At 41.2% G+C, this 57,106-nt stretch overlaps 11 protein-coding genes across 11 annotated transcripts; 7 read left to right on the forward strand and 4 right to left on the reverse strand.

Moving 5' to 3' along the window:
- Window positions 1–11,177: 11,177 nt before the first annotated feature.
- Window positions 11,178–12,569, reverse strand: LOC117825419 (claudin-3-like). The gene has a single exon (XM_034701251.1). It carries the CDS (start codon window positions 12,396–12,398, stop codon window positions 11,751–11,753), a length of 648 nt encoding a protein of 215 aa, XP_034557142.1. The 5' UTR covers window positions 12,399–12,569; the 3' UTR covers window positions 11,178–11,750.
- A 3,477-nt stretch (window positions 12,570–16,046) lies between these two features.
- LOC117825418 (claudin-3-like) lies at window positions 16,047–17,248 on the reverse strand. The gene has a single exon (XM_034701250.1). The coding sequence runs from the start codon at window positions 17,069–17,071 to the stop codon at window positions 16,415–16,417; it is 657 nt and encodes a 218-aa protein (XP_034557141.1). The 5' UTR covers window positions 17,072–17,248; the 3' UTR covers window positions 16,047–16,414.
- A 2,460-nt stretch (window positions 17,249–19,708) lies between these two features.
- LOC117825417 (claudin-4) lies at window positions 19,709–21,236 on the reverse strand. The gene is made up of 2 exons (XM_034701249.1): window positions 21,204–21,236; window positions 19,709–20,781 (listed from the first exon to the last, which is right to left on the reverse strand). The coding sequence occupies exon 2, from the start codon at window positions 20,635–20,637 to the stop codon at window positions 19,969–19,971; it is 669 nt and encodes a 222-aa protein (XP_034557140.1). The 5' UTR covers window positions 20,638–20,781; window positions 21,204–21,236; the 3' UTR covers window positions 19,709–19,968.
- An 8,525-nt stretch (window positions 21,237–29,761) lies between these two features.
- Window positions 29,762–30,967, forward strand: LOC117825351 (claudin-4-like). The gene has a single exon (XM_034701156.1). It carries the CDS (start codon window positions 29,930–29,932, stop codon window positions 30,551–30,553), a length of 624 nt encoding a protein of 207 aa, XP_034557047.1. The 5' UTR covers window positions 29,762–29,929; the 3' UTR covers window positions 30,554–30,967.
- Window positions 30,968–32,691: 1,724 nt separating this feature from the next.
- LOC117825382 (claudin-4-like) lies at window positions 32,692–33,435 on the forward strand. Its single transcript, XM_034701202.1, has one exon. The coding sequence runs from the start codon at window positions 32,765–32,767 to the stop codon at window positions 33,398–33,400; it is 636 nt and encodes a 211-aa protein (XP_034557093.1). The 5' UTR covers window positions 32,692–32,764; the 3' UTR covers window positions 33,401–33,435.
- Window positions 33,436–36,681: 3,246 nt separating this feature from the next.
- cldnf (claudin f) lies at window positions 36,682–38,022 on the forward strand. The gene has a single exon (XM_034701244.1). It carries the CDS (start codon window positions 36,905–36,907, stop codon window positions 37,646–37,648), a length of 744 nt encoding a protein of 247 aa, XP_034557135.1. The 5' UTR covers window positions 36,682–36,904; the 3' UTR covers window positions 37,649–38,022.
- A 1,414-nt stretch (window positions 38,023–39,436) lies between these two features.
- cldne (claudin e) lies at window positions 39,437–40,555 on the forward strand. The gene has a single exon (XM_034701174.1). The coding sequence runs from the start codon at window positions 39,533–39,535 to the stop codon at window positions 40,163–40,165; it is 633 nt and encodes a 210-aa protein (XP_034557065.1). The 5' UTR covers window positions 39,437–39,532; the 3' UTR covers window positions 40,166–40,555.
- Window positions 40,556–46,457: 5,902 nt separating this feature from the next.
- On the forward strand, window positions 46,458–47,117 carry LOC117825391 (claudin-like protein ZF-A89). The gene has a single exon (XM_034701216.1). It carries the CDS (start codon window positions 46,458–46,460, stop codon window positions 47,115–47,117), a length of 660 nt encoding a protein of 219 aa, XP_034557107.1.
- A 2,463-nt stretch (window positions 47,118–49,580) lies between these two features.
- On the forward strand, window positions 49,581–50,207 carry cldnj (claudin j). Its single transcript, XM_034701422.1, has one exon. It carries the CDS (start codon window positions 49,581–49,583, stop codon window positions 50,205–50,207), a length of 627 nt encoding a protein of 208 aa, XP_034557313.1.
- A 1,436-nt stretch (window positions 50,208–51,643) lies between these two features.
- LOC117825441 (claudin-4-like) lies at window positions 51,644–53,022 on the forward strand. Its single transcript, XM_034701290.1, has one exon. The coding sequence runs from the start codon at window positions 51,892–51,894 to the stop codon at window positions 52,558–52,560; it is 669 nt and encodes a 222-aa protein (XP_034557181.1). The 5' UTR covers window positions 51,644–51,891; the 3' UTR covers window positions 52,561–53,022.
- A 1,139-nt stretch (window positions 53,023–54,161) lies between these two features.
- sbds (SBDS ribosome maturation factor) lies at window positions 54,162–56,148 on the reverse strand. The gene is made up of 5 exons (XM_034701513.1): window positions 55,892–56,148; window positions 55,551–55,680; window positions 55,240–55,440; window positions 54,840–55,004; window positions 54,162–54,697 (listed from the first exon to the last, which is right to left on the reverse strand). The coding sequence occupies exons 1-5, from the start codon at window positions 56,017–56,019 to the stop codon at window positions 54,572–54,574; spliced, it is 750 nt and encodes a 249-aa protein (XP_034557404.1). The 5' UTR covers window positions 56,020–56,148; the 3' UTR covers window positions 54,162–54,571.
- Window positions 56,149–57,106: the final 958 nt, after the last annotated feature.

Consider the following 57,106-nt stretch of genomic DNA (forward strand, 5'->3'; position numbering starts at 1 on the left):
ATATAAATGAGTATTAATGTATGAACAATGCTTTACAGATGATGAGTTAAGCATTAATTAATGCTTAAAAGTGTGTAGTTAATATAAAGTGTTACCAAGGCCATAATGACTATAATGTTATATTAATATGTTGATGTTGAAATATTTGGGTTGCACCTGTTTCAGTCGCATTTATGCCCATTGAAAATGAACTCATTAAAGAAGCATATATGTGTACTACTGAGCATTAACATGTTTCATGGAGTGGAAGATATGATGATTAGTTGACTATAAGCAATGAAAGCAAGCTGAAATGAGATAGGAGTAACAAGGCTATTTTTAAAATATAAGGAGTAGAAAGTACAGATAATTGAGTGAAAATGTAAGGAGTAGAAGTAAAAAGTCGGCTGAAAAATAATTACTCCAGTAAAGTATAGGTACCTAAAAATTCTACTTAAGTAAGGTAACAAAGTATTTGTACTTTGTTACTTCCCACCTCTGTTTTTTAGACACTGTTGGAAAATAATGTGTTACTCATCATCCAGTAACAACACTTCAGTGGCCGTCTTTCTTTGTATATTTACAATGCTGGAAAAAAGTTTTCAGACACACTTGAAATTTTGCACAATCTCAAATATTGTCAAGAAATATTTGTGGAAAAATCTTTGTGTGTTTCAAGCAGTAGACAGACACAAACAAATACAATTTATTTTTGTTTTGTTCATTGTTTACAAGAGAAACTAACAAAACTAAATTCTAAACAGTTTCAATATGTCAGTTCTCAACATTGGCGGTATCAAAGTCAACAAATAACAGAGAATGTGTTTAAAATGAATAAACCTGGCTGTGACTGTACTGAAAGAATTTACACTTGAAGACCTAAGAGGGATTCTCAATGCAATATTTGGGGTGTCCGAAATCTTTTTTCCACCACTGTATAGACAAAAGAAGAGGTACTTGGATCTTCACAAAATGTTAGATTTCATGAGGTTTTTACACAAAGAAGTTACAAAAAAATGAATTATTAGTAGGCCTGCAGTAACCTTTGTCATTTCCCATTTACACTAAACGACATAACAGATGAATGGAAGATCTGTGACACTCTTTAGACAGAGATTATACATTCTTCACTTGCACTGTTAAAGCTTAGTTAGCAGCTTTGGTGTAAATAAATATCAATGCATCAAATAAATAATAAATTAATAAATAAATAATTGTCCAAGACCAAAAACCCCGATGGGAAAGAAACAGATGTAAGGCTCAACTATCTCTGCTGACTGTCTCCTGTACACTCCTATGATCCAAGACTCTTCTTGTATGTTTTCAGTTTGACCACTAGGGGGCAGCAGAATACTTCATCTGACTTTCTTGAGGCAGACTCTTGTAGTAGTGATGGGAAGTTCAGCACTTTTCAGAAAGCCGGCTCTTTTGACTCGACTCCTAAAGAAGAGCCGGCTCTTAATGTAAAATATACGGCTACAAAAGATCCTAAATTAACTTTGCTAAAGCGAATGGTTTGTGTTGAAAACACTTTAACGTACGGTGTTTTTATGAGAAGTCTTATAATAACCTAGTTTTGTGCATTTATTCTGTTAGAAAAAACATTCTTACTTTTGTTTAGTATTTAATCAAACTTTTTTATTGCACAAATTAACAAAAAACTGCAAACATATCCACAAAACAGAACCAGAACCACCTCAAGCAAACAGAACCAAACTCAAGCAAACAGAACCAGAACCAACTCAAGCAAACAGAACCAGGACCAAACTCAAGCAAACAGAACCAGGACCAAACTAAAGAAAATAGAACCAGAACCGAACCAGAACCAGAACCAAACTCAAGCAAACAGAACCAGAACCAAACTAAAGAAAACAGAACCAGAACAAACTCAAGAAAACAGAACCAGAACCAAACTCAAGCAAACAGAACCAGAACCAACCCAAGCAAATAGAACCAAACTCAAGCAAACAGAACCAGAACCAAACTCAAGCAAACAGAACCAGAACCAAACTCAAGCAAACAGAACCAGAACCACCTCAAGCAAACAGAACCAAACTCAAGCAAACAGAACCAGAACCAACTCAAGCAAACAGAACCAGGACCAAACTCAAGCAAACAGAACCAGGACCAAACTAAAGAAAACAGAACCAGAACCGAACCAGAACCAGAACCAAACTCAAGCAAACAGAACCAGAACCAAACTCAAGAAAACAGAAGCAGAACAAACTCAAGAAAACAGAACCAGAACCAAACTCAAGCAAACAGAACCAGAACCAACCCAAGCAAATAGAACCAAACTCAAGCAAACAGAACCAGAACCAAACTCAAGCAAACAGAACCAAACTCAAGCAAACAGAACCAGAACCAACTCAAGCAAACAGAACCAGGACCAAACTCAAGCAAACAGAACCAGAACCAAACTAAAGAAAACAGAACCAGAACCAAACTGGAGCAAACATTATTAATGTCCTCAGGTTGGCATTGAGAAAAATCCGATGCCTGAGTTTGGATGGACTGATCCGATTTCTCCTCTCAGTGAATATTTGCCCGGTCTTCGAGAAGACTCTCTCAGAAGGAGATACACAGCCTGGGTATGTAGTCATCACCGAGATCATTTGATTTATTTAATTTTTAATTTTTAATTTTTAATCTTTATAATTTTATAATTTTTAGTCCGGCAGTGTTCATCAGAAGGTTGGTGTCCCTCAACCTCGGCATGCAATAAAAAGTGCTGGAGATACCAAAGTATCTGTAAGTGCTCAAGAGACAATTCAATACAAAAGACACACAAAATATAATAACATGAGTACAGAGTATTTCAGTGCGGTTTTAGGGAACATGCAAACTCCCTTCATGTTAGAGCCCATATGAGCAATTAATCCTGCAGAATTCTCATCAAGGTTCATTGAAACCTCTACCGGCGGTCGAGTGTTTGTGACGTGAAGGACACCAGGGTTCTAACGATTAAGGTTATTATAATTGATCATGTCGGTATGCTTGATGAGGTTTAGACACATTTCATAAATTCATGTCTAGAGTATGTTAGGAAACCACATACAATTGATAAGAAAAAACTTCTATTGAGCCCATTTGCCTACAATAAAGATGAAATATCATGCACAAAATAAATATGAAAACACAAGTGATTAAAACACATGATTGATGTGGTCCCTAGTTGGAGAAAGACAAAGCAACATAGAGTACAGGATAAAACAACAATAATAAAAGCCACAATAAACTTAAATATTTATTTACAAAAGTTCGATACCCAAATCGACAGCAGAGCCCAGAGGTAAGTCAGGAATCGAGCCCCTCCCTGGAGTATCCGGAGGAAGGGTTTGAGGTTGATGCTTCAGATTTCTGCTTATGGGGAGGGGTATGGGGTTGGTTTAGGGGTTGAGGTAAGAGGTTAGGGTTAGGGTTAGGATTAGGGTTAGGGTTAGGATTAGGGTTAGGGTTAGGTTTAGGATTACGGTTAGGGTTAGGGTTAGGATTAGGATTAGGGTTAGGATTAGGGTTAGGGTTAGGGTTAGGGTTAGGGTTAGGATTAGGGTTAGGATTAGGGTTAGGGTTAGGGTTAGGGTTATGATTAGGGTTAGGGTTAGGGTTATGATTAGGGTTAGGGTTATGATTAGGGTTAGGATTAGGGTTAGGATTAGGGTTAGGGTTAGGGTTAGGATTAGGGTTAGGGTTAGGGTTATGATTAGGTTAGGGTTAGGATTAGGGTTAGGGTTAGGATTAGGGTTAGGGTTAGGGTTAGGGGTATGATTAGGGTTAGGGTTAGGGTTAGGATTAGGGTTAGGATTAGGGTTAGGGTTAGGGTTAGGGTTAGGATTAGGGTTAGGGTTAGGGTTAGGGTTAGGGTTAGGATTAGGGTTAGGGTTAGGGTTAGGATTAGGGTTAGGGTTAGGGTTAGGGTTAGGATTAGGGTTAGGGTTAGGATTAGGGTTAGGGTTAGGGTTAGGGTAAGGATTAGGGTTAGGGTTATGATTAGGGTTAGGGTTAGGGTTAGGATTAGGGTTAGGGTTAGGGTTAGGGTTAGGGTTAGGGTTAGGATTAGGGTTAGGGTTAGGATTAGGGTTAGGGTTAGGGTTAGGGTTAGGATTAGGGTTAGGGTTAGTGTAAGGATTAGGATTAGGGTTAGGGTTAGGGTTAGGGTTAGGATAGGGTTAGGGTTAGGGTTAGGGTTAGGGTTAGGGTTAGTGTAAGGATTAGGATTAGGGTTAGGGTTAGGGTTAGGGTTAGGATTAGGGTTAGGGTTAGGATTAGGGTTAGGGTTAGGATTAGGGTTAGGGTTAGGGTTAGGGTTAGGATTAGGGTTAGGATTAGGGTTAGGGTTAGGGTTAGTATTACGGTTAGGATTAGGGTTAGGATTAGGGTTAGGGTTAGGATTAGGGTTAGGGTTAGGGTTAGGGTTAGGATTAGGGTTAGGATTAGGGTTAGGATTAGGGTTAGGGTTAGGGTTAGGGTTAGGATTAGGGTTAGGGTTAGGATTAGGGTTAGGGTTAGGGTTAGTATTACGGTTAGGATTAGGGTTAGGGTTAGGGTTAGAACCGAATCAGAACCGAACCAGAACCGAACCAGAACCGAACCAGAACCGTACCAGAATCGAACCAGAATCGAACCAGAACCAAACTCAAGCAAACCGAACCAGAACCAAACCAGAACCGAACCAGAACCGAACCAAAACCGAACCAGAACCGAACTTGAACCGAACCGGAACCGGAACCGAACCGAACCGGAACCGGATCGGAACCGGACCAGAACCGAACCAGAACCGAACTCAAGTAAACCGAACCAGAACCGAACCAGAACCGAACCAGAACCGAACCAGAACCGAACCAGAACCGAACCAGAACCGAATCGGAACCGAACCGAACCGGGACCGAATCGGAACCGAACCAGAACAGAACCTGAACAGAATCAGAACAAGAACAAGAACAGAACCAGAACCGAACCAGAACCGATCCAGAACCGAACCAGAACCGAACTCCAGCAAACAAAACCAGAACCAAACTCAAGCAAACAGAACCAGAACCAAACTTGATAATGTCCTCAGGTTGGCATTGAGAAAAATCCGATGCCTCAGCTTGGATGGGCTGATCTGATTTCTCCTCTCAGTGAATATTTGTCTTTGAGAAGACTCTCTCAGAAGGAACAGATGTAGCCACGATTCACAGCCTTCCCTCCATCACCTGTATCCCAAATCCTCACATGTGATTGGACGCATGGCCGCCATGCTGACCAATCAAAACAAAGTTCTGCTGTGAGCAGAGCTGGGGCTGAGCACTGAGAGAGCTAAGCAGGGAAAGGAACAAACTGGGAGCCGGCTCTCTCTCGATGCGAGCCGGCTCTTCTGATTCACTATAAAGCATCGACTCTCAGAGCCGCAGCTTTGGATCATGACACATCACATCACTAGAGCTTTCCAGGGACCTGCTATTTTATCTCCCTCCTCTTGCAGTAATTGTATAAAGTAGGAAATAATAACTCTTGTATGAAACTAGAATGAGTGCTCTATCATGGACTCTGTTATACTGGGTCATTAGGTTGTTGTTGTTTTTGACAGATTAGCCTGTATCATGATATCACTCCATGTCTGTGTTGTGTCGTGATAGGCATGCTCGACTCTCCACTGACGACTCTCAGTATCCGGTGAGTTACACCTGAAGTTTCACCTGCTGTGTTGAGACTATGAGTCAATGACCTCATGCTCTCCTCACGTCCTCTCTCATCATCCGGCTGCAGTCACCCCAGACTGGCCTGAACCAGATTCCCTCTGAAGTAAAACTGAAACAGAGATGAACAGTGTGAGCTTCTTCAGCTGGAATGAGAGGGAGGGACGTCTCTTTTCATCAGGCTCGACATTTATCAGCAGGTATGTTAGCTCATGTCTGCCTCACCAGTGAGCTAAGAGGCTACTGCTCCACCAAACACACACACACACACACACACACACACACACACACACACACACACACACACACACACACACACACACACACACACACACACACACACACTCAAACACAAAGGCAGGCCAGTACAACCTGACCCAAGGAGCTCACACCGTGTACCTTTCTGCACATCCTCCTCCTTGAACCACTTTAGAATGTTTTGGTGCAATAAGCATATTTATGATCAGGTCAGAGATTTGTTGCAGGTCAGCTCTCTTTTCTGTGTTTCTTCCCATTTGACCAGTGATGTTGAACATTTTGAGATCACACATGAAAGGTGAACCCAAACAGTAACCTGTCTGTTCAATTGAAAACATAAAGCTTTATTTATTCTACTGAAAGGTGCCCTTACCAAAACATATTTGCATATATGCATCATTTGATAAATATGTTGAGTTAATTTCCTGCTTCACTAAATGTTTGACACTTAAAGTATTTATAAATCTGAATTGTTGACGTCCCTGCATACTTGCTGTCTCTCTGTTTGTTGTTTTAACTCGTGCAGTGCAGCATTTTAAGGTGTGCTACCTCCACCTTCTGACAAGCCAGGCTGGGATAAAAACTCTAACATCCATTAAGGTAACTCTTGATTTGATTTGATTTGATGTCTTTATTTCAAACATGTAAAAAGCAAGTAAAAAAAGAAGAAATAGTTATACAAAAAACCCAAATCAATCAGTTCAATTTGCAAGCACTGAAACATTTTACTGTACATGTGCGAAAAGGAGTAGGAAGAAGTTAAACTTATCTAATCCCTTTCATTCACTATTTTCTGGCCTTATATGAGAGCATTCCCACAAGTCAAATCTTCATATTTACACCTATCATCAAAAGCAAACCCCTCATGATTCTCAACACTTGTCTTCCTCCTTGTACCTCATGAAAATAACCTCTTTATACCTCTTCTTCCTGGACTGGATTATGTTCTGACATTGCTGTAGCTCCATGTTGAGTCTGTTCCACAGCTTTACTCCACAAATATTCACACATGTAAGATAGACCACGTGAGTCGAAGCTGATTTGCTGTCATATTTCTTTCTCTGCACACAAAAAATATCACCCTCAGAGGTTCTGGTTGTCTCAAATTTCTGGAGTAAGTGACTTACTCTTGCAAAGTAAATAAAGGCTGCAAGAATAACTGAATATGTTTATCGTGCATGTAGAAGTTAAATTTTTTTGCACTTGGCAGTTCCTCAGAAATCTGAGTGGGCTTCTGTTTATCATCATGACGCAGGGATAGATTAGATCAAATGAAAGTGCTTCTAAGGAGCCTGGATAAGGGTAAAAGTCTGGAGGCACTGACCAACAGTATGTCAACATTTCTCAGTTGTCTGTGTGTTGCATGAAAATATTAAATTAGAATAGTTTCATGAGGAAAGCTGAAACTTTCATCTTTAAAACTCCTCGGGGGAAAGGTCAGAAGTTTACTAAGAAAGTTATTTTATTTAGAGAACACAAAATCCTCTCCTGATTCTTCACCTTCATTCTTCTCTCTCATATTGAATCCGCTCCTTTGTGGCTCTGCCGTGGTCTAGATTTGGATTTAGATTTCTTGCCGCTGCAGGTAAGAACTCTCTGTGAGTTTCCGTTCCCACTGAGCGGACACAGTGAGCCTGTGTTATGTTCAGGGAGAGGGTGGGAGACAGGGGGGGTGGGTTTGCTTTCTCTTTCTGACTTCAGGTGCCAGGCAACCTCTCTGCCCTTCACATTCCCCGGTATCGGTCATGTGACCAGAGTTTGGCCAGAGCCAGCAGAGCATGACCACAGAGACTCACTGAATGCATTTTTTCTTTCCTTTCGTTGCTCTTTACAATCACACAGAGTTAGATATTTAATGAAATTCAGTTTCTACACAGCCTCAGGATCTTTATCTTTACCACACTGCTGTTTGCTGTCTACTTCTCTTGGCTGTTTATTGACGACTCTTCCTCTCCTCACACTCACTCTTTAAATATGCAGAATAAAAACTGAGCTTTCCACTGTGGCATGCTGTATGTTTGAGGACAAGTTATCCTGTGGTTGTCTTATTGTTTGAGAAGCACACCTGAGTAAGGATCAGAGATTAGCTGAACGGTGACTAAACATTCCCCGAGGCTCTGAGAGAAGTGACTGGAACAGCACACAGGAAGTTCACAGAAAACAAGCTCTGTCTCGATGATGCTCGGAGAAAAGCGCTTACTTTATTTTCTATGGTTTGTGCCGAGTCATGATTGAGTTAGCATTACTGCATTTGATGTTCCTAACAGGCTTGTTGATGGGAGGAAAACATTAATCATTTATTAACAGAGTAAAAAATTATAAATCTCACCCCAAAGAGTCTAAAAACTTTAGAAAATCATAAATGTAGAATATGTATCATTTAAAAACAGTAACTACACAGGCTATAAAATATAGATTTAAGATGATTTTGTTTAATTTTAACATATAACTTGCATTTCAGGGAAGGATCGATGAATATACTGCAAAAACTCAAAATCTTACAAAGTGAAATTGTCTCCTTTTTAGTCTAAATGTCTTCTCCCACTTGATTTAAGATACATTTATTTCACAAGTAACATTTGAGCAAGATAGAGGGACTTGTTTTAAGACATCTTAAATATCTTGTTAAGTCAAACAATCTTGAAATTATCTTGTTTTGAGTTTTAATTTAGAAGAAACAAGGTTTATTTAACATTTCAGACATTTTTCAAGCTGAGATCTTATTTGTAGAAGACGGATAATCTTGATTTAAGACAAACACTTTACTTGATTTAAGGAAAAGAGAATCTATCAGAAAACAGCTCCATTGATAAAAAAGAAAGAAAGAAAGAAATACAGAAAGAAAGAAAGAGAAAAGAAAGAAAGAAAGAGAAAAGAAAGAGAAATAAAAGAAAGAAAGAAAGAAAGAGAAAAGAAAGAAAGAAAGAGAAAAGAGAAAAGAAAGAAAGAGAGAAAGAAAGAAAGAGAAAGAAAGAGAAGAGAAAGAAAGAAAGAAAGAAAGAAAGAAAGAGAAAAGAAAGAAAGAAAGAAATAGAAAAGAAAGAAAAAAAGAAACAAAGAGAAAAGAAAGAAAGAAACAAACAAAGAGAAAAGAAAGATACAAAGAGAAAAGAAAGATACAAAGAAACAAAGAGAAAAGAAAGAAACAAAGAGAAAAGAAAGAAAGAAAGAGAAAAGAAAGAAAGAAAGAGAAAAGAAAGAAAGAAAGAAAAAAGAAAGAAAGAGAAAACAAAGGAAGGAAGAAGAAAGAAAGAAAGAAAGAAAGAAAGAAAGAAAGAAAGAAAGAAAAAAGAAAAAAGAAAGAAAGAGAAAAGAAAGAGAAAAGAAAGAGAAAAGAAAGAAAGAAAAAGAAAGAAAGAAAGAAAGGTTGTTGTTTTTAAGGGTGGGTTTCAGTTTTCAGACTCTGTTTCTTCTAAATCAGATCAAAATCTTCCTCCTCAAACTCCATGCACACAATGAAACACCTCCTTTAGAGCATAGCTGGCTTATTCTAAAAAACAACATGACTGAATATTAGTATATCCAGCTCACTATGAGAAGACATTATATCTCAAAATGAGACAATTCAACTTTGTCATCTTATTTCAAGTACAAGATGGTCTTAAACCTAGAGAAGTGCTGCTATAATACAACTCAAATTAAAGTGAATATATCTCAAATGAAGAAGCTGACATGAAATGTATTAAATAAAATGAAAAAATACTAATTGTTATCATTCCTGTCTTATTCTGAGACACTAAGCTTTAAAATACTGGTCAAATGTTATTTAAAATAAGTTTTCCCTGCTAATTTTAAGATTACAGTTTTCTAAATATTACGTCTTATTTTAAGAAATCTTACCAAGCAAATTTTCACTGTTTCTATTGGCAGATTTTTTTGCTTATTTCAAGGTAAAAGTACACTTTGATTCATCACCTTGTTATAAAACCAAAGAAAAGTTCACTACTACTAAAAAATCATCAACAAACATCCTTACATACATTAGCATTAGCATTAGCATACATTACCTTATCAGACGATCTGACTTCATCTGTGCTTGGACAGAAATGATTATCTGGTATTTTCGTATCATACTGTCTTCAAATTTCAAGGATGGGGAGTTAAATGATTTTATATGAAGCTATAAGAAGAGTATTACATGCATCTGAATCCTAAAATAACCCATCAACACTTCCTGAACTCATCAAACCTTCATCTGAATGTGAATGAGCTCTAATCGCTGGTTCCTGTAATCATGACCAGATGTCACGCCGCTCCTCGCCCTTTGTTTGCGGCGACACTGATACGGGGGGGTCAGACACAACAGCAGGAAAGTAACATGATCCAGCTCCTAGAGAACCTTTCTCATATTTACTATGAGCTCTTCATGAATTTTTCAAGTTGTTGCCCTTATCAGGTGTGACTGCATGTGTTTGTGAAACCATAGTCTCGTGTCTCCAAAGGAAACGCTGGCTGAGAGGTTTGGTAAATGTGGAGATAACAGCAGCGTGCCGCGTCGCTGCTGCTGCATCTCATCATTAAATAAAGATAACCGGACGATGAGAGAGTGAAGGGGAGGTCAGATGTTCCTCGTACTGTTGGTTACCGTCAGTCAGCTTTAAGATGGAACATCTGTGCAAACTTCACAGGACATTTTGAACAGAGAGTCCTGCTTTTGCATGGTGTTTCTTATTTTTTAAAGTTATATTTTTGTGCTTTTTAGCCTTTATTTTGATATGACAGCTGAAGAGAGACAGGGAATGTGGGGAACAGAGAGCAAGGGAAGACACGCAGGAAATGGATGAGGCTGGGAGTTGAACCAGCGACCTCTGCGGCAACCCTGCAGCCTCTGTATGTGGGGCGCTTAGACCACTAGGCCACCAGCACCCCTGGTGTTTCTTAATTTGATGCATCAGAAGAAATATGTTAAACAGGTCGGCTCCCACAAATGAATGCATGTATGTTGCAGAGAAGTCGAAAGGTTTAAAAGGAGACTGATTCCTGTAAGCTGTCTGGAGCGACTCCTCTCCTGTGTGCTCACACTTCTCACCTCTGCTCGGTAACTGATCCTGTGGCTAATTGTTTGGAGCGTGTGTGGCTAAGTCGCCAGTTGCCGGTAACGTAGCCCTCAGGATTGGATGACAGGGTACCTTTACGTGGGTGCCTGAATAGTAATTTTTGTTGCCAGTACACTGACTCATGCAGGAGGGAATAAGCTTGAACAAAAACCCTCAGTTTGAGAACAAGAACGTTGAAGTTCCAATGAAATAAAAGCAGACAGAATTGTAAAAAAACAGTCATGTTTATTTAAAAAAAAACACCTTTAATGCACATGTTCTGTAATTGTATATGACGAGCAGACGTAATCACCATTCTGGGTGGACTCAGGTGCTTCAGTGCTGCTGGTGTTAGAGCCCTCACCTCACCACACTGCACTTAAAGCTGCACTGAACACAGTTATCATCTCTCCTGACTGTTACAGGTGATTAATGTCACACGTACTACTACAGTATTTACAACACATAACCCTGCTCATGACCCGTTCCCTGTAATTTTAGCAGTGTGTTATCTTGAAAGTGAAGCCGTGAAAAAGTAAACATTAAGTAGCTATGACTGCATAAAAATGTTTGGCTGTACAACGACAACAACATTTGCGTTTCTCTAAGAGTCTTTTTTTCCTTCTCTTGCAAACAAGGAGACTAATTCAAAGACGAGTAGCATAAAAAGTTAAAGAATAAGATCCTTCATCTTGGAGCCTCCTTGTTTCTGCGAGCTCTTTTCCTCAGTTCACCCTCAGTTTGGTTTCGGAGAGCTCGTTTAAGATTTAATAGTGTCTCTTACTCTTTTGACCTTCATTCAAACGTAGTCTTTCCTTTCTAACCCGGGGCCTCCTGCAGACCGAGGGGCAGAGTAAGCCATCCGTGAAGGGTTGTATCTCGTCTCCCGTGGCGGACAGGAGCAGCACAGCAGTCCACCTCCCAGAATGAGCAGAGCAGCAGCTGCCCAGCCGATGTAAAGAGCGGCGCCCAGCTCCCTCCGCTGAGCGTCCGTGAGCATAGGGTTGTAGAAGTCCCTGATTATCGTATTGGCCGACCAGGACACAGGAATGAGCTGCATGACTCCAGACACGATAAAGAAGACTCCAGAGATGATCATAACCTTGGCCTTGGATGACTCGTCCTCGATGCAGTTGGTGCACTTGGCTCCAGCGATGCTGATAAGCACAGCTAGGATGGCGAGCAGGATGGAGATGACGGTGAGGGCGCGAGCAGCTTGGAGGTCCTGGGAGAGAGCGAGCATGGAGTCGTAGACCTTACACTGCATCTGTCCCGTGCTCTGGACCACGCAAGTCATCCACAGACCCTCCCAGATGATCTGAGCCGTGACGATGTTGCTCCCGATGAAGGCTGTGACCCTCCACATGGGCAGGGCGCACGCCACAATGGCAATAATCCATCCCAAAATGCACAGGGAGATGCCTATCAACTCCAGCCCTGCAGACATACTGCCACGTCTTCCTCTTCTGCTGCTGCTGCTGTGTGTCAGACCTGAAGGAGCTCACAGAGGAAAGCTGCTGAAAAGGGACGAGTCAACCAGAGACTCAACTGCTTATTAAGTAGATTTCAGGCCTTGCATCTGTTGCGTGTGTGTGATGATCTGATGACTCCACTTCACCAGTATCCTTTATAAGGCAGATCAGGTGGATGGGAGGAGTTCTTAAAGGAGTCGACATCACCAAAAGGGGGAGGAAGGACCTGGACACAGACTGCTCTCAGCTTACATGGCCAGCGTCACAATGGGGCCTGGCCACAAAGAGACCTTTTACAGCTGAAAGGGCACGAGGTATTTCATGCATCTTTGGGGAAACAACTCTGAGGGGGAGAATAGCTGTTTAATTACATGTAGGGATATACAGTTTCATAAAATAACACTTGTCTGATTTATTGTTGTTTATAAAAACGATGTGAAAACAGAGCCAGATGAGAGATCTCTCTGGGCATGAGATTGGTCCGTTGATGTGCAGATGGATTACAGGTGAAGGGAGAATCCTCTTTAAAGCGTCTCAGGAGGTGTTCAGCCTTGCAACTCATCCTTTTTTAATTTAATCTCTTGACCAGATATTGAGATCTTGGACCAGGAAAGTCTTAGCTTTAGATTTACCCTCATCTCAGCACTCTGGGATCTCTTGTTCCTGATGGATGGAGGTGATGTTATTATAGAAAGAACCCTCCTCTTAGGACAGTAATGTTTCATCATGAGATAAAGGTGATCACTCAGATCCTCTTTCTCTTGATTTGTGATGATTAGAGGACTCAGACCACAGCAGCAAAGAGCCCAGACAAAGACAAAGACATCCAGATTCCCTCACCGTAGGGATCAAACAATCAATCAATCTTTATTTGTATCAGCACCAAATCACAACAAACGTTATCTCAAGACACTTTTACAAACAGCAGGTTACATTATTAACAAAGACCCAACATCAATACTGGATAAGATCCAGTCCCCTCTGACGGACAGGACTCAGTCTGATCTCATCTTAATCCATCATGAGCAGAGCACTTTGCAGCATTTAGCAAGATACAGTGGCAAGGACAAACTTCCTTTAACAGGCAGAAACCTCCAGCAGGACCAGACTCATGTTAGACACACATCTGCTGAGACTGTGTTGGAGAGAGGGATAGAGGAGAATAAGAGAGAGAGATGATAGTGATGAGACGGATAGTAGTAGTAGTAATAGCTGTTGCCGCTGGAGGCTGGAACGTCCACACCAGCAGGACATCTATGGTAGGGATTCAGAGGAACCTACATGTACAGGCTCTTCCTTCTCCCAACTGCAGAAGGATTCACAAGAAAACTCAAAAACACAAGATCTAAATACTCAAATTATATTTATTTTTTGTACGGTCATTTCAAACTTTAACTATATACTTTGTGATGTTTTGAAATGACGCCTTTATGAGGGAGACTCTTCATCATTTCAGTCATAACTTTGAGTCTATTTTACACATTATTTGTATACAACAGAGTGTAGATTGATTCGTACCTCTTCCAAACCTTTGTATCACATATTTATGATCATAATGAGACCGGGCTTCTTCGTGCTCGTCATCTTATGTTGCTTTTTTGTGTTGCAAGCTGCATGTGCATCTAGGAATATTAGATTCACTTAATATATCATTAGGGTGGTGTGATAACATTTCTCTGACTGAATTGAAAATCTTATCATGTGAGGGGAGAAGCACACACGCCTCTTTCTCCCACACATCTCAAAGTAGTGTGGATGTTTGAACACGGTCTGAAGTGAAACTGCAAAGAATCAGTACGTGAAGCCTTCACATGGATGTGCATTTGCAGCATCAGAGTGACTAATGCTGATGTCGTGTACCAAACCTAATGTGTCTCTGGAGGGGAAATACAGCATGCAAATGTAGGTGTTAATGATATAAAGAATGTTGTGAAGCTGGAGCTGAATGCACAAGAGAGTTTCTGTGGTCTGATATATCACTAATACATGAAAAAACAGTTCAAATGTATTTGTTTAGGTGCAGATTGAGCAAACTAAAAAATATGAACAGCTATCAACTCGTCAGCTTACCACTGACTTGCTAATCCTTTTCATCATATGAGAATAAAGGAAGGGGAAGCTGGGGAAATTCCTCTGTTGTGTTACTTTTCTAGTTTCTGACGCTGAGTTCAGACAGAAATGCGCATGTAACAGCCTCTTGACATCAATACAAAAACAAAGAGTCAGAGTGACTCACAGATGTCTTAATAAAAAACTTTGAGGAGGTGTAAGCTACCTTTGCGGTGTAGCTGTAGCTGAGCTTGCAACATTTCATCTGTGCTGAACTGTCTGCTGAACACTGATGGCTAATAAAGGAAGCATGCCTGACCTCTGTTCCTTAGTTACACTTCCTGCTCTTTTAATCATCACTGCATAGTAAAAACCTTACATCTCTTAAATGCCTGCTTTCACATTTTAAATAACCATCCTGCTTTCAGTGTCAGTTCATCGTTCTTAATCTCACAAAAGCGTCATAAATCAGAGGATAAAGGAGGAGGGGCTAACTCTCACTTCAACACATTTATGTTTGTGTTCTCCGGCTTTCACCGGACAACAGGTTTGTGTTTGATGCTCTCTAATGACTCTGTCTGCAGAATGCCCTTGAAATTCTTCAGGCCTGGGACTGTCTCCTTAGAAATCCCCCCCAACCCCTCCACCCCTCCAGCATTCTGTAACCCGGTGTTGACAGACCCCCCCCCTTCTCGGTCTCCCCCTCCGACATGAAACAGCTCCATTGTTTGGGAGGGCAGCTCAGATAGTTGAGTGTGGGGAAGCTGACAAAGTAGCGGTTCTTCTTATCATAGAGCCAACAGACATATGGGAGACGGCCAGGTGGACAGATGCTGCGATAGAGACTCCCGGTCGTCAGACTAATGGTTGGGTATGAAGGCTGCATGGAAACAGATATTTTCTTTACACCTGTGGAGTAAACATCTCTCTATTTTCTGAATCCTCTGTCCTAAACTGTGTTTTGCTAATGAACATACTGACTAAACATCACATAAACTGGCCTAATGGTTCAGTTGCGGTCCCATATAGCAGGTGGCCGGGTTTGATTCAAGCCTGTAGCCCCCTTCCCACTCCCACATAGCAAAATTGGTCTGATAGGTCCAGGCCAGATCTGGTGTCAAGCCGGCACTGCTGGCTGACTGCTGGCATGGCAAGTGGTATGTCAACCGGTATGTGGACCAGGTCTGGCAATTATGGCATTGTATATATGATGGCATGCCACATCTGGCCCGATTGTGGCTTGGTTTATGTGGCCCAGATCTGTCCATGCTGCATCTGGGCCTGGGATTAAGGCTGAGCTTGTGATTAAGCTGGCCCATGTGTGGGCGGTCTCTGGCAAACTATATCTGACCACTTAAGGGCCGTCATTCTTTGTGGTATGTTGGTCGAGTCTAAGTGTATTATGGGCCAGAACTGGGCCAGACCAATTTTGCTATGTGGGATGTCATTCCCCTGCTCTCTCCCAGTTTCCTCCTCTATTCTGTCCTCTCCAAACAAAAGGAATAAAAGCCTCAAAAATATAACTTAAAATAAAGATACAACTTTAAAAATGTAAGAAATCAAGACATCTTAAGTATAAAAACAAAGACTTTAATTGAAAAAGTAACATCTTTGACATGAAACATTTCAAACATTAGCAAAACAAAGTTTTATATGTAGCACAAACAGTCAATACACTGAGAAGGTAAAAATACAGAGACACACTTTCCTTAAATTTGGATCCTATTACAGATACTTTCACTAAATATAAAATATAACTCACTACTTCATTAGAATAAAGTTCCAACAGTCTGAAGGTAAAAAAAAGTTAGAGGCCCTGTTAAGAAGAGCATGACATGAAAACAGATTCATCCTTAAGTTATTCAAATAAAAAGTCCCCTCCAGTTCTCCTTCTTCAAATCCTCATGATAGCAAAGGCGTGAGAAAGAGAGCAGCTGTGAGCTCACACATAGTCTCTCCTGTCGTAGCCACTCGGAGCCACTGACCTGGTTTGAGAGTACATCACCTTTGAAGGAGGCCCGTACTTTTTGTCAGGCTGCGGGGGGCAACTGGAGCACAGGATGCCCCCTCCAAGGAGCAGAAAGGAGGCTGCAGCCCAGCCCAAGTACAAAGCTCCCCCTATCTCCCTCTTCTGTGCCTCAGGTATGATCGGATTGTAGAACTCCATGATGATGGTATGCGCAGACCACGACACGGGGATCAGCTGGGTAAGAGCTGCAATGATGAAGGCCACCCCGGCTGCTATCATAACCCGAGCTTTGGCTGAGTCGTCCTCCACACAGTTGGTGCATTTTGCCCCCATTGTAGCCACCAGGAGTCCAATGACGCCCACAATGATGGAGATGATAGTGAGAGCCCTGGCGGCCTGAAGATCTCCACTCAGAGCCAACATGGAGTCGTGGATTTTACACTGCATCTGCCCCGTGCTCTGGACCACGCAGTTCATCCAGATGCCCTCCCAGGTAGTCTGAGCTGTGACGATGTTTGTTCCAATAAAGGCCGACACTCTCCACATGGGCAAGGAGCAGGACACGATCGACGAGATCCATCCCAGGACAGCCAGACTCACTCCAAGTATCTCCAATCCTGCTGAAGGCATGTCTGAACTCTGCGTGAGTCAAAGTGTACAGAGGTCTGTGGTGGATTGAGTAAAAGTATTTGTGGTGCTGGTTGCTCTTAGAAGCAGCAGATATCTTTAGAGGAGAAGGTGGAGTCACTTGGCGATTGGCCCGAGAAGAGTTCAAATCATCTAAAAAACATGCAAACGGCTCCAGCTTAATCATTGAGCTTCCTCTCCCCCGGTAGCTCTCCCACCTATTTGGGTGAGGGGAGAGTAAACAGACGATGTGTGGCTCAGGTCTGGAGAAGTTAAAGAATAACTGACACAGTAAAGATTGGGGGGATGAATGATTGAAAGTGGAAAGCACTATATGCATTCTTGCAGGTTCCCATTTATTGTCCTCCTTGAATTCTAAATATTCCATTAAAGGACAGCCCATCATCTTCTGGCATGTTATCCAAGATAGCAAGTTGCACAACTTCTTTTTGAATCATTTTCCTCTTAATCATATCGGCTTTGTATGAAATACTTTTGGCAGAAGGAACAGGCATGATGGAAGTGATCGTAACAGACTTTGAATGAGTCAGGGTACTTCCTGCAATGATTATCTCAGTGTATGCATCCTCTAAGTCCTGCTGTACTGTTTCAAAATGACTGATGAAGCCAAGTGCTACTGATGGATGCTGTTGCTGTAACTTTTATACCGGTTCTTGACCATGGTGATCTTTTGCACATGCACACCACAGCTCAGTGTCTTCACAAGATTGATGCAGCCTACCATGCTTCCTTGAGGTTCATTACAAATTGTAAAGCTCTGACTCATCGTTGTGAGTTGTACTCGCGGGTTGGTTGGCCATCTCTGGCGACCTGTAGATTGGTACATTGGTACATTTTCATTTATAAGGCTAATCCAAAAAGCCTGTACAGAAATTTGGAAAAGGGCTTTTAGATATTCTGCACCCTCAGCCTGGAATTTATTGCAGAATGGCATTAAACTAAAGGAGCTGGTGCCACTTAAAGTTTTTAAATCTATAATGAAATAAATTGAAAGTGAATCTTTAGGATGGTGTTGTTTTTAGTGTATCTTGTTACAACTGCCTCCTAGGTAACAGCTCTTTCTGTGACAAACATTGTGCTTGTAAAGTGTACTTCGGTTCTCTGTGTGTCTATGTCTGTAACTTTGAGGTTTTTTTTGCTTCAGACTGTCTTGGCCAGGTCTACCTAGAAAAAGAAATATTTGATCTCAATGGGACCAACCTGGTTAAATACAGGTTAAATAAAACAGATAAATAAAAGAATTGCACATTTCTATTTTCTGAAGCCATCATCTTTTAACAGCTTCAGATAGAAACTGATTTTGCAGCTTGTGTGTGATACTTGAGTGCATCCGTGCGGGCAAAAGTCCCGCCATATAGAGGCAAAATGCATGATCTCACTTTGGAAACAAATCAAAATTATCTAAATAACACCCTGATGAGATTTGAAATGATGCAATGAAGGCATGAAGAGATACAGTTTCTTCAATACTTGAAAGAGATGGTGGCATCAGATCATAACAGCACTTAAAATCATGTAAAAATCACAAGATAATGAAGCATTATGCAAAAATGATGGAGTGTGTGTGCTGCTTTTTGAGTCTAAAAACAGCTTTTCCCAGCTGCTCAGATTACCATGGGAAGTTAACAAGTGAGAGCACATGTTGAAAACAGCAGAACAAACACAAAAACCTCTCTGCAGGTTTAGTTTCTGCACCTGAGAGGCACACAGCACCATAATAAAAATACTGCTATATATAGGGACATGAATGTTTTCTTGTGATGACTCCAAGCATCAGTCTTTTAAGGAGATTGATGGCCTGTGCACTGGAAGCTGAAACCATTGTCTGCGATGTGTGTGCTCAGGGTCGGGGTCTTATCAGTGTCCTTGACCAGATGGTCGCAGTGCATCAGGAGTTTCAACCCTAGTTTAACTTTTGCACGTGCTGCAAATAAAGACCCTCCTAAAATACACATGCTGACCTCCAGTGGCTCTATCAGGATCCCTCTTTGGATTCTGCTGCATCAAGCTAAAATTATCAAAGTGATAAAGATGTTTTTCCCATGCAGGAAATGCTTTTGTCTTTCTATTTAGATTTTTAACATTTCAGGAGACTCTTTAAGTGTTAAGATTAACTTTTATTTAAGGACTCCAACAGGAGGGAGGAAGGTAAACACTTCAAACCTCCAGATCAATAGGCTCTTTGTGGCTCGGGTACAGTGCAGGTTACATTTCCTTGCAGACAGAGACTTTTATCTCTGCCTCAGTTTCACTCTCGCAGTGGAGAACAGGCTACAATGGAGGGTAAGCATAAGGTCCTCTCTAAAACAAGCGCCTCATTGTGTCCGTCCTCCATTTACAATGAAACAAAATACCTAATTTGTGCATGCACCAGCGTAGCTCTTATTAGTCGGACTTGGCTGAACCCTGCAGATGGCATCTGCCCCAGTTTCTGCATACCAAAGAAACAGGGCAGGTAAAGTTAAATGACTCTTAATTAAAGCAGCAGTTGGTTGCTGACTCAGTTGCATGAAAGTGCAGGGTTACAAGCTGCTGCTTAGAAAAACGCTTATAAGTCAAGGTTTGTTTTTCCATTTATTCAGAATCTGGAGAAAGCTTTGATCACAAATACTTAGCACAGTCATTGTGAGGTTGTTCTGAGATCAAACATCTTTATATGTCTTAGAAAATGCATAAAACTACAAATAAAATGTATTAATATTCAAAATAGAATATGTAAAGTATACACAAAATCACAGAAGTCCCATCAATGAAGACATGCATCTCTGAATCATGCTGAATGTCCAAGCTCAAACTGCTGTAGTAATGTCCATGTCAAATATTCATCATGAGCACAAATCCTCTTAATCTGGTCTTCATCTGCACCACATTTCTCTTGCTCATACATAGTCTCTTCTGGTGTATCCGTTGGCAGACATTGTTTTGACCCGGGTGTAGTCTGTCCACGGAGGCATGGAGCCATCACCAGGCGCTGCTGTGGCTGTTTTGGTCGGGCAGGAGCAACAGAGCAGGGCTCCCCCGAGGATGAGCAGGCAGGAGGCAGCCCACCCAAAGTACAGAGCATTACCAAACTCCCTCTTCCCCGTCTCCTCCAGCATCGGGTCGTAAAAGCCCAGAACGATGGCATGAGCAGTCCAGGACACAGCCACCAGCAAGAGCAGTCCAGACACCACAAAGATTACTCCTGCAGCCACCACCAGCCGAGGTTTACTGCTCACATCCCGGCTGCAGTTGGTGCACTTGGCACCTGCCACCGACAGACAAATGCCCACAATGCTAAGCACCATGGAGACGATGACCAAAGCACGAGCCGCCTGCAGGTCAACAGGAAGCCCCAGCATGGAGTCATGCACCTTGCAGTGCATCTGACCCGTGCTCTGCACCGAACAGTTCATCCACAAACCCTCCCAGATCACCTGAGAGATGACGATGTTCTGCCCGATGTAGGCAGCCACACGCCACATGGGCAGGCCGCAGGTCACCATCACCCCCAGCCACCCGGCCACAGCCAGGATCATCCCGAGGACCTCCAAGCCTGCAGAGTACATAGTAGGAGCTGGGGATGAAGTAGGAGCTGAGCTAGACTGTCCTCCAGGGCTCTCTGGGATAGAAGGCCCTCTGTGTCCGCAGGTTCAACCCTCCTGAGATGAAGGCGATATCGGATCTCGTTTGGCTCTAAGTCCTGCTTAAGACTTTTAGCGAGAGAGAAAGAGAGAGGGAGAAACAGATTCTACCTTCTTTATACAGCTTAGACGTTTGAAGGTGGAGTCAGCTTGAGCTGGCATCATGTTTACCCTCAAACTACAACTAAAAACAGGGATACAGGGATACTTTCAGAGCACTGTTTCAAAGCAGAAGTGCTGTCACATTGAAAAAATATAACAATCTGTGCAAGTGTTGAAAACAAACTTTATGAAGTAGAGTCTCAGAGTCACATTTGAGAGCATGTTGAGCTTGTTTACTCAGAGGAAATACAGCAATCATAACTATGTGTTCACTTCAGATTATACTACCTAATGTAAGCATTTAATGCACTCTTTTAAAGTCTGGTAAAGTTAACAAAAGGTGTGTGTGTGCATGTATATGTGTGTGTATGTATGGGGCATATGGCAACCTTGAATAAAATGCTGAATCACCATCTGAATGAGCTCTCCATGCACTAAAGAAGAGAAACAATGACGGGCCTTGTGTTGTTTTTTTACTGGTCGGCTACATGCTCCTTCAAGGAAGAAAAAAAAACCCCTCAGAGGCATTTCTTTACAGAATGAAGGATGTATAGTTAGTGTCTAAACTGAAAAATCACTGAGAGTATCATCTTGACTCTCTGTTATCTGACATTAGCAGATAACAGTCTTATGACACTACGAACGTCAAACCTTAAATACATCCCTGAGGTGTAATGCTAGGTCGTCTGTGTCGCTAATCCCTTCATAAACACCTCCTTTGTGTATGATCATTTATTGGGAAACCTCAGAGGACGAAGAGCACAAAGACTAAGTCATTTCTTACCGTGCAAGTCAACAAAACCGTGCATTACGGTGGTTTAGCATGTCATGTTTAACTTCCATCACAGTCACATCTGAAACTGGAAACACATCCACATTTGTCATGTCAAGTATGAAAGGATTCAAAGAATATCACAACAGCTGAAGATCTTTGGATTCATCTGCAGCAGCGTGTTTATCTGAGAGACAAAGGAGGAGGCTGAGGCTGTCTGATGAGCTGTGTCATTACAGGCTTTCCTCTAATCATCAGAGGTCACCTGGGGTCGGCGGTCAGGATGAGTATCTCTGTTATCTTTGGTTAACCCCCCGCCACAGAAACATGAACACACACACATACCCATACACACACACACCCTCCCACAGACACACACACACACCCTCATGGACCATTATGGTGGTAAATTACGTTTTTAAGCTTTGGTTGTAAACATCAGTAAGCAGATACAACTTTTGGATATTGATCATATGTGTCATTATTTCTTTCTTCCATGACATAAGATCTCCATTCACTAAACAGTGATGTAATTTATTTAATATGTGTCAAACAATTCAGCTTTACAGGTATTTCAGTAAGTGTTATTGGCCCGTTTAAGGAAGACATCTGCACCACGCCCCATCATCTGCTGCAAATACAGATCCCTCTTATAGTCACTTATTTACATAACATAAAGTTTAATGCATTTGATTTGGTTTGCAAGAAAGTTTCCTTTAAATAAGAACCCCATGTCAGGTTTAAAATGGAGCGGGTGAACAGTTCTATGACTGTCAGGGACCATACACAACACAGCTTCTGAGCCAGTTAGCTAAACATGCTTGTTTTTATTTGTGGTCCCTTTGCAGGAAAAATGTCAGAGTGAAGAAGTAGAGAGAGATGGTTTAAACTTTTATTTTAGGCTGAGGATATTTTGGTGTTACACTCTGGGATAGACTTAGAACAGGGTTCTTTCAGGGGACTGTATCTGGTTGTGTACTCTATACTGTAAGTGCAGGTGTAACAGGCAGGGGGAGCCACTTCTGCATCATGTCTATAATATGTTTGTATGGTTTGCAGAAAACGCCCTTCAGTGTGAATGTTTGTCTGTTAAGTTACAGTAATAGTGGATCAGCATGAGGGTATTCTTGCATCCGTTTTATGCAGTTTGGACAAAAAATATCTGACTTTAAACATTTTTTATTTAAATTTTTTATTTAACTTTAATTTAACTTGGAGGCAAAACTTCATTGAGAATAAAAATCTCTTTTTCAAGGGTGTCCTGGTCAAGAAAGGCAGCAGCACAAAGTTGCAGACAACATAAAGGACATCCTCCTGATTTTACTTTCCCCCACATTTTTTGACCCACACTGGATTTGATTGAAAAGATCATAACTATGTAGTGTCATGAATACTGCCTGTTAAAGGATACTTAAAAGGTTGGATTTTAATAACCTTTCCAAATGTTTATTCCTTAATCTGTTTTTGTATAGCCAAATATACGAGTGTGCAAAACATCCCTCAGATGTTTTCTTCATTGGTTTAAATTATCAGCTGACAGCAGTCTCAGTACCAGGAGGGCTCAGTTTTTTGGGCGTTCCTGATTTCTAGTAAAAACATTTTTGTGCCTTGAATCTTCAGAACACCTGATAATAGTTTGATAAAACCAGATATAGTTCGAATCAAAACACCAGACATACTGTAGCTGGCTCATGACACTGGAAATCACCTACAGCTTGTTGAGGATGATGACGTGCCTGCATGTTCTGTTTCTATTTACTTTGCGCAGCAGCTGCTAACTTTCTCACCCATGCATCATCACAAGCATTTGTTTTCCTTCATGTTTCTGAATGCACATTGTGGACACCTGAGGGAAAACAGGAGGCACGAGACAGGTGAAATGAAGCGTCTTTAATAACAGCTTTGAGGGGAAAGGCATGGGAACTAAGGGTTCTTCCCATCCGGGGTCTTCTGCTTTAAGACACTAACAGTGTATCCTCTTTCCTGAGGGAAAGAGAGAGATGAGCCTTTCATTCAGTTCTGTGCTGCAGGTCAGTTTGCCTGCAGCTTGATGGATCTAAGAGTGACGCTGCTCCAACTGACTCCCCATGCTGCCTGTAAGCACGTCAGGTAACCTCTGCCCTGATTCCATGATGCAGGTGTGTCCAAGACAAATGTGACTGCAACACCTGAACTGGGAGGAAAACTCCCAATCACTTCCCCCAATGTGAGCTTGTGCTGGATTGAGTGGGCTGATTCCCTTAGTTTGCCACAACATGAATGAAAAGGAGAAAAATGACCTGCTGTCAGTGAGAATGCCATAAATGACCCTTGGAAAGACTAACCCTAGACTAAAGACTAACTAAAGACCAACCCTGACCATTACTTTGTAGTTTTTAAAACACACACAGACACCTTGCTCAATCTGCACAAAGAACCTGATTCAGTGTGACATGTCCTGACTTTTGCAGGACTGCTTTCCCTTGTGTTTCCAGGTAACCTGTCAGCACACACCTCATTATTACAAAGCACAACATCTAACAAACACCTGTTCACACTTGTTCCACATCTTTGTGTGTGACTGTAAGATCTGTAGTATGTTCAGGGTCATGATTTGAACCCTGATACAGCTAATTGTGGATGACTTTGCCTTTTCATTGAGCGCTGCTGTAAAATATAATGTACATTTCATTTATGTAACCTCAGTTAGTTTCACTCCATTAAAGTTTCAGTCGTGCTTTACAGTGAGTCACCCATTACTATTTCATGCACGTTCAGTGTGTCCTGTTTCCTGCAGCTCTATAGGTCTCTTTTGATCTTCTGAATAACAGACCATTCTGTTTTCATGCACAACAACACGACCATTATTCAGGGAGTTCACCACAGTCTCTGCAGGTGCAGCTCCTGGATTAGACTGTGTCCTATACATGTAGCCACATGCAGTGCACCTTGCTTAACATTCACCTGTCATGGGAGCGGGAGCGAGTCGGACCGGTTTCCATGAGCTGCAGGTTGTTTCATGAGATTATTTCTGCGTCAAAGTGTGTCTACATTCATTTAGTGAGTTCAATTAAGATTAGATTTAGTGCTGTGTTTTTGCAGTACTGTATGTGAATGATAAAATAATACAGGATTACTCATTCAACCCTATAGAGCAGGGGTTCCCAAACTTTTCAGCCCGCTACCCCCAAAATATAGGTGCCAAGACTTGCGACCCCCACAGTCCCTCAAAGTGATTTAATGTGTCTTCATTTAGCTGGTCTGCAGAAAATTAGCCTACCTATATGAATATGTGTCTGTGTTTCCTGTGCCGTTATGAATTAACCTGCTGCTACTGATGCTTTTGATAATTAACTGTTCCCGAACCCTAAACTTAGGAGTCATCTGGCAACAAAGAAAGGCAGAAAACTCATTACATTTTCTATTTTTAAGGTTTTCAGCTACTATTTTTGTCGATATTCTTTACTATAGTACTATAATAAACTCTGGGAAGACATCCCACGACCCCACATTTGTGTCTCGCGACCCCCAAGGGGGTCCTGACCCACACTTTGGGAACCCCTGCTATAGAGCGTGCCTTTTGATTGATGAGGATATGACTGAAAAATAAGGAAGAGGACTTGTTCCTGTGTTCCTTTGAAATGAACAAAGCTCTGATCTGTCTACGTAATACACATATCAGGAACTGAGAATGAGCCCCATTGTGAAAACACAAACTCTCAGTCACTCTCTGTTTATCCTCTGAAAAGCCCCAAACCCTTACCTGCACAGGAGCAAAAACAAACAGACCAAAACATGACATTACATGGTTATGTATAGGGAGATATAATTCACTTTTGATGTTATTATTCACAATACACTTCTTTGGAAATACTCTTGACGACTTCCTGTTTTTGTCATGTGATTACGTGTCGTGCCCGAACACGCGTGACTCACAAAAGGTCCCACAATGGCGCTCACTGTGTTAATATTACCCCTGAAACTGTGACTACACCTGCTCAGTGGCCTCAGGGCCTCTCTGGTGACATCACGCTCCAAATACAGACATGATCCGCCCACACAGACACACAGGTAGACACACATGATCACACACTTTCCGCTCTGACACATGAAACCAGTGTAGTTTTATTTTCTGTCTATAAACAAAAATACACAAACAATGACAAAGGACGGTTCTTTCCATCACAAATGATTGACTCGCTTTAATCCTGATGACTGGATTTAGATTGGACAAATGAGTGAATACTAAACACACATTACTGAGTACACAAAATACAGAGTGTAGGACACAAATCTACATCAAATACAACTTAGGACATAACTTAATCTAAATGAATAACTAGAAAATAAACCAATATTCTTTCTTAAACTCTTAACTAATAAATTAAAGAAACTAAACGACCAGTTCAACCAAAACTAGAGACAAAGCAAAGATCAGAGGCAGATTTAAGCTCCATTAGAGAGACAGAACATCACAATAACACAACAGTTAAGAGGTGCAGGATAGCAGAAGATGCATATCTCACTTAACGTCATTAAATCATTTTATTTGTCAAATTAGAGGAATTAAGGAAAGTGGTATGTGACTTCTTTGGTCCCCTGAATTTAAAGCACAAGTCCATAAAATGTCATATTGTTCACCATCAAAACATATACAATTAAAGACACTAAGCAAACTTTATGGATTTATGTAATACTTAAGATTCATGATTTCAATGCCAGAAAATAAAGTGGCATCAGTCTAAACATAAAAATCACATTTTAAGTTTAATATTACTTTTAAAAGTTATTGAAGCAGCTTAGATTGAAAAGTGCAGCAGAGACTAAGTGGACTCGTGTTTGTGACGCGTCTTGCCATAAATCAAAATCAAAATCCATGAAAGGTTTTTCTGTTTATTAACAAAAAGATTCAAAATAATCAAATACCAAAAAAAGATCTAAATAAACAATGATGATGATGATGACTTTGCTCCTGCCACACAACTGTAGAGGTATATAAAAGGCAAATCACACCCATGAACCCAAAACCGGAAATGTAGTCAACCATAAAAAGGAAATAATGATGATTAACAAATAAGACATGAAAATCAACATTATGGCCCCTACAGTTATTGTTCCTATGGTCACATGAAGTCTTCAGCTGTGGTTTCCACCAATGGGATTCATAGTGGCTGCAGTTTATCTGTTTACACCATTAATGCACATTTATTTAATGTGTATCCATTGATTAACTTCATTTAAATTGGACCGTGTGGGACTGACGCTGTGGAAATAAAGCTGAGGTAGAAAAATGTAACCATTAACCTTATATACACCTGTCAGCTCTGCAGTTTGATTTTGCATTTTGAACTGACATGCTCATCATGTCTTAATGCAAAGTTCAAAGCAAACTTTGTGGCTTAATGAAATTCTTTAGATTCTTGTTTTCAACGCCAGAAAATAAACTGACATCAGTCTTAATACACAAATCACATTTTAAGCTTAAAAGTTATTGTTCCCCCGGTCACATGAAGACCTCAGCTGTGGTTTCTATCATGAGGATTCATAGTAGCTGCAGTTTATCTGTTTAGACTTTTAATGCAAATGTTGATTAACTCCATTGAAATTGGACCTTGTGAGACTGATCCTGTGGAAATAAAGCTGAGGTAGAAAAATGTAACCATTAACGTTATACACCTGTCAGCTCTGCAGGTTGATTTTGCATTTTGAGCTTCGGATTGACACACGATGAGCGTGTCAGTTCAACTGAAGGGTTGGACTCTTGGTTTGGAGCCAGAGCAGCCGTTACAGTGCTGTCTGGGCTTGCCTCAGACTACCTGCTGACACTCGTCACCTTGACTCCCTCTGGCATTTTCTCACAAATGTGGCGTTAAGTCTTCAACCTGTTGTGCAAAAATATGTCCTGTCCCACTTTTCAAACATCCTTTAACTGCCTCTGATGTTAAAAATGATTACATTTTAGATTATCTAGTGTTCACACTAGTAAGGTTATTGAATATGCATTAGGAGTTTTCCTTCTTTAAAAGATGGGAATCATTCAGTAACGTGACAGCGGCCTTCCAGAGGCCTATAAGGACTAATCTCACCTGAAACCATCTCTCCTCAGATTCCTAATTGTGGAAATTCCTCCATGGCTCCTTGTGTGTGGAACCCAATCTCCATAGCCAGGTCGCCGGAGAGGCTTAACGATCCTACCTCGGATAAAATAGAGTCATTATGGTCCTAACAGCAGTTTTGGCTCTAAAACACTGCCTCCATTCTTTTCTGAAACTATCTGATTCTCTCTCTACCTCCCTTTGCCCCCTCTCACTATCCCTTCTTTCTTGAAGCAGTCTGTCATCTGGGATCACTTGGCGTAGTGTGACCGTTTCTCCAGCATCTCTCTCCTGCTCTCCTCTCGCTGCTGAGGGAAACTATCGATTAAACAGGGACCCGCAGGCTGCAGAGGGGACATCTTTCTCTGGAGACAACCTTTGGAAGGCTGCAGCCCTGCAGCGTTTGAGGACTGACATCAGTGCAAGGTCAGCTTTGATCCCTCTACTCTTCCTTTATTTTATCTCTTATAGAATACTACACTGTGATAGGATGAATGAGGTCAATAAGAAAAATTTAGCTTGGAATCACTCAAGATTTCATCACCTGCAAAAGTGTTTGTTGCCTTTGTTTCTGCTCATTAGAGGAATATTGTGGGAACGCCTTCCACTGTGCTAACGGCGCTTTTCTCTTGCATTGTGTGAGAGGGTGTGTTTAAATCATGATCACTGCAGGATGTGATCTGAACCTTGCAGAAATAAATACATAAATATGGACTTGGAGCTTTTTAAACACCTGCTCTGTTAGGTGATTGCAAATGCCTGTTTGAGACATTTAATTTAGGATTTTGTTGCTGCAGAAAAAGCAAGAAATTTGGGTTCGACTGTCCATTTCAATATCTCATATTCTACATATTTAACTCCTGAATGAGGAAGTATTCAAGGGAGGATGAGAATTGCATTGCATTTCAGTTGCAAACTTGTTTGTGTGTTGAACCTTTGTCTCAACCTGAAACTCCAAAACCCTGAAAACATCAGATGCCAAAGGTCAAAGGTCGTCAGCAGCAAATCCTGACAAAGGAATGATTTTCAGATTAAAAGGGGTCAAAAAATGACAAATGTGAGATAAAGCCTGATTTATTTATTTATTTATTTTATACTTTATTTTTGTAAACAGGCAGAGTTAAACAGAAACAGTAGGTCATCTATACATCCTTGTTATAATAGTGGAAATAAAGTCAGTTCATGAAGTAATGGTTTATTAATCCTTCAATGCTACGTACACAGTCCATTTTTCCCAGTAATGCAAACATTTTTCTGTTCTAAGGTTTAGTGAGTAAGTCATTCTTTCCATATGTTCAATATTAGACACGATTTCTATCCACTCAGTCTCTGTTGGAGGATTGGGTTGCAACCACTTTCGTGTCACAGCCTTTTTGCTGGCTGCTAATAAAACCTTTAACAAGTATTTATCCTTAACTGAGAGGTGAGCTGCAATGTTACCCAGATAAATTGATGAGAATGAGCAGTCAATCCCTGCTCCAAAAATGTTTTGTAATGCCTTAATTACTCCCCACCAATATGACTTGATTTTTGGGCAATTCCAAAATATAGGAAAATGGTCTGCCAGCTGTTCTCCACACTTCCTCCAACACAGACTGTTTCCAACCTCAGCTGTTTGAGATAAAGCCTGATTTAAATGAATATTTTGACTGAAATTAATAGAAATAATGTGCTTAACACAAACTAAAAGTCAGTATTGGACTCATGAGAGCGTGAGAACAAATAGTTACTTTGATAAATACCTGAATAAACTAAGAATAGAAAGTAAGATCTGATGTATCACTGCTCTTCTTCACAGTTTCTGTAAAAGCTGTTAAGTTGTATTTTCATTAATTATTACCAAAGCTCAAAACAGAAAATATGCAAAAAAGGAAAACAGGACCTTAAACCTTTCTAACGGCAAAAAGCTCCTCCACTTTGAAGGTGTGGCTTTTCTTTTTTCAAACGTTTTCTCAACTGCTCTCAGCAGCTCTGAGTCATGGCGTGGTTATTCCACCTGCAGCAAATACTGGACCGAGACAAAACCTGACATGATGACACATGCCCACTGCTGGGAGTGGAGATGTGGTGGCAGTCGTCACGTCACAGTGTTTTGTGACAGTTTGTGTGTGTATGTGTGTTAAGCCCCTCCCGAGTGTAATGTATAAAAGACCCGCTCCAACCTTGCTCAAACATTTACTCTTGGGGATCTCTTAAGCAAAGACTTCACCAAGTTCCAGAGAACAACTCTTTTTTTTGGACGACTGTACAAGAAGCTTTTTGGGGAATCATGGTGGCAGCTGGACTTCAGATGGTGGGCATTGCCCTGGCTATAATTGGCTGGATCGGGGTCATCGTTGTGTGCGCCCTTCCCATGTGGAAGGTGACAGCCTTCATCGGGCAGAACATCGTCACGGCTCAAACTACCTGGGAGGGGATATGGATGACGTGCGTGCACCAGAGCACAGGCCAGATGCAGTGCAAGGTGTACGACTCCATGCTGGCCCTCTCCTCTGACCTGCAGGCCGCTCGCGCCCTTGTTATCATCTCCATCCTTGTCGGCATCCTGGGCGTCCTCCTCGCCGTCGCAGGAGGCAAGTGCACCAACTGTGTGGAAGACGAGGCCTCCAAAGCCAAAATCGGCATCGCCTCTGGTGTGATCTTCATCATTTCTGGAGTTATGTGCCTCATCCCTGTGTGCTGGACGGCAAACACCATCGTTCAAAACTTCTACAACCCACTGATGATTGGATCCCAGAAGAGGGAGCTGGGAGCTGCACTCTTCATCGGCTGGGGGGCCTCAGCCCTCCTCATCATCGGTGGTGCACTGCTCTGTGCCAACTGCCCTCCTAAGGATGAATACTCTGCCAAATACTCTGCTGCACGTTCATCAACACCCAAAGACTACGTCTGAGGAGAGAACAGCTGGATGAGATGGGAAGAGACTGAAAAAAAGACTTGAATGAATGCTTTGTGGTCCAGGAGATTGTTCATATTGCCACGATGAGAATGATCTGACTTTCACAGTGATTTATTGTGGTCACAGTTTGTTTGATGCTTGCATGTCTTCAGGATGTGCTTCAGCAGCGCTGAGGTGCAGAAGCATGCGCCACACCCATACAACTGTGTATGTGGACTGAGGGACAGAGTGCATGTCGGAGGGGGAGAAAACAGATACATGTACATATTCGAATTACACTCAACGTGTTTATTGATGAATTGTAAAATGATTGGTTTTGCTTTTTGTCCTTTTTCACATCATTTCATGTTAACGTGTGTGTGACTGTCTTAAACTGTAAATAAAGACATTTTTTTAATCAATACTAAATGACTGTGTTGGATGTTATTGCATCATTATTAGAGGAACAGCTCAATCCAAAGTGACAAGGAGGTTTCAGGAAGAAGAAATAAGGTGTGGCTCTACCTGTAGATTTGAGCTGATCCATAACTTCAAATGATGATTCACTTTTTTTCACCAAAGTAAATAAACTAAAAGTAAATCTTAAATTACAATAAAACTCAAATTTCACCCATATGTTTTGGGATTGCACAAAACTTAGTGATTTTTGGAAAAATATCCAAAAAGAACTCTTTGGTATCAAATTGTCTTTAAATCCTTCTCTCTTCATATTCGGCATAACCCCTGATAACATTAATGACAGAGACTTAATGTCCTTACTAAGAATTTTGCTTTTAAAAGCCAAAACTATTACAACATCTTGGTTGAATCTGCTTCCTCCCAGCATTTCACAATGTAGAGGCAGAGTTAAAGCTGTCCTTATAATGAAGAAAATCCCTGCAAGGTTACAACTGAAGACAGATTTCTCAGTACATGGACACCAGTGATACAGGCGATGCATGAGCTCTAGTCACCTCTTGTTTTATGTATTTATTTGATTTGATTTATTGATTTCAGTTCAATTTGACCCTAAATACACTTGTGTAATTGTACATTATAACCAATGAATCTATATTGTGAAATGAGTTCAGAATGTAGTGACAACGGTTTCAGTTATAGGAAATTGTCTCATTAATATGTAAAGATGAAGTGTGAGGGAAATACATCTCCTGTATGTGTGCTTGTTGTGTGTCCATTGAGAAGAGTTTATTTATCTTACAAAGGAGGAAACTTGACTAATCTATTTACCAAACCAATGTCCCACTTGGCAGTAAACCAGAATCTCAGCCTGAGTTTCAGAGAACATAAGAAGCCTGAAAACTAGAGTCAAATGAACCACTAAGTCACATCATGCAGCTTAAAATAACAGTGGTAACAACATACTTCCTTCATTCTCACACATCTATGATAGTTTTATGAAATCAGTCATTCTTCTGGGTTTTAGAGGGATGCACTTCTGCAGAGTTGAACTCAGAGGACGCTCATGTTTCCTGGATGTCTGAGTCATTTCTTGTCCAACACTGCCCCTTGCTGTGCACAAAATAACACATCCTGTCGTCTCACTAAGGGTCATGTGTGAACACAGAGTCAGCAGAACTTTTATGGGAGTGAGTTTTTGCATGATTACAAAGCAAAGCATGGTTCACAAACAACAAATATTTTCATCTTACAATATTTAGATTTAAAAGATCTCTGGTGCTGCAGTTTTTTCATCAGATTTGCAACTTGAATCCATGTTAGTTTAACCCAGTGTTCCTCTTGAACTCACAGTGTGTACCACATTATTGTTCAAGATTGATTAAGTTGTGTAGTATTTTTAGTTTGGGTGTGTCAGTGACTAATGTACCCTAAAAAATAAGGGTTATAAAATGATGTATTGTGCTTAATATGCAGATTTTCTTGATTTTCTGCACCCTAAGCCTTTTTTATTTTTAAAGTTTTTAAGCCAGCTTTAAAAATTCTTACATTCAAGGACATAAAAAGTGTCTTTTGTTGTCTTCTGACCTTGAAGTCTTGGATTCTGGCAGGTCAGCGCTCCTAAAGGTCACAGAATCTCTCTGTTTGTGTGTAAACTCCATCCGGCCAATAAGAGCTGAGGGTTGTGGTATCACATACCCTCATGTCTGTGTCCTACTTCTCACACAGGCGCCTATAAATACAACCTCTCATCCTTCCACTTGTCCGTCTTTCTGGATTTTTAACGTGTGAGGAAACAAAGCTGCAGACATGGTGTCCCAGGGGATTCAGATGATCGCTATAATCATGTCTGTGATTGGCTGGTTTTTGGTCCTAGTAGTGTGCGCTCTGCCCATGTGGAAGGTCTCTGCTTTCATCGGAGCCAACATCATCACGGCTCAGACCATCTGGCAGGGCATGTGGATGAACTGTGTGCACCAGAGCACAGGCCAGATGCAGTGCAAGGTGTACGACTCCATGCTGGCCCTCTCCTCTGACCTGCAGGCCGCTCGAGCCATGATCATCATCTCCATCCTCGTTGGGATCTTTGGACTGTGTTTGTCCATCGCTGGTGGGAAGTGCACCAACTGCATTGAGGACGAGCGATCCAAGTCGAAGGCTTGCATCGTGGCTGGAGTTTTGTTCATCATCTCTGGGGCGCTCTGCCTCATCCCGGTCTCCTGGTCTGCCCACACCATCATCAGGAACTTCTACAACCCACTACTGATCAATGCTCAGAGGTACGAGTTAGGAGCAGCGCTGTACATCGGCTGGGCGGCTGCTGCTCTGCTGCTGATGGGAGGGGGGCTCATGTGCTGGAACTGCCCGCCCAAACATGAACACCCACACTACATCCCTAAATTCTCACCTGTGAAGTCCACCTCCACATCCAGAGAATATGTATGAGACTTCAAGGACTTCCTGCAGGGACTCGAGTTCAACCAACTGGCCAATTAAACATTTTGCATCAATACCCTTGTCTATTTTTGGGAATGCAAATATAGATTGAAGACACAGCTTGTCCTGAGCTCAGACCTGAGTTTGATTGTGGTTTTTTGAAAGTGTCTAATGACCTTTCTACAGCTGACATGTCTTATAGAGCATGTGAGATTAATTGTATAAAGAATGGCTACACAACATTAAGTGTGCAAGATAGAGAAGCAGGATTTGTATCATTATTATAATCTATGCATGTAAATATCTAATCAGCTTTTTGTAAGGATTTAACCTCCTCGTGTATAACTTGTAATTCTGCCTTAAAGTGATGTGAATTAAAATGTGTCAGCAATTCTCTCCTGCATTTCACTGCATGTGAAATTAAATCTGGATGTGTATTTTCTGTGCTTTGCTTTCCACACCGACACCCCATTTCATGTTTGTATATCTTTGTTTAAGAATGTTGTAATGCTCTGTTACTGTAAATAAAATGTTTATCACTGGATGAGTGTTTATATGTCTGAGAGTCTCAATGCTCAGTAGAAAGAGGGGAGGGTTTGGGTGCTAGTTGGCAGAGCAGGCGCACCATGGGGCTTCAGTCCTTGCAGCAGAGTCCCTAAGATTGATCCCCCACTCTCTCCCTACATGACCTGTTTCTCTCTCAAACTGTCCTCTTCACTAAAGAGCTCAAAGATTGCATCTTTAAAACACTAACTTTTAAGTTATTTGCTGTTAAATAATGGAGAAACACCAAATAACCTGCAATCTTTCAGCTCCAATATTCCCCCTCTGGCTCCCAGTGATTGACTCGCTGTTGCAGGATCAAATTACTATGTAAGGTGTGTGAACAGTCGAGTTTCACAACAGTTTGTTTTCACAACATGGGGACTTTTTTTTTCACATCCAAAGTGACTCAGCACATGTGACTGACTTCTTGTGTCTCAGACCTCTAAGTGGTTTTATCAGTAGTGAAACTCCTCCTTAGCTCTGGGCTCATTAGCTGTCTTATGTGGGACACTTCTTCCGTCATGATCTTGGCACGGGTCACGTTAAGGTGTGTTGTTGTTCATGCCTTACATACGCTGTGAGACTGTCACATTAAATATATCCAACATCCGGAATATAACGGCTGGTGGAGTCCAAACCACACTGACTCAAACCTCTGCTCTGATTGTATTTAACATGCTTACACACTTTAATTCAATTATAAAGAACAATTTTAACCTGAGTAGAAGCAGCATCATCAGCTGTTTTTGTTGTGTCACTAAAAATGTGAAATTCTCTGCTAAAGAAATAAAAATCTCAAACTTACTGTCCAACCTGTCCTCCTAAAACTGTCTCAAATTAGATACAGATGGCACAGAAACTATATTATTCTCTTCCTTAGAGAACAATACTTTCTCTCTTGGACTTTCAGATTGAAATAATATAATAACATTCATTTAAAAGTCCAAAATATGATTTGTGTTTCGCTGTGTGTTGGGATTTAAAGAGGTGATATTGTGATTTTCCACTTTTACAAACAAATCTAAAGTTTATGTGTGCATACTTTCAAATTGTGATGCTAATGTATGTTGGGCTCTGTGATTGGCTGGCGACCCGTCCTTGGTGTACCCCGCCTTGCACCCAATGACCGCTGGGATAGGCTCAAGCCACTCCTGTGACCCCAAAAGGGAAACAGCAGTGGAAGATACTGAATGGATGGATGGATGTGTGTTGGAGTGATCCCAGGGTGAAACTGCAGGTCGTTGAGAATGACTTGTTCAAAGTTTCACAGGAAAACAAAAAAGAAAGAGGTACAAAAACCCTTTAAAAAACAAATTAATATTAAAATGACCAAACAGAAACATCCTGCTGTGTTCTTTGTTGCTGGGGATAGTTTTGTCCCTTTTATCAACTCCGATTTGGGGTCGTAAACATACGGCCATATTGAATAATTTGTCATTCTAAATTGTAATAAATCCGAAATTCTTATCATAGGCCCAAAATCCCTCACTTCCACCTGCCCGGACTTCTCACTCACTATTGATAAATCCACTGTTTCAGCATCCACCCACATCCGTAACCTTGGCATCATTTTTGATCAGTCACTCAACTTTCAACAACACATTAACAATATTTCAAAAAACGCTTTCTTCCACCTCAAAAACATCGCCCGTCTCCGCCCCTCCCTGAAACTCTCATCCACGCCTTCATCACCTCAAGACTCCATTATTGTAATAGCATCCTCTACGGTTCACCCAACACCCTCCTCAACAAATTACAATACATTCAAAACTCAGCTGCACGCCTCCTCACTCACTCCCGCTCCAGAGACCACATCACCCCAGTCCTCCAGAACCTGTATTGGCTTCCCATCCCCTCAAGAATTCAGTACAAGATCCTCCTCATCATCACCTACAAAGCCCTCCACAATCTAGCTCCCTCCTACCTCACCGACCTTCTGCAGCCATATAATCCTTCCCGCAACCTCCGCTCCACCAACGCCAACCTCCTCACCCCTCTCACCAAACCCAAGCACCGAACCTGGGGGGACAGGGCCTTCTCTGTCGCTGCCCCCACCCTCTGGAATTCTCTCCCCCAACACCTCAGATTCTCTCCCTCACTCACCAAATTCAAATCCGGACTCAAAACACAGATATTTACAAAGGCTTTTAAACTAGAACTGATTGATTTTTTCTTGTTTTGTTTTATTTTGCTGCCTTGCTTTTCTTTGCTTTTCTATTGTATAATTTTATTTTCCTGTAAAGCACTTGGAGAATCTTTTAAAGCGCTTTCTTATAAATAAAATGTATTATTATTATTATTATTATTATTATTAGAGAAACACAACTTTATGGCATGGCAACAGTGGAAAAGGCTTCTTGAGTGTTGGAGGGGCTAAACGTTGAAATGAAGCATCTCAGATAGAGGCTGAAATGAGGGTTTTCAAAGACACCAATCTGAGACAAGTTTCAGTAAATCAAAGCTGTGTGAGGGATCTTTTCACACATTTAAAGTCAGGGTATAATGCTCATTTTGAGGGTTTATCTCGTCCCTCTGAAGTAGCTTTACATGATTTACAGCTCCACACATTCTTAAACAGACTATTTGTGGAAGCAACAATTGATGTAAGTTGATTCTTATCCATTTTTGACAATCTGAGCTGCTTTCAGAACCTTTGAAAAGGATCACTTAGTGGCTGTAAAACCATCCAATAAACTCATGTTTACTGCAAAGAAATCTGCATATGAGAGTTTGTTGTCCAGGAACAAAAGCCGGGCATTGTTTGAAAAACTGATGCCACTCCTCGAGGACTAGGAGGAGGAATCTTGTTTTACCAGAAGAACTAACTTGACAAAGTGTCGTCCCTCCTCCTCCTCCACATTCTCCCCGACAAACAACGAGTGAGAGAGCTGTGGCACTTCCCCGAAAGAGAACCAGACCTGTGCGTGAAACTCTTCTCTCTCCTGCTGTAGACGAATCCCCTTCACCATGGGGAGGATCGGCAAGGAGGTGGCGGGTCAGGTCATCAGCTTCATCGGCTTTGTTGGTGTGGCGGTGACTTGTGGGATCCCCATGTGGAGAGTGACCAGCTTCATCGGAGCCAACATCGTGACAGGACAGATTATCTGGGACGGCCTGTGGATGAACTGTGTGATGCAGAGCACGGGGCAGATGCAGTGCAAGCTGAATGAGTCTGTTTTGAGACTGTCCAGGGATCTGCAGGCCGCCCGAGCCCTGGTCATCATCGCCCTCATCTTCGCCTTCGTCGGCTTCATCATCAGCTTCATCGGAGCAAAGTGCACCAGCTGTCTGAAAAGAGATTCATCAGGTGCCAAGGTGGTGATCTGTGCAGGGTGTCTCATCATCGCTGCTGCCCTCCTGCTCCTGATCCCGGTCTGCTGGTCTGCAGCCGTGACCATCACAGACTTTGAGAACCCTCTGACGATTAACACACAGAGGAGAGAGATCGGAGCCGCCATCTACATCGGCTGGGCCTCGGCTCTGATTCTGCTCATCGGTGGGATCATCCTATGCACGTCCTGCCCTCCTAGCAGACCCATGTATGGAAACCCAGGATACCAACCAGCACCTGGATACCCTTACCCTGCCCCACCAACATATAGTCCCGTGTATGTCCCCCCAGGCAGCCGAGCATACACACCAAGCGGGTCGTACTATCCCACCAAACCGTACGCAGCACCAACAACTTACTCTCCTCGACAGTACCAGTGAAAAGACTGAACGGACTCAAAGAGGGTCGAGACTGAGAATGCTGCCTTCAGGAACTTTTTTATACCCTTAGAAATTAAACTCACACCATTTCTAAAGAATGGTACGTACTCACACACTGTTTAAGATTTGAAATCAGTCAAACCGAACAATCAGATGATCTTTGATTATAGAATCCTTCATGTGATTGTTTTCTCTTTGGATTGATTTAATGCTTTAAAGTAAAAATGTGTTTACTCTGTAAAGTCCTGATAAATGAGGAACTGTGTCTCAACATGGCTGCTTCTTACCTCGTGATATAATCAGTGTATTCATTTCCTTGTTGTACAGAGCATGCGTTGTAAGTAATGATATGTGATGTGTTCATTTTGTGTAAATACTGCTTTGTTTTTAAGAATGTTCTAAAAATGTTCAATAAAACAGTTTTAATTTATACATTTTTCTGTCTGTGAGTTTTTATATCATCTCTTTTTTTACTGTTTGATCCATTGTTGTTCATGTTTTCAGTGAGGATGAGCCCTGACATTTTAAAAGATAAGATATCTGGTGTCTGTCAGTGTGTGCTTAAGTTAAAAGCACTAAAAAAAGGTTAAAAAATATATATAAAATAAAATATAGAAAAATATAGAAAATATAGAAAAATATAGAAAAATATAGAAAATATAGAAAAATATAGAAAATATAGAACATATAGAAAAATATAGAAAATATAGAAAAATATAGAACATATAGGAAATATATAGAAAAATATAGAAAATATAGAAAAATATAGAAAAAATATAAAATATAGAAAAATATAGAAAATATAGATACATATATAAAAAATATAGAAAATATAGAAAATATAGAAAAATATAGAAAAATATAGAAAATATAGAAAAATATAGAACATATAGGAAAAATATAGAAAATATTGAAAATATAGAAAAATATAGAAAAAATATAAAATATAGAAAAATATAGAAAATATAGAAAATATAGAAAAATATAGAAAATATAGATACATATATAAAAAATATAGAAAATATAGAAAATATAGAAAAATATAGAAAAATATAGAAAATATAGATAAATATATAAAATGTATAAAAATATAGAAAATATAAAAATATATAGAAAAATATAAAAAATATAGAAAATATATAAAATGTATAAAAATATAGAAAATATAGAAAAATATAGAAAATATCACACATATTTTAAAATCAATATTAATTTCACAGAAAATGGGGAGCTAACTCAGTTATCTGAAATGTATGATAAGATGTGTTACATCCAAAGATGAGTTGGCTTCTTTACAACAGAAAAAAAAAAGTTTTGTTTGTATGAAGTTGGTCTGACATTCATTATGAGTACTTTCAGGTTGATTGGAAGAAATAACCAAACATGATAAGTGTTTTGAACACATACAGTGATGTTTACTAAAGCTAAACCCAGAGATAAGGCCATAAATGTTGAAGTCTTTCTTCCGGTGATACTCCCATTCATGTTGGTGTTATTTTTAAAACCTGAAACCGTTGACGAGACCTGATCTTCCAGTCACCTGCCCAATCAAAGGTCTGTCACTAGCAGTGCATTGTTCCAAAGATGCCTCTTTATGGGCCTCATTTACATAACGTCGTCTGAGGCTGATGCTCATCTCGTCGAAACTACTCCCCGTCTTCTTTTGAATAATACGAAGAATCCGGTCGGGCGGGTAAGTCCCTGCACCGGTTTCAGGTCAGAGGGCAGGACATCTGCATGACTCCACCTTCACACAAGACATACGGTACATATAACAAACTGAAAAGTGCCACAGTATTTAATCCACTTTACAACCCAAGCTGAGCTGACCTACTCAAGAGACTCTCCTGCTTCAGATCCAAGTGACCCAAACAAATCCTCATCATGGTGTCAATGGGAAGACAGATGCTGGGCTTTGCCCTGGCCATCGTTGGTTCCCTGGGAACCATCATCGTGTGCGCTCTGCCCATGTGGAAGGTCACAGCCTTCATTGGAGCCAACATTGTGACAGCGCAGGTCATCTGGGAAGGCTTATGGATGAACTGTGTGACGCAGAGCACGGGTCAGATGCAGTGCAAGATCTATGATTCTCTGCTGGCTCTCCCGCAGGACCTCCAGGCTGCCAGAGCTCTTGTGGTCATCGCCATCATCGTATCAGCATTCGGGATCATCCTGGGCATTGCTGGGGGAAAGTGCACCAACTTTGTTGAGGACGAACGGGTCAAGTCTAAGGTGGCTATCGCTGCTGGAGTCATCTTCATCTGTGCCGGCGTTCTCATCCTCGTCCCTGTCTGCTGGTCTGCAAACACCATCATCAGAGATTTCTACAACCCCATCCTGACCAACGCTCAGAGGAGAGAGCTGGGAGCCGCTCTCTACATCGGCTGGGGCACAGCTGCTCTTCTCCTCCTAGGGGGTGCCCTCCTCTGCAGCTCCTGCCCACCCAAAGAGGGTCCAGAGTATCCAGTCAAGTACGCCCCTGCCAGATCCACAGCCACCAGCCGAGCCTACGTCTGAGAGATCCAGGTTCCTAAAAAGACTGTTTGTTTTTTTCAAGCTTCCCTCCTTTGTTGTGAATGCCTGACAGCTAACGTTGTCTCTCACTGTGGAGGCATGAGAGCGAGTTTCTTGAGGAATGAGAAACATGGCACAGAGACGTGGTTTGAGACTACATCTCTGTTCACAGGAGGATGACTGGACTGAATCAGAACCTTGTTGTGTAAAGCTTGTATTTAACCACATTTTCTCTGATTGTTTGGTAAATCTGAGCTGGGCTAGAAGAATGAAAAAGCTATGATTGAAGAAATCCTGTACAGCACCTCTGATATATTGTGAATTTATTGTATAAAGTATTCTACAAATGTCTTCTTTAGTCTGCAGCAGTGTGAAAACACAGCTGATGTCAACTGAAAACACTGATTTTTAATAAAACTTTTACAAATGATTCTCTTTGTCACAGCACTTTTCTTTGTTTGCACTGAGTTGACCTTTTCTGATCTCTTTCTGGTGTTAAGATTTACCTGAGATTTGCACCTGAGGATAAAATACATCACCAGTCATGTTTTTTAAAGTCAGACACACAGTGCTGAAACAACATCTCTGTCAGACCGGTTTAAGTCTAAGACAGTTCAAACACAGTAAGTTTATGTAAACATGAACCAGGTCAGGAGCAGTGATTGTTTGTAATCTCAATTTAATGCAATGATTCAGTGATGAGGACACTGATTGCTTCCTTTTAGAAGTCCTGCTTACAGGAAGTCACATTATCATTGATTTTCATGCAAGTAGGTCACAAAATAGAAAGTCTAACTTGAAAGAAGAAGGCGTAAGAAGTGTGTTCAAAAACATTCAGCAGTTCGTTTGAATTCTTTGTGTGGACGTTAAACCAGTTCAGCCGGTCAGACAGCATTCAGTGCCAGCTGAGGCTTTCTTACAGAACCTGCTACAGTGTGCTACTTTTAACTGGCACGATGAGCCAACACATACAGCTGCATTCAAACTATCCAAACAACTAATCCTACTGAGGTCACAAATGTAAAGTAGATGCATGTGAATACAAATAGAGCAGTGTATTAGAGTTTATCAAATGTTATTCATATTGTGCAAACTGCAAGGGAAACACATTTGCACGTGTGTTTATTTAGCTCAAGAGGAAGAAATAGCACATTTTGCATTTTGCAAAATTTCAAGGACATCACCCATAGGAAAATAAATTTAGAGAGGAGATCTCAAAAGTGTTTTAATTATGTCTCCTAGACAACAATGAGATCTGTTTGAAAGCAGAATGAGACTATAGCTTATGTCTCCTGTTTCTAATTCTTGCCTCCAGAAAGAAGTTGCAAAAAGTCTCAGCTTAGTCTCCCTTTCAGTTCAAAAGGAGATCTGGTCCAAATCTGAAATGATTCTCAGGTATTTCTCAAGTGTTGTGACTCCTTTTGAGCTCAGGTGGAGAAATCAGGGAGCTCTCTCAATTGTCTCAATCTAACCTCATCCCATTGTTTTTGTCAGACTCAGTTTTTGAGTCTCAAGCTGAGCTCAGATGGAGCAAAGAAAGAGCCTGAGCTCATCTTTTTATGAACATTTATAGTGCCCTGCAAAATTAAGATTTCAATGTAATTGTCCACAAACTTACAATTCTCATTAAAACATTTAGAAACACTTGCAAGATCAGCTATTTAGATCAAATTATCTCTTCTTTGACTTCACAGTATGGTCATTCCTTTACAAGTCTGTTTGGAACAAAACAACTTCACAAAGATTTAGTGTCTTTGAGAGAAATTGCAAAAGATAGAGATTTCATACAACAGGTATGACAGACCATTTTCTAGCTGACCAGATTTAGCCAGATTATTACAATTAAAGGGGTGGATTCTTTTGGGCACTGGTGGCCTAGCAGTCTAAGCATCCCACATACAGAGGCTACAATCCTCATCGCAGGGGTCGCAGGTTCGATTCCCAGCCCGTCGACCATCTCCTGCATGTCGTCTCCCGCTCACTACTCCCCACATGTCCTGTCTCTCTTCAGCTGTCCTGTCAAATAAAGGCAAAAAGGCTAAAAATGTAATTAAAAAAAAGAGAAGAAAATGAGCCATTAATGAGATCTCTCATTTAAGTCTCAAATAAGACTCATGTCATGGTCTCAAATATTCCTCCTAGTGAATTTTAGGAGAAACTGATGAGAAACAAATGAGAACAATTTGAAACTTGAATGAGGCTGAAGTGAGAATCTCAATTTTGTCTCTGGAGACTTAGAAGAGAAAGCCTTGAGCAGTAAAATTTTCCTTTCGGGCAAATATCTGGCCCATGTATTCACAGCATTCATGTTTCATTTCATGACGATACAGCTGATGAGTTCAGCACATGCAGTAAAGGATATATTCAGGTGACTTCTGTCATCATAGAAACAATATCAAACACATAGTTGATCATGTTCACATGTCACAGTTTGGTTATGTTAAAGCATCAAAAATACTGAGTTCTGATTAGTGAATTATTATTGTGTGGAAAAAGCATCTTAACACGTCAGCTGTGTTAAATTAACTTTAGGACAAGTTAGAGTTTACTTTTCTTCTACATGGGACATGAAAAAGAAGTCTCTTGGGTCACTGTGTTTAAAATTCATCATCCTGGGGCGCTGGTGGCCTAGTGGTCTAAGCGCCCCACATACAGAGGCCATAGCCCTCATCGCAGAGGTCGCAAGTCCGATTCCAACCTCGACCATTTACTGCATGTCCTCCCCTGCTCTCTGCTCCCTGCATGTCCTATCTCTCTTCAGCTGTCATATCCATTAAGGCAAAAAATGCCCAAAAATGTGATAATGGGACGGTGTATGTTGGATAAAATTGAAGTTGTCCACAGCGCCCATTTTCTTAATAAGGAAGGACATGTCAGGGTCAACACAGGGGTCATCAGTGGGATTTTTAAAGTTCTTTTTGGAGGAAGTTTCGCCCTCATTGAATAGAAGAGACAAAGAGAGACAGGAAATGTTTGGGATGAGAGATTGGAGGATGATATGCAACAAAGAGAGCAGGGAGATGAACCAGTAGTCTAGGACTAAAAGCCTTATAGTTTTGGACAAAAACACTGAGACATAATACAATTCTAAATAGACAATAAATGAAACAAACACATGTATAAGAGAGGCCAGGCTTTTGATTCACTCACAACACTTTAAATAGATTAATTCAATTACTTGTGTTATCATAAATCTTTAAAGGCTTTCAGATTCAGTGTTAGATAATAGAGGGTTAGGGTAAGTCCAGAAAAAATGTCCCCATGGGTGTAATAAAAGTTTATCTTATCTTCTTATCTTATCTTGTCCTAGAGCACTGCACTTATCAAGTTTTTATTTAAATAACACTGAATCACAGAGAATATAATGAGATTTTCTGATACTAATTGTTGTTCTAGAGGACAAAGGAAAGAAAGCTCTAAAAGAAAAAAGGACTTCTGCTGAATTGAAGCAACAATAAAAATGCTCTTCAAAGCAAAAATGAAAGAAAGGTATATTCAAGTGCTCTCAAACAACATTTATCCATCCACCTGACAGATTCACCTCACGTCACGTGTCGCTGTTTAAACTTCCTCTTTCGGTGAAACGAAGGAGGTCAGGTGACTTTAACAGAAACGATAGATGATAGTTTCTTGTCAAGGTCAATGACAGTGAACGTTGGTTTCTTTAAAACAGGACAAATGTTATTCCTGTAAATCTCTTCTTAGTGTTTTTTATGATCAAAAATCTCCTTTAACTGAAGTAAAGGGATACATAAGAGTGTGTGTTTGCACGTGTGTGTGTGTGTGTGTGTGGGTGTGTGTATACCTCCACCAATCCCAGCCTTGTCACTATGAAACTATTGCTTTAATACATCGTGTTTCGTGTCCCGCTGATTGTTTCATCAGAAAAGAGAACTTTCCTTTAATGTGTCGGTGTAAAGAGAAGTCAGAGAATCGTTAGAGGAAACAATTTAAACTCAAATGATCCACATTGTTTGACATCCAGGAAGTGTGAACTTGGCATTTCAGTATTTTCCATCTGATGTCAGCTCAGTGTAACAAGGTGCGTCACTCAGGTGAACACACCCTGTTGTGTTGCTACAGTTCACCTGGTATCACATTCCTACACAGTCCTTCAGAAAGAATCCACCTGAACCGGTTCTGGATTAATGACAGTGTGCTGGACTCACTATGATGCTCGTAGTCACTGAACAAATGCCTCACAGTCCAGTTCACTAACCAAGCAATGATTAAAAATAGGTTTCAGTGGATGAGTCATTACATCTAAGAAGTGCTTTTATAACATCGGTGTATGAAGTCTATTTGAAAGATTTTTATTCCTCTGCGCACATTAAACTACTTTAAAATTGATTACAAACGAACAAAGAATCGAAACAAAGCTAAATTCAGCCGCCCGTATCATCACACGCACCGCCTCCATCCACCACATCACACCCATCCTGCAACAGCTCCACTGGCTCCCCATCACACACCGGATCAACTACAAAATACTTCTCCTCACCTTCAAATCCATACACAACCTCGCCCCTCCTTATCTCTCTGACCTCCTCCATACTGCCACACCCGTCCGTACCCTCAGATCCTCCTCCTCCATCCACCTCACTGTCCCCCCTGCCCGCCTCTCCCACCTGACCTCCGCAACACTGACTCACTCCCACATTTTAAATCCAAACTCAAAACCCATCTGTTTAAACTGGCTTACTCCATCTGACCACAACTCCTCTGTCCATTCACTTAAAAGTTTTTAAATTGTGTTTTATAACTGTTTGCTATTTAAACTCTGTTTGTTTTTAATGTTGTAAGGTGACCTTGAGTGCCAAGAAAGGCGCCTTTAAATAAAATGCATTATTATTATTATTATTATTATTAAATGGAAAGCAAGTCTCACTCAATCTTGATCTTTTAGATCAGGGGTTCCCAAACTTTTCAGCCCCAAAGTATAGGTGCCAAAGACTCACGACCCAAACTGTCCCTCAAAGTGATTTAATGTGGATTCATTGAGCTGGTCTGCAGAAGGTTAGCCTACCTATATGAGCATGTGTCTGTGTTTCCTGTGCCGTTATGAATGAACCTACAGCTACTAATGCTTTAGATAATTCACTGTTCACGAACCCTAAACTTAGGAGTCATCTGGCAACAAATAAAGGCAGAAAAACTCATTACAATTTCTATTTTCAAGGTTTTATTGCAAGGTTAGCTACTATTTTTGTCCAAATTTTTTACTATAATGTGTAAAATGTACTATTTTTAGATAACATTCTAGAAGAAACTTTGGGAACCCCTGTTTTTGTTTTAGGTAAGTGTGTTCTGAAACAGAAAGACTCCCCAAAAAACCTGCTGCTAGTAATACAAAGAAAAGTGAGCAGGGAGGTTTAGACCATCTCCTCTTGCTTGATATATGTATGTGTATATGTGTGTATGCATATGTGTTTTTATGTATGTGTATGTGTATGTACATATGGATATGTTTTATATTTTTTATACCCAATATTTTATACTAGCTCCTTAAAATAATTCTGCTGACAATCACCAGGAAGAATCCCCAAGTGCTCTCTCTGTTTTTGTCTAAAAATGTTGTATTGTCTGTTTGTCTGTGAAGCTGAAGGCAATTTTCCACATTGTGGACAAATAAAAAGTCTAAGTCTAAGTCTAAGTCTTCAATAAAAACAAGAGCTAACAGAGGGTGACAGTTTTTACTTGGTGATGGTTTTTTTATTACATTTAGTCGATTAATTAAAGTATAACAGTGTCCTCAGGGTTTTTTATATTCTCAGGATGTCCTGACAGTGAGCTGATTTCTGTGTCTTGTCATGCAGAGGTGCATCTTGGATGTGTGAGCAGCATTGATTTGTTTTAAACTGTGCACAGATAGATGCACATATACACTCAAAGATAAATCACAGTCCTGATTGAGACTGTGGTGTGAATGCACGACTGTCTGCAGACTCTTGGGCTTCCTCTTCTTAAACATTTACATAGGCAGGACTGTGTGTACCTCTAACACTGTGTCACACTGCCTGCATCGTCCATTTGGTGTATTTTCTGTCACACCTTGACAAAGCTCCAACAAAACCCTCTGTAACACAACCCTCCTCTCCATCCACAACAACAATCGAAACCTAAACCTTTGTTGTCCTGCTCACAAAGAATCCTGCATGGCTGGTATTCTTTGGCAGGGCCAGTAAGGTCTTCAATAGCTATGCTTTCACGCCTTCAATTCTTCATTCAGCTTCAGATGAACACAAACGCCTGAACACCTCAGAATAATCTCTCAGAGACTCTCAGAGAGGACACGATGGCTTCCATGGCGATGCAGATGGCCGGCTGTGTCCTGGGCCTCTTCGGCTGGATCGGGGTCCTCATCGTCTGCGCCACACCCATGTGGAGAGTCACGGCCTTCATCGGCAGCAACATCGTGACATCGCAGGTCATGTGGGAGGGCATCTGGATGAGCTGTGTGGTCCAGAGTACGGGACAGATGCAGTGCAAGGTGTATGACTCCATGCTGGCCCTCAGCACAGACCTGCAGGGGGCCCGGGCTCTGGTGGTGGTCTCAATCGTTGTGGGCCTCGTTGGGATCCTGGTAGCTTTTGCGGGAGGGAAGTGCACCAACTTCATTCCAGAGCAGAGTGCCAAGGCGAAGGCTTCGGTAGCAGCCGGTGTTCTGCTCATCATCAGTGGAATCCTCTGCCTCATCCCCGTCTCCTGGACCGCCAGCATCATCATCAGAAACTTCTACAGCCCTCTGCTCGTGGATGCCCAGAAAAGAGAGCTGGGGGCTACTCTGTACATCGGCTGGGGGGCCGGGGCCCTGCTGGTCGTGGGGGGAGCTCTTCTGTGTGCCAACTGTCCAAAAAAAGAGGATGAAGCCCCCTCTGTGAAGTACTTCCTGAATGATTCAGGAGGATACAGTAAGCAGGACTCAGTCCGATCTATAGCAAAGACATACATTTGATGTTTCTGATGGGACATGGACATGGAGAGGTCTGGTGGAGGACTGTTAGTTTGTGACTCCGAGAAGAAGAAAGAATTGAACAAGTTGCTGTGAAACATCCAGAAAAAGGACAAACACAGACAACACACACAAAGAAGGAAACATGCACTTTTAGTTTGAATAGAATCACTCTGCACCGGATGTATGAAGAAGCTCTGAGTTTGTTTGGATGTTGTTTTTATGTGTTGTTTTCTGTAAAGCACTTTGTTCAGTGTAGTTTAATGAAGATAAACTTGATGTCATTATAAATTATTAGAGGTATAAGGCTCTGTAATGAGCGTGTGTGTGTGGGTAGTTTACATTATGGAAAGTGGTTAAGAAACTCATTTTGTTTTTGTGTTGTAAATTGTTTCTGATTCTGTTTTTTAACAATAAATGACCTTATGATGTTATTTCTCATCATGCCTCTTGTTGATATAGATTTTTTTTAAAGCACCTGTTGTTAGTTGAACCACACACTGAGAGAACCTGTTGGTCAGGTAGAGATGACAATCCAGGGAGCAAACGTGGTGACTCAGGGACCTAGAATCCACGTGACTGATCTGCTTTGGCAAGTTTCATCCATCACTGCCAACGTTTACCTCGTAAACACCGGCATCTCAGGGGTTAAAACCAAAACTCTTGTTGTATTACACACACATTTGTTCCCCCTCTAATCTTCAAGAAACGGTGTAAACACGATGCTGATAACATCATAAACAATCCCACCCACCAGCCGGGAGTGTTATCAGAGGATCAGGTTACTCAGATGTCACAGGAAGCATCTGAAGTGTGTCAAGCTTTTCTGCTTTCTCAGGAGGTTACCTGCAGAATTTACCCCACAGCGAGTTCCTCTATCCTGAGAACCAGAGGAGAAAGAGACAGACGCTGTGAAGTGAAGTCTGCACAACCTTATCTCTGAGTGTGTCAGTAGATCAGGTGTCTGGTCTGTCAAAGTGGGACATCAGTTCCATCCTTTAACTGTGTTGCTGACAACTGCATCATGTCTTATTTGCCAGTATTACAGCTTATTGTAGCATAAAAACAACTCAGTGTAAGAAGACACTAAAAAGCATTTATAAGACACTTCAATCTAAATCAACTCAAAGGATGTTTTTCCGGTTCTTAATTTTCTTAATGCTTTAGATTTGATTATTAATCTTAATTTTGAAAAAAAAGGGAAAAATTTGAAGAGTTCATTTGCAAAAACAGTTTTTTAAAAATTAAAAAAAATGTTTCAAAAACATATTTTGTCTAATACTATCTTTTGGTATTATCAATCAACTGAGATTGGGTGGCTTTGAATTAGTCAAAATGACTTCACTAATCACAGATATCTTGAAAATGTAACTTTATTAGGAATCTATATAAAAAAGAAATATGTTATATATTTAAAAACTGAGTTATCTGTTTTTGCAAATAAGATAAGATAAGATAGGATAGTCCTTTATTTGTCCCACATGGGGAAATTTAAGTGCCACAGCAGCAAAGAAGACAGTGCAAAAGAGTATAAAGCAAGGAGAAAACAAGAGCCTATAAAATATAAATTATTAAAAAGTTATTAGCAATTCAAATTAAAGAAGTAAAAATAAACAGATCTTACAACAAATATATATATTTGGTTATAGAGAATGAATATAATATGAACTCTTCATTTCCTGTTCCAGATACAAAACTAAATCTATAAAAATGTAAAAGTCAGGCTCTGGTTTGGCCTAGTGGTTAAAGTGCATGCCCCATAAACAGAGGCTTCAATCCTTCTTGCAGCGGTCATGGACTGGACTCCAGACCACGACCCTGCTGCATGTCATCCTCCACTCTTTGCACCCCACATGTCCTGTCTCTCTTTAGCTGTCCTTGCTAATAAAGGCTGAATGACCACAAAAAGTTAGAGTAAATATCCAGAGCAGACAAATTGTCAAGATTACACTTTGTATTTCTTTTTTAAAATATGCAAACAGACTATTTTAAATGTCTCCACTTCAGATTAGTCCTCAGATTCTCCCCATGAATCATTTCCTCTTTGACATCTGCAGGAGAAACATCCACCTGCAGTGTTGTTCTGTTGTGACACACTGCACCCTGGTGGCACTTTGCCTTATTAACTAGAAACCCCTGACATGTTTTACAGATGACATCCACCATGAGTCAACATATCTGTCATGCTTTAATCGCCTCTTTCTGTTTTCCTTTCTTATCATTCCTCACGTTTCTTCAGTTCTCTTGATGTAAACAAAAACCTCATGACCCTCATGTTGACCTGCAGGAGAAAATAACATTTCAGTTGTTTATTAACTGATAAAAAAATCACTGCCTGTCTTCTCATATGATCATAATCCACCAGCAACATGTCAGGATGTAATCAAAGGAAGATTTCATGAGTTCTTTAAATAATAACTCAATGTTTGTGTGTCTTCCAGGGTGTGACAGAGTCCCCAGTGTCCCATGGCTCTGCAGGAGCTGGGTATCAGCCTGTCCATGGTGGGCGTAGCAGGAACCATCCTGATCTGTGCTCTGCCCATGTGGAAGGTGACGGCGTTCATCGGCACCCACCTGGTGGTCATGCAGGTGTTCTGGGAGGGTCTGTGGATGACCTGCGTCAGCGAGTACACGGGTCAGATGCAGTGTAAGCTCTACGACGCCCTGCTGGATCTGTCACCTGACCTCCAGGCGGCCCGAGGCCTCATCTGCATCAGCCTGGTGCTGGGATGTTTGGGCTTCCTCATCTTCCTCCTGGGAGCTCGCTGCACCAACTGCCTGGGACACCCGAGGATCAAGGCCCGGGTGGTGGTGAGCTCCGGGTCCATCTTCTGCCTGTCTGCACTCACCACCATCGTTGCTGTCGCCTGGACGGCGAACTCCATCATCAGAGACTTCCACAACCCGCGAGTCCCCGAGGTGCTGAAGAGGGAGATGGGAGCAGCCATCTATATCGGCTTTGTGACATCTGGGCTGCTGTTCTGTGGGGGAGCCATTCTTTGTGCTACCTGCCCTCCACAGAGGGGACGGTTTAACTCTAGTGGGTACACACTGACACCCACACACAGCTACGCAGTCAAGAACTACGTTTAGAGAGGACTGGAGGATGGACACAGAATGGTGGACTAACCTGTGTGATGCAGTATCTCACAAAAATGAGTACACCCCTCACATTTCTGCACATATTTAATTATATCTTTTCATGGGACAACACTGAAGTAATGACACTTTGATACAATGTAAAGTAGTCAGTGTACAGCTTGTATAACAGTGTAAATGTACACACAGCCATTAATGTCTAAACCACCGGCAACAAAAGTGAGTACACCCCTAAGTGAAAATGTCCAGCACTGCCTTAACCCTCTTGGGCATGGAGTTCACCAGAGCTTCACAGGTTGCCACTGGAATCCTCTTCCACTCCTTCATGATGATCACAGAGCTGGTGGATGAGACCTTGGGCCCCACAGATGCTCAATAGGGTTTAGGTCTGGAGACATGCTTAGCCACTCCATCATCTTCACCCTCAGCTTCTTTAGCAAGGCAGTGGCCGTCTTGTAGGTGTGTATGGGGTGGTTATCATGTTGGAGTACTGCCCTGCGGCCCAGTTTTTGAAGGGAGGGGATCATGCTCTGCTTCAGTATGTCTCAGTACATGTTGGCATTCATGGTTCCTTAAATTAACTGTAGCTCTCACTCATGCAGCCCCAGATCATGACACTCCCACCACCATGCTTGACTGTAGGCAACACACACTTGTCTTTGTACTCCTCACCTGGTTGCCGCCACACACGCTTGACACCATCTGAACCAAATAAGTTTATCTTGGTCTCATCAGATCACAAGACATGGTTCCAGTAATCCATGTCCTTAGTCTGCTGTCTTTAGCAGATTGTTTGCAGACTTTCTTGTGCATCATCTTTAGAAGAAATGTGAGGGGTGTACTCACTTTTGTGAGATACTGTACATGTGGACATACGCTCATATGCATTGAAATATTAGACTGAATTATTATTAGATAGTGTTAGATATAGTTAGATTATTAGTGTGACTGATACTGAATGACTGCAATCTGTACAAAACAAATCATTTGCCCTTTAAAGAGCTACTTTGATGCAAAAACAGTCAGAGAATAAATCTTTGTTCCTTTGTTTTGAAGAAATAGATCATTTCATCACATCAATCATGATTTATTTCGCTTTATGTGAAAGTTAACAGGGGAAAATGTGTCATTTCAGAAGTGTGTGTGCATCTGAGAATTCAAAATAAACATTGTAAGAACATGTGACAGTTTAATAATCTGTTTTCAGTGAGAGGAGTGACCCAGGCTCCTTTATGTGTCAGAGTTCATTCCTCCAGCAGTAGTCGACTACTGAGAGACACAAATCTAGACTTCATCTGCAACTCGTGTCTCTTTAAATCAAGTCTTCTCTGACTCAGGGTTTAAAAGTCAAAGCACAGAGGAGCTTTTGTGTCTCCTCCCCACAGAGACTAGGAGAAAGGGATTGTTTTGAAACCATGGCAGAGCAAACACAGGGATTTCCCTCCTCCACCCCTGCTTTGCCTTTTTCTTCCCATGAATACCAAAGAACTGGTTTCCCCTTTCTAAACAGACATGCAAAGCAGACACACACTTACCTCTACACACACATACACAACTTGTCTCTGCCTCACACATGCACACACACGTTAAAACAACACCCCGCCCCGCTCTGCTGCCAGCTGTTTTTGGTTAGGCAGTCGGGGCCTGCAGTGGAGAGGAGGAGCAGCAGGCCGGAGTCATGGAGCGGCCGCTGGAGCTCACTGCCCTCGCTCTGGGCTGCGTTGGGTGGCTCTGTGCCATCCTGACGCGCTGCCTGGCCCTGTGGAAGGTGAGCGGCACCCTGGACAACACAACGGCTACTCTGCCTGCATACTGGGACGGGGTGTGGCTGGAGTGGGATCACTGGGACTTGGCCCACGATGGCAGCCTGCACTGCACCTTCTACAGGTCTCTAATGTCTCTATCAGGGAGTTTTCGGACGTGGAGAGCCCTAATCATGGCTGCTATTGGAGCCGGGGCTTTTGCGACAGTGATTGGAGCAACGGGGGCCGTGTGGTTTCCTCTGCGTGGGCAGGTTAAAGTGGTTTCTGGAGCTCTCTTTGTGTTGTCTGGAATCCTTTTGCTCGTGCCCATAGCCTGGACGTGTCACCACACCAGTCAGCCACTGGAGGGAGCTGTGCTGATGAGAAGAGACTGGGGACCTGCTCTTTACCTGGGATGGATCTCCTCTGGTCTCATGGGGATAGGAGGAGTGTTTCTCACCACCAGATGCCCCACTAGAAACGCACAGCCGCCTGATGCAAGCAGCCCACCGAATGTAGAGGACGAGGCTAACCATCCACTGAGCAGGATCAACAGGACTACATTCACAAGCAGCCAGTACGCGCGCTCATCAGAACCCATCTGAGCTGTGGTGTAATATTTAACAGAGTGATATAAAGTGTAAATCATTGGAGTGACTGTGGGTAGATGAAACAGCAGAGGATGCACATGTTGAGTAATGATGCACAGTTTCATGCGTGAACTCAACACTATAAATGAAAGCATCTTGTAAGTAGTTCATTGTTTGGGACGTGGGTAGACTTTAGGACTTTGCATCTTATTTCCCTGTGTTCACTGTGTCCTGTATGACACTGATACTAAACTGGATTGAATACTTTGATTCGTTGGATACACTGTACTGCCTTAATCGTGACTGAGTAAATGTTGGCCTACAAACTGAATACTGTTTCGCACAAACACTTTGCCGACGTCAGAGAGATGTACGTTTATATGATTTGTTTTGTTGAGAGTGGCGAAATGTTTACGACTGAGATCTGTTGTTCTGCACTAAAAGACGTCATGAAATAAAGAAAACATGTCAGAAATATGAGTTTATAAAAGTTGTCTTGAGACATGAGTGATGTGGGATTACTCCAGGATTATGAGGAGGTGCAAAAATACATGATGTCATTCTCTTTAGAGCATGATAGATTAGAAAGGAGGCTGTATGATGAAGTTATGGGTCATGAAAGTGGACTTTATAGACTTTTGTTTGCAGATCTAACGTGTAAGCATCTTATCAAAGATCACTCACTATAATTTATCCTTTAGATCAAGGGTTCCCAAACTTTTAAGAACCCCAAAATATAGGTGCCAAAGACTTGTGACCCCCGCTGTCCCTCGAAGTAATTAAATGCTACTTCATACTTCGGAATTAGTTCACCTACATGCACATGTGGCTGTGTTTCCTGTGCTGCTGTGAATGAACCGTCTGCTACTGATCCTTCTGTTCACTAACCCTAACTTTTATGAGTCATCTGGCAAAAAAGAAAGGCAGAAAACTAATGAAATGTACTGATTTGCAGGGTTTTATTTCTAATGTAACTATTTTTGTTTGTATCTTTTACAATAATGGGTAAAATAAGTAAATTTAGATGACTTAAAAAAAAAGTCAGAAATCTGGAAGACACCTCACGACCCCTCAGGGGGTCCCGACCCACACTTTGGGAACCCCTGCTTTAGACTGAAGATCACAATTAAGAGCAGATTCACTTCATCTGGGTTCACTGCTGAAGTCCGAGATTGACCTGCACATTCACTGTTGATGCATTAAACTACTCAGGACCTTAAATCTGATCTCTTTTAATTAACAGAAGCTTCATTTAGTGGTTTGAATAATTTCAAGAGGATCATAAACTTTGATCTCTTTCAGAAGCAAGAAAGAAATGTGGAAATTGAGTTCTTAGTGATTATTTCTTCATTTTCACGCTCCTGGATCTTGTTTTGTAAGAAAAATTTGCAGCTAAAACAAATAAATACTTTAAATTAAAGTTAATTCACTGAATATTGAGAACATAAGTCATAGTTTTTCATAAAAGTAGATATATCTGAATTTTTAGATTGTTGTCTTTCAGCCACTTTTCCACAAGAGTTAGAACAGAGATGAAATTCTCTAATGTCCCTGGTTTTAATGTCGAGCTCTGCACGCTCAACTGTCTGTGAAAATAAATCACCATGAATACAAAAAATATTTCATTATATATTTATTAGCAACAGAGCAAAGTAAGTCATTATGAAAAATATAAATTACAGATTAAAAGGATTTAACTCTTCAGTTGGAATATTGAGCCTGACTACATGGCACCATGTCTGATTGAAGGCGGATGTGGAGTTCAAGTCCAGAATGGATCCCAGGACTTTCCATAAACTGCAGGTTTCACTTTAAATTCTCTCATTATTGCAACAACATGCTCCTCCTTTTTCTTAGAATACAAATCTGTCAAATTATAGTAAAATAAATTCTTTAAACATCAAAGTGTTGGATATTTGGAGCAGCTGGAATTAGCATGTAGATATTATATGTTTTAAATGAGTCTGTGTGCTGCAGTGAAGCATGTTAGTGTGGACAGGGTGAGGAATCCTGAATGTTTGAGTGACTATAGTTTCTCATCTCCCTCCTCAACATCCTTCAGACTGAGAACCTCCAGAGAACCTCGGCCTTTCGTCTCACAGCGGATCAGCTCGTCGATCTCCCTGTAGCAACCGGGGTCCACCAGGCACACCTGAGGAGGAGGAGGAGGAGGAAAGAGGCAGGGACAATAAGTTAAAGCAGAGAGAGGAAGTTCCATAAAACAGAAGGCAGAGTCCTCAGTCCAACATGAAGTCTCAGTCACACACACAAACATGACGTGAAACCCTCCTCACCATCTCCAGCTCCTCATCAAAGTCTTCACTCTCCACCACCTGCAGGAGCGGCTTCAGCTTCTCCTTCAGCCTCTTGGCCTCCTTAGCCGGCAGCACCAGCCTCAGCCTCATGTGAGCTCTCTGGATCTGCATGGTCTCCTTCAGCTGCCGGATCACCTCAAGAGCCTGGGGGACAATCACACACACACGTCACATGAACTGAAACCTACAATTACCCTCTGACAAATTAGCATCAAAATGTAACAGCAGCAGGATCTGCTCTTGTAGTTTTTCTAGACTTGGAGACACTCAGAGATAATCAAGTCTTTTTTCACACATGCATTTGAAAGAACTACATTATGAACACAAAGTCAGATACATCTTTGTGAGACAGCAAACACGTATATGTGTGTCTCCTCGCCTGCTGTTTGGTGCTCTTGTTGGGCTTGACAGAGTAGTGGATGTCCTTCATGGCTCGTTCAATGAGGTTGACCGTGTACGGCCTCTTGGTCTCTGGGTTCACACACTTCTCCGCCACAATAGTCGCGATGTCTCTGAAATTGGTCTCCAGCTGACTCTGCCTCTCTTTGTCTGACACTTGCAGCTCTCCTTTGGCCAGGATCTGTCCAACAGACAACATCAAAAAAGAAAGGAGAGATGGGTGATGAGGCAAATATATTTAGATTTAAAAAGAGGAGTACATGAAGAGATAGGCAGGGGGGTATTTCTCACCTGTTTGCAGATTTCTGTAACATCATCTGTCCCAAAAGCTTTGGTCAAGTCCTCCTTCTTGGCCATCTGCCCTTTGGACACATTAATGAAGACTGAGCTTGTCTGCAAAACCTCATCCAGGTCTTTCTCCCTGTATCACAACACAAAGGGTGGACAGGCAGACATGTTTGTTTTGCTGGCTTTGGTTGTTGACAGGCTGGAACAGGGATTCCAGAAGCAGCAAACATTGGATGGACATTTCAGTACACATATTAAATTATTCCTACATTTAAGCTATACATGTTTCAGTAGCTAGTAGCTCTGTAGTGTGTTACCATAGACTGTATAGGTGTGTTACTCACGCTCCTGTTCTCCAGCTCATAACTTTGTTCTTGTAGCACGCGATCTCAAACCTCTTCCCTCCTTTCTTCATCCTCACCACGGCCACGTTAGTGAGCCGGATCTGATTAGTCGGTGTAAATATGGACATGTTGAAGTTTTACTGAGACAGACTGATCTGTCTAAGTTTGTGTCGTCATGAAAAATAATACTGTCAGTTGGTCGGTGATAAACTCGCCCTAAATGTGCTTCCAAATACGTCCGGGTGGAAACGTCGACGCGTGACAAACGTTCCTTCCCCGTTGCAAGTGCTGTTTTTATCTATTTATTGCGGTGGCCTGGCAATAAATAAATAAAATAATAATAAATAATTAGAGTAATAAATGATAATAATAATAATAATAATAATAATAATAATAATAATAATAATAATAATAATAATAATAATAGTAAATATTTTATACAGTCTATGGGTGGCCCTGGACAAAACTAATTTACAAAAGATGAAACACTTTTACGAAGTTGGAGACAAATGAACATTTTGGAAAACATTTTTACATTTTATAACACAACATTACATTAGCAAAACACTTTTACCAACACACACACACACACACACACACACACACACACACACACACACACACACACACACACACACACACGGGGGTCATTGACAAATAAGCCCCAAAGTATTTCCAGAATGGTCACAATGCGTATTTGTGTCTGGAATAATGTGTTCTAACAAGGCTTGTACGTTAAACGGCTTTTTCAAGTGTTTAAATTTTTTTTTTTACCCTTTTCTGAACTTGAACACCCAAAAAATGTCAGGTGGTGCAACCAGATATTTGTCAAAATATATGTACTTACCTATCATTTATTCTAACTGAAACTTTTAGTAAGTATCCCTTAAAGTGGTTACAGTGCTTTACACATTTTTATTTTGTGAGTATATTTTTTATTTACAATATATTAGGATTTTTGCATTCTATTGGCCAGGTATAAAATATACATTTTACAGTTTCTTCCAGTACCAAAAGCATGAGGTAAACTTGAGTGACAAGGACGCATGGGTACACATCTGATAATAAGTAGGTGAAATTTGATTTCATTGACAAAATGCAGTGAGAGTAAGAAATACTACAATGAGATAAGATAAGATAAGATAAGATAAAATAAGATAAGATAAGATTTTACTTTATTGATCCCCCAGGGGGGAAATTCAGTTGTTACAGCAA

Source organism: Notolabrus celidotus, chromosome 14 (genome assembly GCF_009762535.1).
Source record: "Notolabrus celidotus isolate fNotCel1 chromosome 14, fNotCel1.pri, whole genome shotgun sequence".
Classification (NCBI taxonomy): Eukaryota; Metazoa; Chordata; class Actinopteri; order Labriformes; family Labridae; genus Notolabrus; species Notolabrus celidotus.

What these genes read in the sequence shown, in the direction of transcription:
- cldne (XM_034701174.1), top strand. Translation starts at nt 39,533, where the DNA reads ATGGTGTCAATGGGAAGACAGATGCTGGGCTTTGCCCTGGCCATCGTT.
- LOC117825419 (XM_034701251.1), bottom strand. Translation starts at nt 12,398, where the DNA reads ATGTCTGCAGGGCTGGAGTTGATAGGCATCTCCCTGTGCATTTTGGGA.
- LOC117825382 (XM_034701202.1), top strand. Translation starts at nt 32,765, where the DNA reads ATGGTGTCCCAGGGGATTCAGATGATCGCTATAATCATGTCTGTGATT.
- LOC117825391 (XM_034701216.1), top strand. Translation starts at nt 46,458, where the DNA reads ATGGCTTCCATGGCGATGCAGATGGCCGGCTGTGTCCTGGGCCTCTTC.
- cldnf (XM_034701244.1), top strand. Translation starts at nt 36,905, where the DNA reads ATGGGGAGGATCGGCAAGGAGGTGGCGGGTCAGGTCATCAGCTTCATC.
- LOC117825441 (XM_034701290.1), top strand. Translation starts at nt 51,892, where the DNA reads ATGGAGCGGCCGCTGGAGCTCACTGCCCTCGCTCTGGGCTGCGTTGGG.
- LOC117825351 (XM_034701156.1), top strand. Translation starts at nt 29,930, where the DNA reads ATGGTGGCAGCTGGACTTCAGATGGTGGGCATTGCCCTGGCTATAATT.
- cldnj (XM_034701422.1), top strand. Translation starts at nt 49,581, where the DNA reads ATGGCTCTGCAGGAGCTGGGTATCAGCCTGTCCATGGTGGGCGTAGCA.
- sbds (XM_034701513.1), bottom strand. Translation starts at nt 56,019, where the DNA reads ATGTCCATATTTACACCGACTAATCAGATCCGGCTCACTAACGTGGCC. An exon ending in ATGAGCTGGAGAACAGGAGC is followed by an intron (nt 55,681 to 55,891) that starts GTGAGTAACACA and finishes GTTGTGATACAG; the next exon opens with GGAGAAAGACCTGGATGAGG. An exon ending in TTACAGAAATCTGCAAACAG is followed by an intron (nt 55,441 to 55,550) that starts GTGAGAAATACC and finishes TCTGTTGGACAG; the next exon opens with ATCCTGGCCAAAGGAGAGCT.
- LOC117825417 (XM_034701249.1), bottom strand. Translation starts at nt 20,637, where the DNA reads ATGTACTCTGCAGGCTTGGAGGTCCTCGGGATGATCCTGGCTGTGGCC.
- LOC117825418 (XM_034701250.1), bottom strand. Translation starts at nt 17,071, where the DNA reads ATGCCTTCAGCAGGATTGGAGATACTTGGAGTGAGTCTGGCTGTCCTG.